Here is a 72,089-nt window from a genome sequence, read left to right as displayed (position 1 = left end):
AATTAGCATATCTTAAGAGGAGGGGCAAGTCACTCTTGATACCAGTCAAAAAGACACGTTGTTTGGGGCTCAAGCAAAAATAATTGAGGTGGGGGTAGACACTGGTCACCATCTGATGGTGGCCTTGCAAACCCGCCTTACCTCACAAGTTTTTCTCAACTTAGTGAGTTCAGAAAATGGCTTCTAACAGGACCTCAATTGTACATTCCTGTCATGGATGAGGGTTCCTAATGCTACTATTTCTCACTCCAAACTGAAAATATCCGGCTTTGGAATCATATGCCAGTCCAAATAGTTATAAATTAACATCTTCTCATTTTAATTAGTATTTTGATTATTAATGAAGTTGAGTATTGCTAGTAATATGCTTAGAGGCCATTAAGATTTATCTTTTATGAATTGCCTGTATGTAGTCTTTGTCCATTTTATGACTGGGTTTTTTTTTCCTTCTTCTAATTCTTTTGTGGGAGCTTTTTCTATATTATGAATATAAATGATTTTTACATGGCTTGTAAATGTCTTCTCTAAATCTGTGGTATATCCTTTCATTCATGTGTTGTTGTATATGAGTTTTTAATTTTAAAGTTGTCAAATTTATTAATCTTTTCTTTTATAGTTTGTACATTTTGTTTAGAAATTATTTTATTTTAATTTTTTTTTAAAGTTTATTTATTTTGAGAGAGAGAGAGAGAGCAAGAGCAGGGAGGTGCAGAAAGAGAGAAAGTGAGAGAGAATCCAAAGCAGGCCCCTCCCTGTCAGCACGGAACCAATGTGAGGCTCAAACTTGCAAACAATGAGATCCTGATCTGAGCTGAAAAGTCTGATGTTGGGGCGCCTGGGTGGCTCAGTCAGTTAAGCGTCAGCTTCGGCTCAGGTCATGATCGCACAGTTCGTGGATTCGAGCCCCGCATCGGGCTCTGTGCTGACAGCTCGGAGCCTGGAGACTACTTCGGATTCTGTGTCTCCCTGTCTTTCTTATCCTCCCCTTGCTCGCGCTATCTCTCTCTCAAAAAAAACAAAAAACAAAAAAAACCAAAAAACCCCCCACAAAACCCCCCCAGAAAAATAAAAAAGCCTGATGCTTAACTGACTGAGGCCCTAGGAACCCCTTAAGAAATTATCATCATTATTATTTTTAATGCTTATATATTTTTTTTGAGAGAGAGAGAGAAAGAGAACACAAGCAGGGGATGGCATAGAGAGAGGGAGATGGGGAGACTCAGAGTCCAAAGCAGGCTCCAGGCTCTGACCTGTCAGCACTGAGCCCAATGCAGGGCTCCAACTCATAAACTGAGAGATCAGGACCTGAGCCAAAGTCGGCCCCTTAACTGACTGACCTACCCAGATGCCTCAAGAAATTATTTTTAAGAAAACTTCCCAAATCCAAGTTCTTTAAGATATTTTATTGTCTTTTATTCTAATTTCTGTATTTTTGAGTATGATATAAAATATGGATAATTATATATATATTAATAATGAAATGTCTTCAGACTAGATACTGAACAATGAATTTTTCTCCTACTGATTTGTCATGACACTTCCAAGAAGCAGCATGTCTATATATCTGAGAATCTGCTTCTTGAATTTCTGCTCTTCTCCTTTATTCATTTTGTCTGTACCTCTACTAAAATCTCAAGGGCCAATTACTACAGTAGTGTCACAGTCATGCTGTAAGGAAGGATAATTTTCCCAGTGATGCCATTTTGGAGAAATATCATATTCGAGTGTGTTGACAGTTATTATTCAATTAAAATACATTTAGTCCTAAATGTATGATTCATAGAACAGACTCATGCACTCCTTATTCCCTCCAGTTCCCTCATTTTTATATTGTAAGTAGGAAATTGGACTCTTGGCTATAGGATCTCTTCCTCTAAATTCAAGCTTTGCAAAGAGTACATAGCATGCTTGAAGGTCATCCCTGATGAACATCTTGGAATGAGGCTATTAATATTCACAGAACATGCCTGTGCTAAGTGACATGATTGTAAAATATTCTAGAAGCCAACTTTGTAGTACTTTCTGGTAGCTAAGTGTTTCCAATAAAATCCCACTAAAGATGGGAGATTAGTAACACTACTAATAACTTTGTATGTTTCATCTCACTATAATTTTATCAAAAACTAAATCTACTGTACATAAACCTTTCTTTGAGAATTGATCACATTTTCTTCATTTAATTTTTTTTCCCATTTGGCTAGTTACATGGAAGTTTTACATCTATTGTTGAATAAATTTAAGGATAGTTACAAATTTATTTCACTATGAACTTCAACAATTAAGCAGTTTCTACTGGCTTCCTCCTGAGAAAGCTGAACACTTAAACACATACTTATGTTCTCCTTCTAATTTTCTAGAATTTGTTGATCTAAACTGGAATTTCAGATTCAGATTATTATTATTTTTTTTACCATACACCTTCTTCAAAAATCATTCTTAACATTGACAATAATTGTTTGCATAGTTCTTCAATTTATTTTAAATTTTATGTCTTCCTCTTCCTCAAGTTCTTTATTCTAATTTGGATGGATCACATCCTTGAATAAAAATTTAAAGGGGCGCCTGGGTGGCTCAGTCGGTTAAGCCTCCGGCTTCGGCTCAGGTCAGATCTCACATTCGTGGGTTCGAGCCCCGCATCAGGCTCTGTGCTGACAGCCTGCTCAGAGCCTGGAGCCTGCTTCCTGTTCTGTGTCTCCTTCTCTCTCTGCCCCTCCCCCTCTCATGCTCAGTCTCTCTCTGTATCAAAAATAAAAATAAAAAACATTAAAAAAATTTAAAAACAAGATTTCTAGCAATGTCACCTAACCAAACAACCTATACACATGAGTTGTAAGAAATTCATGGGTCCCCTTTCAATGTTGACTCCTGTATTGATATGGACAGACTCAGGCAAGATGGGGTTTCTTTCCTCTGTCATTGTTCCATCCCCTTCTTCTTATTTCCATTTCATCTTCTGATTAAGAGAATTTTCCTGGGAATTCAGAGACAAGAGAGAATTCATTCTTTCTCTAGTTCGCTTCCCCTCAGCCTGTGATAAAGTGACAGACATGGCTTCCCTCTTGCTTTTTTTTTTTTTTTAGGTGCTTTATTTCCTGCAGAATTTATTCAAAATGTCATGGCTTTGGTGTGATTCAGTTTCCCTCAGAGGTAGTAAGAGTCATTCGTATACTCAGAAAATGCCCAAGTGTTTCCAGGTTATGGGCCAAGTCGCCATCAATTGAATTGTGGTGTTAGACTCAGATATAGCAGTAGTGCTTAATAAATATTTGTTGAATAAATAATGCATGAGTTCCAATTAAAGTAGGGGCAGAGAGCTATACTGTCCTGGGGTTTCCTACACTGAGAAAATGCTAGTTCATGAGAAATGCCTCAACTTGTCTTTGCCACTTCCCTTGTTGATAGGTTTCTGTGGAAAAATTCTTAGTGTCTCCTTAATCAATTTTGCAATGAATCTATATCCAAAAGTTGCAGTACTTTTTATTGAAATGGATTTTATTTAGTAAAATGTTGCTAATCAATGAAGGTAACTTGTAATAAGAATCAATATGTATCTCTAGGGGCGCCCGGGTGGCTCACTCTATTGAGTGTCTGACTTCGGCTCAGGTCAGGATCTCAGTTCGTGGGTTCGAGCCCTGTGTTGGCCTCTGTGCTGACAGCTAAGAGCCTGGAGCCTGCTTCAGATTCTGTGTCTCCTCTCACTCTGCCCCTTCCCTGCTTGCTTACTCTCTCTCTCTCAAAAATGAACATTAAAAAAACCTTTAAAAAATGTATCTCTAATCACTTAAATATTTAAAAAATACTCAGAAAGTGCTTTTAATTACTAAATTTAATGACAAATGTTTGTAAAGTTTTTTTGGAAAGCATTAATATTTAACGGGCAGCATGGAATCTCTGAACATGCACATTCTCTCTCCAATTGGAGATTTGGAGGCAGTGCAAACCTCTCTTTCAAATATAGTGCCATTGCACTTAATTGAAGGCTATTGGAGAATACAATGGAGCTGAAAGTGGTATTTGTATAATTAGTTCTAAATGCATCTTGTTGATTATGTGATAGATTCAAAAGAAAAAAGGAACAAGGCTTCAGCCATGGTGTTAAAATGAATGACAGCAGAATATTTCTGAATTCTCTCTCTGAGCCTCTTCTCCATTCTCAGAGATGATGTGAACAATGTTCTTTTCTCCTGAGCAGCTCAGAATAAAATGAATGGAGGGAATAGTCCAAGAAAATGATGCGGGGGCATGCTCGTAGCAATGACATCTGGAATCAGGAGCACTTTCCTACCAAAATCTAGATAGCTCAAAAATAATAAAAGAAAAGAAAAAACAACTGCACCATTGGGAGAATATCTTCTGGAAGCTGGTGTTACCCATTTAATCATTGTTTTAACAATGGTGATATAATGGTAGGATTTGTAACATTTTGTACTTGGCCCTGGCATGTTTTATCAACAGTTATACCGTGTGATACTTTTTCTCTCTTCTTTGTCATGACTCTTGTTCAGATTTTAAATGACAAGAATGCTTAATCGTTGACAGGAATGAGGGTCTAACATGTGTATGGTGCGACACTAGCTTAGAGGTGCAAACTTGGATTTGACAACCTCTGCATAGCCAACCCTTGCTAGAAATCTGAAGAGTTGTCCAGACATACGTACAACTTCTTATTCTCTAGACATGTGACTCTCAATCCCTCCTGGCCTTTTACCTGACTTTTCTTTTTCAGATCAATGTGAGTTTTGATGCTTTGTTTTTATCTTTTACCTTAAGGTGTAGACTGAATGCAGTTGGAAAGGACCTGTTCCTATTTCCCTTTTGCTAAGGTCCTTATGATGCTCTGGAGCTTTTTTTTTTTTTAATTGCTACAGAAGAAGGTAAGGAAAAGTACAGACAAAAATCAGAGAGCTGCTTCCTTAATTCCCCAAGGAGAACTGGGCTGATCCTCAGTTTCATCTGGTTCTATTCAGATTCTGTCTGACATCCAAAAGGGAGTAGGATACACCTCTTGTCTCGTTTACCACACCAACCAGCTGCAAGGGAGACAGGGAAGAGTCTAGAAAGAACACCACGTAAAGGAGAAATCTGAGAACAGAGTTCTAGAAAGTGTTTGCCCTGACCCTTTCTCTTGTATCTTTACAACCTTGCACAAGGTTCATGTATATGTTTCTTAAAACTCCATTTTGCCCAAGACTTATATTGCTGAGCTTTTGCTCCTGGAAAGAAAAGTGGAGGAGGGGAGAGTAGGAGGTAAGTGTTGATTCTTTGAGGGTCACTTTTATTGCTATTTCAGTGGTCCATGCTGAGTATTTGAATATGTAATGCAGAACAAGTATATTGTCTATAATTTAATTCTAAATGCGTAAATATTTTAAAACATAAGGAGTATGAAATATATGCATATGGTCTAACATAGTATATATCCAAGGAGCAGGAGAACATCAGTGGCTCTTTGGTGTCTGAAAAACTCTCTTCTGGGGTCTGTCCTCCAGAGACAAGAAGTACTTCAAATGTTCCTCTCTGAACCTATATTAGAGGTTCATGAAGGAAGTTAGAAACGCTTTTTCAGTAGTGAATTGAGTGGTGTTAAAGATATATGGATTGGCCAGAAATACAGAACAGGCGCCTCTACAAAAAGTTTTATAAATGTGCAGGTATCAAAAATATCCTTTGAAAGATATTCTATTTGAAGGCCCCTTTGTCCAGTAATTCAATTGACTTCTCTGACCCGAAAGTTGATGATCCTGCTGTTAGAGCACCATCACAATCTGCCTTGGGGCACTGTTTTGTGCAAGGCGCTCATTTGAGTGCCAAATGGACAATGAGCTGGACTTCACAGAGCTTCCCAGAACAGGCTATATGCTTAGATAGATGCTTTTGTGACCGCTGGCCAACTGATACTTGTACGAATGACAGAATTCTGTCTTGAGATTTGTTTTTCCAGACAATATGCCGATGGAGCAGCCAGATTACAAAGAGATATGGGTCTCAGCTCTCTTCTTATTAGAGGCTACTAATATCTGCCAGAAGGATCGAACCACTGTGAAGTGCAAATGGGCTTCAGTCACTTTGCAATATCAGGAAGAATATTGATAAAAATAAGGCTCAGTGAACACTGGCACTTCTTGGTGGGGTGACCATATAGCTTATTTTCCAAACTGGGACACTTTTGATAGTGAAGAGAGCATGATTAATAATTAAACCAATAACAATAGGCATGAATCAGGACACTCCCAGGATGTGTCTTTGAGACCCTATGTACCTGCTGCTGTGCTAAGTCCTAAGGACAAAAAGTGAATGTGTTTGCCTTTATAGTAGACAGGGGGTGGTGAGAATCCTCATGAAACTGACTAGCAGGGTGTAATTTCTATATTCACTGTGTTTACTCTAAAATTCCCATTTTCTCTACTGGACATTTTTGTATATAAGTAGAAGGGCTGAGGAAGACTACTTTCTAGGGCCATGGCCTATTTTCATCCTGATGAAGTCTTTATTAATCTTTGAAATCTTTCCCCAATTCATTTAAAAATATTAACTTTGTTAATAAATGGCAATCAGACTTGGAATATAGAGTTCCTAAAACAAATCCATTTCAGTAACTAAAAATTGAGAAGATGGTTTTTAATAAAAAAGTTATTTTTCTAATTTCCTTTTTTATTGAGGTGTGACTTATATAAAACAGAAAGTGAATTTTTACTACCACTTAAATCAAGATGTAGATCAGTCTTGACAGCTCAGAAGGTCATCTTATGCCTTCTTGGGAAGCCATTTTGATGATTTTCAGGTAAAGGTGACACTCAGATTGACATACTAATTTGTTGCCAAACTTTATATTTGGTCTCAAACCCTTTGAATTCAAAGGCTCAAGAAATTGTTATAACAGCAGGGATTAGCAATTTCTTTCTAAGACTCCAAGGAAAGTAGGAAAGGAGTGGAAGGGTGAAGGAGCAAACCTCAAGTTCTATGTTTACCTTAGATAAACTTATCTAGGATAAACATCGAACAAGCACTATCCAGCTCTTTTTCCTCCTTGGTCCTTCCGGAAATGATAAATAGCTCGTTGCATCTTTTTTAAAAAATGTTTTATTTATTTTCTGAGAGAGTGTGAGTGGGGGTAGGGTGGTGGGGGGTGGTAGCAGGGAGAGGATCTGAAGCTAACTCTGCACTGATGGGGTGACAGCAGCAAGCCTGATGTGGAGCTCGAACTCAAGAACCATGAGATCATGACCTGAGCCAAAGTTGGATGCTCAACCTGCTGAGCTACCCAGGTGCTCCATCAGCTAGTTGCATCTTTAATATCCTGCTCTCAAAAAAAAAGTATCATTTATTAGGTATTCACCAGGAGCCTGGGAGCCAGTTGTGCTTGATGCTCTTTGCACTTTATATACATTATCCTGTGGAACCCTTGAAACCACTCTATAAAGCGCAGAGCAGTATCATTGTCTTAATTTTACACTTAGGGAATCTAATGTCCCAGAAATGTTAAGGAATCTGCCTCAAATCACATAACATCCAAGCTTTGGAACCAGGATTACACCAGTTTTCTGCAAGAAATGTACATTCCATTCCAATACAAACTTCTCATCTATAAAATAAAATATGGACTTATCATGGGTGAAATAATTTGATTGGCATAGATTTTCTCCAGTCAACAACACTCATGTGCAGTTTACCGCTCGTTGGGCAGTGAGGGAGAGGGGAGGATACAGCTAATAGCGATCGGCATTGCCTTCTTTACTCCTTATTCATTTGCCTATCTGTTCTTTGTATTTTTGTGGGCAATATAAGACCTTGCAAAGAGAAGCTGTTTCATGTCACTATCACTGTAGAGAGTCCTAATGATACCAGAACAACGCTATTTGCAAGTTATTGTAGTTATAGAATTTCATTTGCTGCCAGGAATTCCAAAAGATGTCTATACAGGAAAATAAAAGAGAGAGCTGAACCAATTATCTGGACATATAAATAAGTATTATGTGAATAATAAATATTTATGTGCACCATGTGAAACCACAGTTTTGTGGGTCAAAAAGCAGTAGCATATCAGCAAGGTTATGATTCAACTATTACTGCCGTGGAAGAGAATCTTTGATTTGAATATGAGCTCTCTTCAAAGATGAAATCAGGTATTATTCTTTAACTCTCCTGCTGATGATGTCTCTAGAAACTAAGTCTATTTGCTCACTTTTTAATCCTGATCTTGAAAAACATCACCTAGCATGCTCTCAAGGTGACTTCATTAATTTGTTTTTGAGGAGAGATGATTTTAAGCACGTCAAGACAAAGAGACCGCCTGTGTGATGTTATGGACCAGCTGCACAACCGGTTTGCTGGACACTGGCTTGCGGGACGGGTAAAGCATGTCGTGCTTCTACTTGAGGAGGCTTCTCTCAGGGTTAAGGTAGTATGGGCTTCACCAGTGAGAAAGTGCCAGGCCTTAAAATGGGAGCAAAGGGACTTGGGGACTAAAATAAAACTAAACCAAATGGTGGAAACATGCTCCAGTCCTTAATTTATCTGATTAGAGCCAACAGGCGCCTCGGTGTAGAACATTTGCTCTCATCCCAAATGCCATTAAGGAGCAGCGAACTATTTCTAGGCCTGACTCCAGACTGGTGAGGGACGAACTAACGGTGGATTTGGTTTCAGCCTGGAGTCACTGTGAAACGGTGACAGACTGCAGTCACTGCAAAAGTCTGTAGGCATCAAGTGTCCTCAGAGCACAGATTGCCTGAAGAGACATCCCCCGCCCCCTCAGAAACATTCCTCTGACCCCAGCCTAGTCCAACCCCAACTCTTCCCCTATATTTCTCTGCTTTGTTCTTTTGATACAGTCACATGGTTGCTTAGACTTATGAGTTTTTAGTAGAGTTTGTTAATGCATAGTAGGCTACCTTCATACAGTAGTTAACCATTGCCTGTTAAAATTGCACTATGTAGAAGTTACAAAGGAGGTAAACTATCTTTTGCTCTTCTGGGAAAATGCTATCCATAAGAAAAAAATAGAAGACTTTGTTTTAGGACGGTGAACAGAAATCATGACAACTGTCTCCTGACCTTCCTCCAAATCAATAGACCTGTGTCTGCCCCCATCCCTCTTCCCTCCATCTATCTTCTGCTAGCTGTGTGCCCTTGGATTACTGACTGTTCACTCATTTATAAAAGGAAATGTTTGAAGATCTCTTAGGAATTTCAAAGTGCCAACATGTAAATGCTATGAGTATAAATGTAAAAGTCACTTTAATAAGATTAAAATTGTGGTAGAGAGAATTATTATATAAAAATCTTCCCAAAATTAGCCCTTTCCAACTCTGTTGTTAGGTGACTGATTAATACCATTAACTCTGTTTTATAGTAGAGATGATTTTTCTAATAATTTAATTAAAATGTTGATTGAGCGCCTGTGCTAGATACAGAAGTGTGTCCAGGTTTGTTGGAACTGAATCTTGTATGATTTGGGGGACACTCTTTACAAAAAAAGCAATTAATAATACAACCTTAGATGCAAAAGTGAATATTTATTTGGACTGAGAAAAGTGATCATTACAAGATACGGAGGCTTACAGATTTAAGTCCCTTTCTCTGAGCTTTTTTAGGCAATTTACCAGAATAGCTTATGTAGAAATGTTTCTGATTGAAACCCAGCTTCATTTCTTTACCTAGATAGAACATTCTACAGCTTCCAGTAACTCCTAGTGCTCAACGGAACCTATGCAAGTGAACATCCCCAAAGTTGAAGCTTTATAAAACTTCAGGGTAAATCTACTTCTAAGTTCCCTAAATTCTTTAGGGAATCAAAACACATACGATAGCATTTCCAGCCTCTAGAAAAATTACAGTGGCTTGTAGCCACTAGAACTACCCCCTCAAAAGCTGTCTGATAGTGTTTATTTACCTGGAACAGTTCCACAGGCCAGTGAAGGATTCCAGGGATGACAGGAATTTACTTTATTTAAAAATTAATTTTGAAATAAATTTACTTACAGAAAAGTTACAAAAATAGGATGTAGAGTGCCCATGTATTCTTCACCTACTTTTCCTTTATCTTAACACCTTACCATCTATAATTATGATGACAGGAAATTAACATTCTTACAGTACTATTGACTAAATGACAGATTTTAAATTTTACCAGTTTCTCACCAAATTTTCATCACTGGTTTATTGTGTTTTAGGATCCATTTCAGGATCCTACATAGCATTGGGTTGTCCTGTCTCCTTAGTCTCTCCTTTTTGCGACAGTCCTTCAGTCTCTTTCTTGATCTTGACTCTTCTGAAGAGTACTGCTCCGGTATTTTGTAGATGTTTCTCAGTATGTTAGTTGTCTGATGTTTTCTCTTGATCAGATTGAACTCATGTATTTTTGGCAAGAACACTACAAAGGTGATATGCTCTTGGGCCATAATCCAAATCTATTATTTATTTTCTTGCTAAATTGTTTCAGCTTTGGCTCTTAGGAGCAAGTTCGATTGGCTCTTGTGTCATTTCAACATTCCCTCAACCGTTTATGGATCATTTCCTTACTCTGTGGCACCAAAAGATGTTCCAGGCTCATCTTACCTTTCCCCTCCTCACCCAAACCTGAAATCAGTCACTTCCGCAAGAAATTCAATATTTGGTCTTTTTTATTAGTGTTAACTTCTCTCTGTTCCTAAAATCCTAGGTCTTAGCTATATTCTTTTCCTAACACAACTCAAACACATGCATTGTCAATCACTAATAGGACTGTGTATTCCGTTTTTTAAAAAATTTTTTTTAAAGTTTATTTATTTGAGAGAGAGAGAGAGAGAGAGAGAGAGAGAGAGAGAGAGAGAGAGACAGACCGACCAGGGGACAGGCAGAGAGGGAGAGAAAGAAAATCCCAAGCAGATTCTACACTACCAGCACAGAGCCCAATGCAGAGCTCAAATCCATGAGCCAGGAGATCATGACCTGAACCCAAACCGAGAGTTGGAGCTCAACCAACGGAGCCACCCAGGCGCCCCTGTATATTCCTGCAGTTGTAAAAGAACCAGCATGCACGTTCTGACCACTAGCAAGGCCAGGTGTGCTTCAAGGACTTTCAAGCAAGCCTTTCAAGACAGTTGCTAAAGAAATAGGTCATCATTGACATTTCCCTCCCTTCATCACCTATGTTCAACTGGCCCCCCCACCTGTCAATTATGACAAGGCTACCCCCTCTGTTCATCCTCACTGTCACTTCTTGAGTTCTTATCTTTTCTGGGTTTCCCTGGGACATTGTACAGCCTCCAAATGGCCTTCTTGCCTCTAGCCTGTTCTTTTTTCCAATACATCTTCCATGTGAATAAATAAATAATCTTTCCATTTGCAATTCTAGCTGTTTCATTTACTCTGTTGAATATAGAAGAGGATCATTTTTTCCCTCCATTTTGGTTGTTTTTCTGAATCTATCACTAGGGATTTCACTCCCTAATGTTTTCAAATTTCAGTGTAAATCAGAATTGGCTGGAGGGCATGATAAAACGCCAATGAGTAGGTTCCACCCTCAGATTTCAGAGTCAGAAGGTCTGGGATGGGGTCTGAGAATGTACCTTTCCAGCAAGTTCCCACGTAATGCTGATGATGCTGGTTCTGAGAACACCAGCCAATAAGGTAAAATCCAAACTGCTTGATAAGAAACCTAAGACCCTGTCACAATCATGTCCTTGTGCTTATTTCCCACCTCTCCCCACCATTTCCTCAAATGTGCCTTCCCTTCTCACATCTTTGCATGACCCTGAATGTAATGATCCCCTGAATGGCCCTCCCATTCCTCCTTGTCACCCACATTTTTATACATGATGCAGACAATGATCCCTGCTCCCCTTCATTCCTTCATTTTTCTCGAGCCTCAGAAGGACTGTCTCTCTTCTGTGGTCCAACACTACTTGGTAGCACTGGCTGTGAGAATTACAACTTGGTATTGGATTTAGGGGTTTATTCATTTGGTTCTCCCTGTAGTTTATGAGTTTTCTAAAGGTAAGACATGCCAAAGTCTTGTTTGGCTTTGGCACCTCAGCACCCAGCCCTTGTAGCATCTGGCATCAGATGGGCATTGAAAAAATGTTGTTGAATGAAACATGACGTTTTCAAGGAAGGAATTGTGGTCTTTACACTAAAGAAGGTAAAAAGGATATTTTATTTATTTTTTTAAGTTTACTTATTTTGAGAGAGAAAACAAGCCAGAAAGGGGGAGGGGGGAGAGAGAGAGAGAAAGAGAGAGAGAGAGAGAGAGAGAGAGAGAGAGAGAGAGAGAGAGAGGAAGAGACAGAGGCAGAGGCAGAAAGAGAGGGAGACACAGAATCCAAAGCAGTGCCAGGCTCCATGCTGTTAGCACAGAGACCAACGCATGGCTCACTCATGGACTGTAAGATCATGACCTGAGCTGAAGTCAGACACAACTGATAGAGCCACCAGGGCGCTGCCTGCTTCTACCCCCCGCACCCCCTCCAAAGAATATTTTAAATAAGAGAGTACACTACAATATGAAATTAGCCAGATGACTAGGGGCTCTGATCAGTTCTTTAAACCAGGTAATTAGAATCAGTGTCCTCTCATAAGTCTGGGATTGGCCTCTGTGGTCTGGAAATGGAATGGCGATCTGAAGGTTCTGCCGTGATTGAGGTAAGTGGCTCGGCCCTCATCTAGGCTGTTGATCAGCTGTCTAAGGGATCGCTAATTCCACGCTGCATTCTGTTTTTGCTGTTAACCCTCCCAGCCTAGTCACCACCCCTTAGCCTTAATGGCATCATACGCATCTACCTAACTATAGAACCACAGTTTTTAACCAATCTTGGTGGTTCTTCAGTAGATTTGGTGGTCTGCAAACATGGGTGGAAAACAATCACATATTAGTTTTTGCCATGTTTTAGCTGAACTTAACCATTTCCCTCAATTATTTTTTTAAATGTTTATTTGAATTCTCAAACCATGAGATCATGACTTGTGCCAAAGTCAGATGTTCAACTGACTGAGCCATTGAGGTGCCCTTCCCTCAATTATTAATGTAGGTCATGAAAACAGTAGTATTTGCACTCCCTGAGATTTTGTCATTGCTGGGAATTACCCATATTTTAAATCTCATGATAGCAGTTATTTCTAGTCATCATCTCTTTAAAGTAATGATACAGCACTAGATTTTGTTATTAGATGTGCAAATAAAGAAGTACATTATATAGTTTATCATAATGAAAACTACTTTGGTATCTATATTCCAATACAGTTTGTTTCCTTTATAACCTTACATATTAAGATGTTACACACTGAAAACAAAACTCCAAAGTATTTATTTTATATATTTTAAACATGTCTGAGAAGGGATCATAGCCTGCAATAGATTGTGAGAAAGATTCATGACACCAAAATGGTTAAGCACCCTCACTGTAGAAGGTAAGGTTAGGATTGAATTCTGTTCACATTTATTTTCTAGCATAAATTTGGTAGGAGAATGTTTTTAAAAGTAGTACCAAAAATTCAACTTCACTCTGGGTGCTCAGGTTTCCATTTAAAGAGTTCATAAAACAATAGAATGGTTAATGAGTGGGAGCAGAACATTCTATTGTTGTTTACAAACTGCAAGTGATGTGCTCTTTGATTTCTTGGGCTGCATGCTCACAGCACAGTAATAGTTAAATCAATTTCTTATATGTCTCATCTCATTATGGATCTATGCAATCGTCTCTTTCAATTTTAAATTGAGCTTCAGGGAAGATTAAATACTTAGGTATTCCAGTTTGTATAAAATTTCTAGATCCATACAAATTAAACTTCCTCTGTCTAAATGACCCTAATCATTCTAATTTAACTAGATGGAGCCTATTTCCTTTTGACAGAGCTTGTCATGTTGAATCTTATCCATGGAGATGAACAGCATGCCAAATGGGTAATAAGTATTCCAGATGTTGCCTTGCCACTTTCCAGCAAAGTTATTAATAAAAGTCAGTTACTTCTTGTCTTTTTTTATCCTCTAATGTCGGTGAGAATATAAACTTCCTTTCTCCCCATTAAGATATGGTAATTTAAAAAGTACAGTAATGGGCTGCTGCAGAGGAAAGTGATTTTATAAAAGTACCTATGCATGGTGAATGGTACCTCAGGGACTCAGGGCTGTGTGAGACGTGCTGGGACTGTGGATGGGGGAAGTATTAGGGGATATGAAGAAGACTGTTGAGCCCTGAGGTTGAGATCATGTGTGTGTGAGTGTGTGTGTGTGTGTGTGTGTGTGTGTGTGTTGGAGTGGACTGAGCTTCAAAAGAGCCACTTCATTTATTTTTGGCTGGGAATAAGCTAATAAAATGGAAATAGCTGCTCAGTTGACAAGGCACTGCCCTTGCTGAAGCGGCAGGATGCCCAAGGCCCGTCAATCCACCTTCTACCTGCGTCTCCGGCCCTACCCCTGGGGCATCTCCCGGCCCTCCGGCCTGCTGAGGGGGTCCGGTGGGATTTCATGAATCTGTCCTCACTGCAACGGAAGGAAGGTGTGGTTGCAGTGCTGAGAACAATGGAGCCCTGAGGGGAGAGTCAGAGGCCATTGATTCCAGGACAATCTGTGCTAGTTGAAGATAGGCCTTTTACGCTTTACCAGAAGGATCTGCCGTTTCTTAGGTATACACAAATTAGACATTCAGAGCTAGGAAAAGCCTAATGATACTAATGATATTTATAATATTTCCAGTATGGTGGCTTCATCAGTGTCATTCAAAGCACTTTGGGTTTGGTGAATTTAAAAAAATTTTTTAATGTTTTTTAAAAAATTAATTTTTGAAAGACAAGAGAGGTAGCGCCAGCAGGGGATGGTCAGAAAGAGAGGGAGACACAGAATCTGAAGACAGGCTCCAGGCTCTGAGCTAGCTGTCAGCACAGAGCCCAACGTGGGGCTCGAACCCACGAACTGTGAGATCATGACCTGAACTGAAGCCGGATGCTTAACTGACTGAGCCACCCAGGTACCCCTAGGTTTGGTGAATTTGAAATGGATTTTCCTTCAATAACACACACATCCATAGTACTTTTACTTTGTCCCCTCTATTTTTAAATGTAAAGCCATGGAAAGACCTTTCTATTTCTAGAAGTATAAAAGTATTGTAAGGACACAGGTCTGAATCAAACTGATTCCCTGACAGGCTTCAAGTTCCCTCAGAGGCCTAGGTGTCAGTTTCTCAGAATCATTAGACAATAAAAGGGCACAGATTGCTCAACCAGGGACCACCCTAGTAACACCCAATCAGAAGCGGCCAGCTAAAATGCTTAACATTCCTAAGGGCAGGCCTTGACATAGAAGCTATAGATAATCACTTATTGCTTAAGGCTAGTTACACCCTATGTGAGGGTCCTGGGTCCACTCTGTAATGGGTTAACACTCTAAATGTTGTGATTGAGTCCCATCAAAAGTAACGAACACTCTGGACAATGTGTATGGCTAAAGTTACTGCCAATGATGTTATGTGATAATGATTGGACCCCTGTACCTGTGTCACAATTTCCTGTAACTCCCCCTTCCCAAACCCAGAAAGGCCCTGCCCCGCCTTTGTTCAGGGCTCTCAGCACAGATCCACTGGGCTGGTGAAGTCTGTGAGCCCGAGCCCTTAATGATAATAAAGCCCTTTGCTTTTGCATGCGTGACTCGGTCTCCCGCGTGGTCTCTGGTTTTTGGGGACGATATTGAAATCTGGGCATAACAGTATCATTTAATATTATTCTCCAGAAAGAAGTCCAAATAATTGGTGAAGTGAAATAAAGTTCTGGTCTTCAGAAAACAGTCTCAACCAGCATCATAATCCACATTTGAATAATCCTACATATACATACATACATATATATACATTATATATATAATCTTACATACACTTGCCCTCCTCCCATCTCTCATGACTTTGGCTCTAGTTAGCAATAACCTGATGTCTAGTGTAAAATACTTTGAACTTTGAGGTGGAAGAAATTTACCATTAAGGCCATGGTTATTTTGAAGTCACATATTGTGAAATCAGTACTTGCAGCATTTCCAATATGCCTGAATTGTTGTAAGGAGATTTTGTTGTAGACACCATTTCTTAAATGTCAACAAAGAAATGCTATTCTTGTTGCAAGTATTTTCCCTCTTATAATCTCCATTAATTTTTCAAGTTCATTAACAATTGAAATTATTAAACTGAGCTCTACTGACATCTGCTGGACAAAACCTGTTTTTCATTGTTACCAACACCATAATAATGCTCAGGTATTTCAGCTGAACATTTAACACACATTTTCTGAGCCCTCTATATGCGCTATACACAGTAGTTACAGTGGGTCCAGGCTTTGCATTGGCCCTTCCTGCAAGAAGTCCTGACTTAGGAGGTCTTGCTGGGCCCTAGAATGTGCATTTCCACCATGTTTCAGGTAATGCTGCATAACATTGCTGGTCCAGAGACCGTGTTTTGAGAATCAACAGTGTGAGAATGTTAATTCACTTTTTTTTTTTTTTGGCTTAAGCAGCCAGGTAACACCATTAACTGAATTAGGAAATTTAGCTTAAGGGGCAACTTGGAGAGGTAGAGAAGATGATAAACTTGGCCTTTTCAAGGAAATGGAAGAAAAGTCCATCAAACCAGACCTACAGAGCTTCTTTTAATATATTTCAACAAAATGTGGGGGTGCCTGGGTGACTCAGTAGGTTAAGCATCTGGCTTCGGCTCAGGTCATGATCTCACGGTTCATGGGTTCGAGCCCCGCATTGGATTCTGTGCTGACGGCTAGCTCAGAGCCTGGAGCCTGCTTTGGATTCTGTGTCTCCCTCTCTCTCTGACCCTCCCCTGCTAGCGCTATCTCTGTCTCTCAAAAATAAATTTAAAAAAATAAAAAAATAAAAATAAAAAATAAAATGTGAACGCAACTCAATTTTTAACAGGGCACGTAAGAATTTGTAAAAGATAAATGTTCTCTGTAGTAAGTGGTAGAGCATGCACTGGTAATGTGAGCCATCTAAATCTGGATCAGTTTCTGGTATGGAACCCCAGGAAATACTCAGGATACTTATGTGAACGGGAGTATATTACCACCCTTAGTTGTATTAGCCTTTTAGTTTAGGAGTTGAGAGCAAACAGTCTCTTCCTATTTCCAGTGAAGTTCCCAGGCTGCCTGGGTGGGCCCTGTTCTTTAGCTCTGGTGTCCGTCGATAACTGGCACCTGAGGCACTGCACACCCACGGCACTTGATGGAATTTTCCTTCAGGAAACATGGCAAATGAATGATGGCAAATAAAGGCAAACAACACCTCTGCTATACAGTTACTACTAGTGGTAAAAGGAATGTGATTGACCTGCTTTTGCATTTCAAACATCTTCAAACAGTTAGCTGGCTAATTATGGCTCTTCATAAATTCTACACAAGGGCACAAGGGGCAGAGGGGCCTAATTTTCCTCATACAAACCTTAACGATCCCAGATGATTCAAGTTAGCTCTTTAGTATAGAAATCTTCCATATGATTCTTCTATTACTCAAAGCTTATTACTCTCTTGGATTGAAAAGATACCCAATCTTTGGCAAATTTTCCATTCAAATTATAAACAAATACATGTTCCAAGTCTGTTTCTTTCACTTGCTATGATCACCACCACAGAAAATTAATCACCCCAAGACCTTATTGCCTGATATTGTGTAGAACTGTGTCATCCGAAATCAGACTCCAGGGGCTCCTGGGTGGCTGTCAGTTGAGCGTCTGACTCTTGATTTTGGCTCAGGTCATGATCTCAGTTTGTGGGTTCAAGCCCCGTGTCAGGTTCTGTCCTGACAGTGCAGAGCCTGCTTGGGGTTCTCTCTCCCTCTTTCTGCCTCTCTCCTGCTCATGCCCTCTCTCTCTCTCTCTCTCTCTCTCAAAATAAATAAGTAAACGTTAAAAAATATCAGACTCCAATCATCCCAGCTTTTCTGCTCTTGGTACGAGTGCTCGTGCTGTGGTTCACACACATCAACCCTCTCCACTCATCAGCCAACTCGTGACCTCACTTCTTTCTCTCCTGAGTCTGGATTCCGTGCTGGACTCTCCGGGTCCTTCGTATTCAAAGGAGCCGCTGTGAACAGCAGTGCAGGAATGGTCTGAGAGCTTGTTAAAACTGCAGCATCTCAGGCCCCATGAGATGGCATTTTGGAATTATTTTAGCAAGATCCCCAGGTGATTTGTATGCATATGTGGTTAAAGAAGTGCTGACCTCCAATGTTTTTTTAACAAGTTTCCTTGACTCTCCTCCATCTGTCTTTCCTCCACTCACCAAGAGGCTCCCGACCATATGGAAATTATTTTATATTTATCTCCAGATTTTAACAGTCTTCTGTGAGCAGGCATCATCTTCCTAACCCTAGCTAGATGCTGTCCCTAGCATGTGCTAGTAGCACAACTAATATTGTTGGGATTGAAGTTCTTCACATTAATGGCTGCGTAGGTCATGAAACCAGATACTAAAATGCTAATGACTAAATAGCAGGTTGATTAACTACCTTTTTGAAAATTTTTGCATTTTAACCGGATTCCTGAAGGAAACGGATTTAACCTAAATCATTAATAATGCTGATGCTGGGAGTTTTCGAGAAGTCGGCCAACTGAGTGAAAGTAATTTTGGGAGCAAGTGACTTTATGGGCTCACATTTCCCTCCATCTCACCCATCATCAGGGTGATCCAAGTGAAAGAACTGTTTCTGGACTGGCTGAGTGGCTTCTAAAGCGTCTTCTTCCCTGCGGGATTATACACTCCAAGTCTCCCCACACAGCCAGACACCGTGGGTCACAGGAAAGAGCCGGGCATTCTTGAAATTTGTGGAACAAGGAAGAGTGGGTGGGGGGGTGAGCAGGAATATTCGAGTACATTTCCTCGTAACCTGTCTCCTCACCGGTCCTCCCCACCAGGCTGCGTCGCCAGAGTAGGGCTGTCTGTCCTATGCACACGGAATGCCCCTGCCAGGCAGCTTGCATGCAGACATACACATTTAATGAATTCGGCAGATAAAATGGTTTTAAAGCACTGCTCCTGGCATATTTAAATAAAACGGCACGCTTGCAGCATGCCACCAGTGCCACCACTTGGGATTACACCAGCAGGGGGTGCCCGTGTTAATTCCTAGATGCTGAATCCTGAGAGATCAGTATGAACCATCAACTCTCACAGTGAGCCACTGCAGTATTTTGGGGGCCACAGATGCCTTTCTCACTATCCCAGCTCCATCAGGGGAGAGAAATTAGGCAACTATGACATTACGTTATAAACTGATTTATCAAGAGTCCTGCCTTCCCCTGTGTAATGACTAAGTGCCTCACAAATGCTTTCTCGAACACTTATTTGTAGAGTGACAGAACATTAGCTGCAGATTTAATGTCGCCATGGTTGTCATTTGCATCTGCATGGGAAGTTAACATAATGCAGAAATCTGAAATTAAACTGGCTGAGTATGGGCAGTGTCCTGCTAAGATGCATTTCTCTATACTCATTATTTCACCTCTTGGTTTATTGCGAGCGCTTTCTCCCATTACTCACGAAATTGTCAAAGAAGTCCCCAAGGACACACAAGCACAGGGCTTCTGGAAAAGACTGTTTCAATAGTTTACACAATGGAACCAATGAAGCCAATATGTTCTCCATTGTAAAAAAGCCAATGTTCTCTTGCTCTGTTAATTGACCCTCAGCTTGAGAAGGAAAAGGGCAAGTCTGCATGGGAAACAGAATGTGAAAGCGAATCATCAGGGGCTGACTTATAGGTTTTTCTGTTTCAATGACGCTTAGAAGAACGGAGAATACACAAAACTTTTAATGACACTGAATCCACAGTGGGAACTATCTAGGGAAAAAGAAACGACACAAAAAATGTATTATTCTATTCAGAGTATAAGGAGGAGGGAGGCAAAGGTCTTTTCTAATGCAAAGCTAGGAAAAAGAAAACTATGGGCTAAGTCTCAGGAGACTTAGTTCTTCAGGTTTGTTTGTTCACGAGCTTAGGAGTGTGGTGCAATTTAATATGCCTGTCATTAGTTTTCTTCTGTTCGGAGGACAAGCCAGGGTGTGGTAAACCGGAGAGCGGGGCTGGCCAGCCTGACCCACCACAGTGCGGTCTTACAGGGAGCGGGGCGCTCCAGGCGTCCGTTTGCAGTCTCTGGGTGGCCTCTGTGAGGCACTGTCCCTTCCACACCTCATTGCCTGCATCTGAAGGTGTGATTATTACCATCTATACATTCGTTCATTCAAAAGAGTGAAATAAAAGTAACAGTGCATTTATCCTTCCTATTGAGTCGTTCAGACAGAAGACTAGAGGTATGAAGGGCATTTTAATCATCTTGCCAGGGGACAAAATCTTAATTCAGGGATGAAGATAAGCATTTTATACTTTGGCACATCTCTGTTGCGCCGTCACACCACACAGCTGTGCCGTGACAGCAAGTCCCAGCAAGCCCTGCCAGTGACACAGCACAACCCTTTCCTGCCTCTGAACATACATTTCATAATTATGCCTCATGTAACCCCTTCCTCTCTTCCAAGTTCCTCTCAGAACTGGTCAGCAGGGAAATCAATTTCTAGAATTAGGCCCTTACTTATTAACCACAGGGTGGATTCTCATAGGCATGAGGTGCTAATACACTGCTCTGCTTGGATCCTAGTAGATTCCTCCTAATTCTATAATAATCAGATTTAAAAAGATTTCCCTCTGAATCTATTTTCAGAAAATACTGCAAATCTTGTTTGACAAAATAATGAAGAAAAAGTCAGGAACAAACCCTAGCTTCGAAAAAAAACCCTCATATACCATATAAGGAAAAGATTTTTTAAGTTTATTTAAAAAAATTTTTTTTAATGTTTTATTTATTTTTGATACAGAGACAGAGTATGAGCGGGGGGGGGTCAGAGAGAGAGGGAGACACAGAACCGGAAGCAGGCTCCAGGCTCTGAGCTAGCTGTCAGCACAGAGCCTGACGCGGGGCTCGAACCCACAAACGTGAGATCTGACCTGAGCCGAAGCCGGAGGCTTAACCGACTGAGCCACCCAGGCGCCCCAAGATTTTTTAAGTTTAAAGCAAAGTAAGCGGAAGGCACATGACATATTTAGTCCTAATAAAATTTTATTGAGAATCAGTAAGTGAAATCCTTTGCACAACATAGAAATACTTATGATCCCAGCCCTTCCCAGTAACTGGCAATATTAACACGGGGGAGGGGGGTTCCCTGAACATCCTACTCTGTTCTATACCTACAGGAGAGACACAGTTCTACAGCTCCATAACAGAGAAACGGGGTGCTCGGACCTACTGCCAAGAAGCAGAGGTGAAATCAGAACTCGGGATGAGTAATAAGGACTGGAGATGAGTTCTAGAAGCCAAAGGAATAGATGAATAATTGTTCACCCTACACATTTTGTATTTCACATCAGCCAGTAGCAGGTGGGGCACCAACAGATCAGATTCAAATTAACCTGAAGACATATAAGAGCAAGAGTAGGTCACCCAATTTGGTGACATAGGGAAGTGACAGTAAGAAGAGAAAGCCATCCTGGATCTACTTTTACCTAAAACTCTTCCTACTGTCAAGGCTTTTGATGCCAAATTATTGGATCTGACATCAAAGATGAAAAGGAAACCAAAGACTCTAAGGATTAAAGACCAACAACTCAGAGGAGACCAAAGCCCAATGAGATGATGGAAATGGCTGTGAGAACGTTATCACTTCTACATGATGAAAAGTTAACTGCTGTAATTTCTCATCACCACAGGTGCAGAAACGCATGGCAGGATAAACGAACACTGCTCAGGAACTGAGGTTTTACTACTATCTTGTTTTTGCATGAGGAGGGAAGAGATACTGTGAAGTTTTTTTGGGAGGCAACTTTTGGAAAGGTTTTTTTTTAACCAAAAGAAAAGAAAAATATCTGAGGGGAAAATGATGTAACAGAAATAGAACTGCAATAACACCTCTTCCTTTTAAAACTAAGAGAGCTGAAAACAAGTTTCTCTCAGTTTCCACATTGGCATTAGGATACTGGTCTTCATTTTATGGCTTTTGCTGGAGTTTAAAATCCTATCGGATTTTCTTACTCCTTAAGCATAAATAAACCAAACAATGGCATGAATAGAAAATCCTGCCAGTTTAATTAAAGTCCTAAAAAGTTTTTGAAAAAAAACAGCAACCCTGAATTGTGTCTGTATTGATGAATTTGTTAATGGACAACAGTAAATTGCAATCTAAATATCAGTAACTCTTAATTCAAAATGTTCTCCTCCCCATCTAGGAGTCTTCCTGGGGTTAAATTAATCAGGATGTTGGAGATGCACTGTGATCACGTTTCCTCTGGCTAAGAGAAAGTGTGTTTTGCTCTTTTTCCATTGGTAATTATAGTAGCTAAAAGTATAGGCACAGTATTTTTTTTTTAATTTATTACTGAGACAGAGAGAGACAGAGCATGAGTGGGGAGGGGCAGAGAGAGAGGGAGACAAAGAATCTGAAGCAGGCTCCAGGCTCTGAGCTGTCAGCACAGAGCCCGAGCGGGGCTGGAACCAAAGAACCAAAGAACCATGAGATCAGGACCAGAGCCAAAGACAAAGACACCCAGACGCCCCAGGCAGAGTATTGTAAGACATTTAACCAAACCTAATGGGTTTTATTCTTTCAAGTTGGACATCCAGCCAAAGGCAAATTAGCTTTACAAGGAATGCAAACACTGCTTATCTGCAGATGTGAACCGCTCAGGGAGAAAGGCGCAGCTAACCTGCAGCTTCAGACCTCTGAGAGCAGGAGGTTTTCCCAACTAGTGTGAGTCAGCGAGGAGTAAGCTAACCCTAGGAACTGAGCAGTGGGCTGGTTTTTAGATCCTTCTGCCAGAAGCCTTTAAAGGGTCAGACAATTTCCAATAATATAAGCTATTTTGGAGCTAAATGGAAAATAATAGGGGACTACTATCTGGAGGAACCAACATATTGGGATTTGGTTCCAAGTTAAAATAAAAAGAGCACGCTTTTGTGACCAAGAAAGCCACGAAATAGGCATATTTAAAATTCTTAGACCCTGTTTTTCAAAGGTGCAAAATGTTCCCCAATCAGTCATAACATGCAAGAAAAGATGACAGAAGCCTGGGAAAGGCAGTGAAGGGAGGAGGAGGGCAAGCTGATGAGTGAAAACATCAGTGCAGACCCGGAAGCATCAGGCACCCTTCATCTACCAGGTAAATACCTGATCCTGAGGGCTCAGAAACCGATGGGTGTGAAACCTAGGATATGCAAAGAGATGAAATGTGTTTATTCTAAACCTTTTCACTGGATAGATACCTCCTAAATAAACAGCCTTTCAATGAAAAGCTTACTGTTTTTGTTCAAGTTATTGGCTCTATGGCACCCTGTCCCTCTTTTAGAGAGATGTAGAATACCACACTATTTAGTGAAAAGACAAACATCCAGATAGATTGAAAGGAAGGAAAATAGGTTATGGCTTGTACCAAACTGCGAGCAGTAACGCGCAGTCATTGCCAAGTAAGTGAAACACAAGTCAAAGTTTAGAAGGTCAGTTGGACAAGGTGAACTCCAATCCCAAGTCACCGCATAGTCACAAGTAGAAAATAGTTTCCTGATCTTATACTAAATCTGAGGAACAAACGAATGTAAATAAATAGTTCAAATATACACTAACTTATTTTAGAATAAACAATAAGCTTTTGGTAGCTTATCTTGAACTGATCTTCAAACCAGAATTTCCAAAACCACCAGTGCACTTTACAAGTTTTTGATAAAAATGTTGACTTATGGAACCTGGGTGCTTTGCTACCAAAGAGAAGGAAATCTGAAAGTATCATCGCCTAGTTAGAGAAGCGCGGTGGATTTGTATCATCGCCTAGTTAGAGAAGCGCGGTGGATTTGAGGCCCTTAAACCAGTTTGCAACTCTTGCAGCTTTTGTCTCCGAAGCATAGAGTTATTAATTTTCTTGTCCCCCTTCATAATCAACCACTTAAAGAAAAGCAAAGTTATAAAACTGCCCGCCTTGTTGGAGGAAAAATACCAAAGAGGCAAATAACAATATCCAACAATAACCATGTATTTTTCTTTATGTACATTTAGTTTCTTTTAAACAGTTCTAGAACAGCAAAGGATGGTTATGTTCATAAGCTTAAGAGAAAGGTTTCATCCAAATTCTGAAACTGATATATATATCTATGCCCTCAAAACACTGTACATATCATCCACCCTTCCTTTAGGAGGAAACTGAAGTTAAAAGATTTCCTTGGATACTTTTCAGTAAAAGTAAATGATAAACAGAAGGAACCGAACTGAAGGCAAATTATGAAATTAAAAAAAAATCAACTAAATCAAGTACACGGTTTGACCCTGTGTTTCCTTGAAAAGCAATAAAAGCACTTAGTCCAGGTTTGATACACAGAAAGGGTCATGCAGTGAGTTGCAGGGGGCAGGCGTTCCTTTTATAGTTCAAACGCAGGGAACCTGGCTTTTGTGGGCACTAGGAGGTCGGCCAGGAAATATATTGTCCCAGCCATTCCTGAAGGAAGAAAAAGAGGCAAAAGTTATCATACCACATGACTCCATTTTATAGAGTGGCTTCATTCTATACCACCACCAACGTCATGGTACTAATGGCAATGACTTCAATGAAACGAGCATCCGTTTAATACACGATGCAGGCCAACACGAGAGGAGATCACTAGTGAGGTGCTCAGTCTCTTCATCCAGGCGGAGGACAGGAGGGAGAGTTGAGCCAGAGAAGGTCAAGGCACAGCCCTGTCATTTATCACATGTCAGCTCCTTCACCCGGCACCACAGGCCACTTAGCTGTCTGAGCTTCCATGTCCTCATTTGTGACATGAGGATAATAATGTCTATATGTTCTTGCTGAGATCATTTATGGGGGCATCTGCAAAATGCCAAGCCTTGTTTGGCTCCATAAAGGGTAGTCACCATTATGACTACTTGTATTAGGTCTAAGATGATCCATGTACTACTTGATTTTTAATACTGAGTTATCATGTTAGGAAGTAAAGAGGTAGTTTAAGAAATGACTACAAAATTAACTTGTTGATAAAGCTCGAATTCAGATACATTAATTACCAAGCAGAGAATTAGATACTGACATTATAAGACGACTAAGTAAGGTGTGAAAAATACCTTCGAAGAGGGAGAAGGGGGTGTCCGGTGTTCTGCATCCATGTTCTCCATAATCTAAGCACCACTCAGCAAACTGAAAGTGAGACCATGTTAATTACAGTAGTGATTTCTTCCGGAGACCCCCAAAAGTTGGTAGAGATTCCATAAGAATTACTCTGAAAAGTCAAAAACGATCTTCAAGGCAGAAAAAAGGGGTTTGTACAGAGAAACATGGTCTGAGAGAGTCTGAAGGATGGGGAGGAGGAATGTCATGAGCCGTCTGAGCCACGGTCTCCGAGGTTATCAGAGGAAAATTTCTTTCTTTTTTTCCCCAATAAATGCAGTTGAACAGAACCGTGTCCTTATACAAGAAAGCTAATTCAACTGAAATGGGTTTAGAAGGCTTTTCTTAAATGACTGGATTTGTTCTAAGACTCACGGTTTCAAAGGTAAATGAATTAAATCAGATTGACTGGAGCCCTCTCTACAATCTCCCGGGAGAAGGGGATTTCTTCCCGGCGGCTCGGGCGCCTACCTTACAGGCCCTGTACAGGTACTTCACGTCCTGTGTGAGGTTGTACAGCGTCAGGAAGGCGTAGGCGTTGCCGGCGGTGCCGTGGCACAGCCCGTACCCCTTCTTCAGCAACCCGTACTGCCAGATCACGTCAGCACACTGGTACGCGTCATTGAGGTAGTGTTCCTCTCTGAACACCTGCGGAGCCGAGGGAAAGTTTTATTACAAGGGATGTAAAAGAAACTTCTGTTGACATTCCTTCCCGATGGGAGAGGAGGGGAGACGGGGGAAGGGAGGCGAGATGGATGTGGCTTGGGAAGAAAGGGCAAGGGATTTAGAGTCAGAGAGATGTTATGTGTGTGGGGACAAATTACAAAAGTTGACTAGCTTTGCTTGTTTTGCTTTTAAATAACTGCACGTGACCTTGTCTGTGCCATCTAGTTTCGTGTGCACTCTGGGTTTGTGTACGCAGGGGTTACCGGTGAGGCAGCACTGATTTCACTTGTGACTTGCTATTACCATGTTCCATTCCAGAGAACCGCATGCTATCTTCTTCGGTTAACAATGCCCTTCACTATCAGGAAGTTTCTTTATATACGGGGAAGAAACTGTCTATGAAATTGATTATAAAAACTGATCTGATTATAAAACACTATACTTTGTCAGAAAAATAGAGACACACGTTTACAATCCCTTTTGGCCTCCTGTATATGGATCAGGGACTCAAGAAATATTCTAAGGAGACAGCTCTAATATCTCATTGCAAACTAAGTGTTCTTAAAAATAGAATAAGGTGGTTTAGAAAGTTTTTCCATTATACCCAACTTTCTGAAAGTACAATTTGATGTACTAAAATCTTAGAGTTATGAGATATCAATGCTATGTATAGTCCACAGATTTGTAATTTGCAGATTTGGCACCAAAGGACATAGATATCTTGATTTACTTACGTATTTTTTTTCCCTTTTTCTTTGAAATAAAACCCTGTTCTTTGATTACGGCTCTGCCATAGCGTGCTTTTTAAGAAATGATATGTGCATTTCTTTTATCGTGGTAAAATAAGAGAAAATATAAAAGTTGTCATTTTAGTCATTTAAATTCAGTGACATTGAATTCAGTGGCATTAACTACCTTCACAATGTTGTATACTCATCACCACTATTTCCAAGATGTTTTCATCATCCCAAACAAGCTCAGTATCCACGAAGTGGTCCTGCACCTCCCCCTCCCTCCCCCCGGGCATTAGGCCCCGCTAGCTTCTCTTCTGCTCTCTCCTGTATGCGTTTGCCTGTTCTTGATGCTACTTATTAACCATCACATCATATAAAAGGAATCATACAGAATTTGTCCTTGAACATCTGGCTTATTTCACTTGGCATAATGTTTCCAGGGTCCCTGCTGTCGTAGTATGGATCAGAAGTTCATTCTTTCGTATGGTTGAATAATATTCCATTGTGTGGGTGGAGGGGGGTATCACATTTTGTATTTTGGCTATTGTGAGTAATGCTGCTGTGGAACATGTGTGTACAGATATCTATATGAATCCTTGTGTTTAAATTTTTGGGAGTATATACCTAGGAGTTGAATGGCTGGATCACATACTCATTCCATGTTTAGTTTTTTGAGGAACTACCAAACTCTACGTTTAATTTTTTTGACGAACATCCAAACTCTCTTCTATGGCAGCTGCACCCGTTTACAATCCCACCAGCCCTGCACAAGAAAGGCTCTGGTTTTCACCGAACTTCCGGGATACTTGTCTTGGCTCTCCTCCTGCCGCTACCATCTTGGCTATTCTAGCTGTCAGCGAAGCAACCTCCTGACCTAGGAAAACAGTGTCTGCTCTGGTGTAGAGGGAAACGGTAAGAATGATTAGAATCCATTTAGCAAGATGATCTTAGGTCCAACAAGTAATGTACCTACTGCTCCTTTAAAGATTATACAGAAAAATAACTTTAAGTTATAGAATTTGATGTCACATTTTCTGATTTATTTCGAAAATGAGAAAATTCACAGTACCTTATAGGCCTGGAGGAGCATGTAGATTACGCCAGGTGAGCCGTGACACCAGTGCACTAGCAGATCTCGACTGTCATCCACACAAGGAGGATAATTGCCGGAAGGAAATTTCAGCTGGCAGACATAGTCTACACTGGGCTTGACCAAACTATGTAACTTCACCTGGCTCACCTGAAGGCTGGGCTAAAAATGAGAAAAGGAATCCTTAGTTCTGCTGAAGCAAACAGATCTTCCTGAGGCTCAGGGATGAGTTTTAAACCAGAAAAAAAAGATTGACCACAAGGAACTAGATTTGGATTCCATTCCATTTATTTTAATCTATTGGAACAAATTAAATTCGGCTATCAGTGAAGTCTTGGGGCCTTAGGCACGTACTATTTTTCAATATTTATCGTTGTATACATACATATAAATAATTTTCCTAAGTCAATGCATGAGCACAAGAGACATTTCCTAAGGTGTTAATACCTTAAGCAAACTTTGAAAGCCACGAAGAGATGCATTAGACAACAGAAGTGTAACTTTCATTATTACATGTAGAGAAATAGTAGCTGTTTCCAATCGAAGAGGATGCTAACAAGTTGGAAGACCAGGCGTTTAGATCCCAGACTGCTATGTGCCTCTAGATTAAGGCTTTTTGCAGAGGATTTGGTATTGATATGTATGCAGGATTATTTTGACACAACGATGTACAGACTGCTGGAACACACTGCCACAGGGCGTAAGGGCCTCCACTGTTGATATGCTTTTAGTTTCTCCTTTGGTCCTGCCCTTAATTCATTGCACATCTCACTTTTCCGAAGAACAAATTCAAAGTGTTGTCTCTGTTGGGCAGCGGATGGGCATGTGGGCGTGAGGCACAGGCACTGACTGTGCACGAAGTTCTCCAGGGCATATACAGATTTCACTTTACTCAAGGAACATTGTTCAAGCTCACCTTGAACTGCTAGAGTAGAATGAGTGCCTTTTCCCTCCGATTTGCAGAATTTGTCTAAAATGGACTACAAATAATAGTTTGTTTTATGTTGATGCATAAGCACCTCCTGTAATGGACTTTTAGGATTAAAAATGAAATCATTTCAAATAGACAATACTCAGCCAATGGAAAACTCAGAACACAGGTTTCTAGATTTCTCACTACGGCCACCAAAAGGAGGCAGATGGAGAATAAAATGACTCCTAATGACCCGCTTCAATGAACGGTCATGAGGCTGTCCAGTCACTGATATCTAGAGCTCGACCTCACCTTTAAACTTCAGAATACAAGAACTCTCTTTTCCTGACAACGTAAGCATATACATTCACTTCTGGAAATACAGAGCCAGTGGAGGTTTATGCCAGAAAAAGAAAGGAGTCTAAGTCTGAATTGTCAAAACCCTTCAGTCGAAAACTCTTAATTGATAAGTGCAGAACAAATACAAAATTCGGTCTTACTTCCACTGCCAGTCCAAGTGTGACTTTGCATTCAAAAGCAATAATAACCTTGAGTTTTTCAGCTTCGTTGTCATTGTTTAGCTACAGGGAGAGGGAATGTCTGACATTGATTTTGCATTATTGCAGCCAGCTACTCAACCAGCTAATAGTATGTATATCCAAGCACTCATGTTGAACATATTAATGAAACACTTTTCTTTATGCTGCATTGTACTTTGGGAAGGTGAGGGGGGCACCTCTGCTGCCATTAAAAATCAATTTTCTTTTGCTATGAATTCTTATTCCTGAGTGCCAATTTCTCCTTAAAGGGAGCTGAATAAGCCCCCAGAAATAATGCTCTCAGGAGAAGTCCTCTTCTGACCCCCTCGCCCCTGCCAGGTTACGCTTGCTGCAGTCAATTCTATTTAGCCTTAGTCTATTTGACTTTGGCTAACGTCCCTCTCTGGTATTAGATCCAAAGAGCTGTTGGGCACAGCGCATTCAGCTATTTTTCAGGTAAGTTACACAAAATCTGCTGAAAAGGCTCCGTGGCTTTGCTCTCTAAGTGAGCCTCGGGCAGCATATGCTCATTTGTTTTCTATTGATTTTGTTCTTACTTCTGGAATTTGTTTCAATGGGTTGTGTCTAATCATATGCAATAATATTAATTCAAGGCATCTGCTGAAAGAGCAGAGCATGAGGCACCGCGGGCCGAAGGACAGGAGAACACGTCAGTCCGCAGGAGTGGCACTAGCGGGCAAGGACGGTCACCTACAAATCGAAAGTCATCTCACAGCGGGGTGCCTTTTATGTGTAAGCACTTTCACAAGCACCTTGGCAAACGCTGCCCTTGTATGTCTAGGCCGGGACATTGTAAGCAGAGTGACGCCGTGGTCGGCAGAGTGCGACACCCGGGGGCCGCACCGGCGTCCTCACCCCTGACAGTCCCATCCGCAGGTGTGCCGGCAAGGTTCACCATCTTCCCCTCTCACCTGCATCAGGTAGTAATAAATTCCTGCCAGGCCATGAGCAGCCCCCACATAATATTCTTGGTACCATTCATACATCAGTGGAGTCTTTGCTGTGAAGTTCCTCTTTTTAGCTAGGTTTTCTCCAGAGGTTAGGACTGTTTCACAAACCTACAGGGAGAAAACCGATAGGGATAATGAGAGAATCGGAATAAAAATCTTCCCGGTGGAACTTTCTGCTAAGAGATATGCAGAACACAGTGAACGGGACGCAATCTGACGGCCATGGACGGGCCCGGTTTAATTCTACTCGCAGAAAGCAGGGATGACTATTCTGCCTAAAAGACAGAGATATAGAAATCCTGAACTCTCTTTATGGGACCTTGTAAGAATTCACTTGTCAGAGGAAAGCATGCATTCCCTCAGCCATGAAAGGAGACACCTGGCCCTGGGGAGGTGAGACCTGGCCCTCATCTTTGCACAGGTGACAGTCTCATACGGAGCAGGCTGTACTTGTCACTCCCAGGCACTCTCTGTGTATCCAACGGCAGCTCAGCAGGACACTGTCAGCTCTCTGATCCTGCCTGATCTTTAGAAGCCCACACCGGGGCTATGCTAACTGTAGAAATAAAATCAGTAGTTCAGGGATCCTAACAACGCGTCCTAACTGGGAGCCTAACAAGATTCCAAAAAGCACAAAAATGTGGTACCTGCTGAATGTGGCTTTGAGGAATCTTTTCCACTCCAAAGTTCTTATTCACAAAGAGAAGAGCATAGATGTAGCCCATCCGTCCATAGAGTATTTCATTTGGAGCGTGGGGATCAATCTTATTTAGGTGAATTAGCCTGGGAAAAGACACATATATGCCTAAGATAACTTGAAAGGGATTGGACAATGGTATATACTTAAAAATGGTACATCAAAAAATATGCACATACACACAAATATATGTATATAAATTACATATTAATTTACTATTACAGTTATTTTAAACATTTTAAATATATTAGAATTAATTTTATAAACTAAATAGTTTCATATATTATATTACAAGTTGTTATATATTATTATACATGAAGTGGGCTGAGCCAGACCACAAAGGGTAGTCAGGGTTCAAAGATTATCCCTCAATTGAATTTTTCTTCAGTACACAATAGAAATGACCAACAAATTCAAAGAATGAAAGCTACTTCCTCCGAATGAAAAGCCTGCTGCACCCCGGTCACCTGCTTCCTTGGTTTACTTGTTAACATGTCATCAGGCCTACGTGCACGGCTGTGCAGCAGCCTGATGCACCGCAGCCGGCCTCCGTCAGCCTCTGTCAGCCTCCCCGCCCTCCAGCCCTTCTTCTCAGAAACAACCATGGTTACCAATTCTTGGATATTCCCAGGATTATTTTATGCACACAGAAGCATCGTTATGCATCTCTGTATCTCCCCAAGTGTTCTGTGGCTTGCTATTTATCAATACATCTTGACAAACATTCTACATCAGCACATGCAGAGTAGGCTCCTTCTTTATCACAGCTGTATAGGATTCCATTGAATGGGTATATTATAAGGTACTAATTCCCTATTGAGACTCAGTTCAGCTTTCCACAAAAAGTTGTTTTCGGTTTTGGCTCCAGGAAAGATGGAGTAAACACACTCCATCCTCCCTCTCCTGGTAACCGCAGCTCCAAGACCTGGAGAGAATGTGCAAAGTGGCTCTTCGAGGACTCCAAACACTAAACAGCAGCAGGCAGAGTGGGGAAGACCAGAAGTTGAAGTACCACTAAAACAGTGGTGAGTTTACCGTATTTTTGCCTATGGTATTCCCCTGGCCTGAATTCGGAATAGTCCCAAACCTGGAAGTGAGCTGTCAGGGCCGAAAGAGTCCCGGAAGAAGCCCTGTAGTTCTGTGTCAAGAAAGGATGGGAAAAGGGCATGCCTAGCATCACAGAGAGTGAGTAAAGCCTCTCAGTTTCATTTCCCCTCTTTTTCCCTTCACTGACTCACACCCTGGGCCGCAAGCGATCCCACGCTGTTGGCAGAAACGAAGGCAAGAGAAGCCATGGAAGCCAAGACTCGGGGGGGGGGGGGGGGGGGGCCCTTCCTCACAGCCTGGAGGAGCTGTGGTCCCAGCAGGGGGCTGAACCTCCACTGCTTCGCTCCTTTCTTGCCTTCCCAGCATTTAGCCCCAGATGCAGGTGCAGTCATGGGATTACTAGGCAGAGTGTGTTTCTGTCCAGAGGACCAAAAAGGGAGGCCCCAGGGAATCAGAAGGTAGGTGAAGTTCACAAGGAAACGAGCTCAGGAAGGCAACCATATTTGTAGTCTGTACTCAGAGAATGAGCCTTTCTTGCTTTTGGATGGGGGTAGTGGGGAAGGTGAGGAAAGCAAACAGGACACGTAGGGAAAATGTCTTTGCTCTTTGGATTTTTATCATATGAAATTTTGAAAGCACTTCCCAACTACCCCTAAATTACCCTATATGTTCAATGTGACAACATTCAAGGTATTAAAACCATATAATTTTTGGTGAGACTTGACAAAACATCAGTATGCTGGAAAAGTATGAGGAAAGAGCCAGGGAATTCCAGGAAAAGAGCAATAACGAGAGGACATCGGCCCTGCTAACTAATGGCTTTGTCCTCAGGTACCGTACGACGCTGACCACACTACCTGAGGACAAAGCCATTATTTGGCTGTAAAATTTTCTTGTTGTCTATGGAGAATTTACATTCAGAGTAGTTAAGTACAAGCAGTGCCTATGCAACTATATCTCATCTAACTTTAGTCTATGTACTGGGAATTATAAGCATACCAGCACTATTCAATATAAGCACTATGATCAGCATCTGAAGTATCCAAAACCACACCCCCGGGGTGACTGGCTATATTTGCACTACTCCTATCAGGAATCACCATTCAGAGGCACTTGGCACTTCAAGTAGGTTTATCAAAATCTACACCAGAGGATTTGCTGATAAGTGTAGGAGAGAATGTTAAAGATGGTTTTTTATTGGTGGAGTGAGTGATGAAGACAGGTGGAAGGTGTGGGAGATGGTCCTGGCTCTACTTCTGTCTGATCAATAGGACCTAATAAGAATGTCCGGGGACAATGTGGTTTTCTCTTGAGTCACAAGAACAGGGCAGGAGACTACTTGTGTGTATGTGTACGAATCTTCTTCCTAGTCAACATCTGTACACTTGGTTCGTTTATATGGCAGAATGTGGTTCCCTGCTGGTGCTTTCATTCTGAGTACTTCGTGCTAAGGCCACAGCCGACGGGTATACAGCTCTGCCGCTAATCGCCGGAGGCCACCGGTATCTACAAACAAGCCAACAGAAACCTAACGAGTGCTGCCACCAGTCTATAACCCCCGGGTGTAACAAAGAGTGCCCTGGCTCGCAAGGGAGGGTCCTTGTGAAGGAACAGACAATTCCCCTCTCCCAGCCCTCCCCTCCACTTCTCTAAGGTTGTGGTTGGGGGAGGGAAACACAATATAAAATTAAAAAGCCACGTCGTAATAACCAGAATGAGATGCTTTTAGTGACTGAGAGGGGCTAACCATTACGCGGTAGACTGCATAAAGTTATAAAGTGTCCTTAAGGGAACTCACCCCTGTCGGGAAAGAGGGGTGTGAAAAAGCAGGGTGGGTGCCGATGCTGACAGTTCTATTAGTCCTCAACAAGTGGGGGCATCTCATCAAGTTGGTCAAACACGCAAGTGCTGGCTCATGTATGTTTTTTCTTCTATACGTACAGGCATTAAACTCGCACTGGAACAGTGGCTGTCTCAGGAACAGGGCCGGGCCGTGGTGGCCAAATGTCACTTTCAATTTTCTTGTTTCTGGAGATTTCTTCCCAATGTCAACAGGCCTGCCTGGCTGGTAGAATTATGGGCCATTTTGTCTTCCACTTCAATATCATACACAGACACACACACACAGGCACACCCCTAATATTTTTAAAGAACTTAAAAACCATTTATTAAGAAAAATTCTATTTTATTCTCATGCCAGAACTGGCAACTCAGTAATGTTGAGATCTTAACAAAATAGGGTCTTTTTACCAGATACAAACTCAGCTGGTGTGGTAAACAGAAGGAATACCTCAGAGTTTTGATTTAAGAATTTATTATCAAATTTTAATGTAAATAAAGCATATTGTATTGTATTTAGATATGAAAAAAGTATTTTTGGTTTACTTTTGTAAAGGAAATGGAATTATTCAAAAAAGGAAAGTTACTATGAATTTGTAAAATAAATACTGCTCTATGGAAGTTACTCAGAACAATTATTGCACTAACTCCAATGATGTTCTCACTTAGATGTGTTTGAATTGTTTCCTTCATTGGCCAACATTATGGATTATATTACCACTAGGGGGCGATACATAATCAGCATTTCAATTATCTTGCAGCCAAACTCATTCACGTTTTGGAAGTTTAAAGTAGACAGCAAAATCCTTTCAAATCCTTGAAAATGAAGTATTGCTCAGAGCATCTCCTTAAAATAACACTTCGGAGTTTTGGGTAAGAAAGGAAGTATTCCTTTTTTTCTGGATTTGAATTCAAATCCTTAAAACTCATTAGTTGGGTCTGATGATTACGAAAGGAAGGATTTTTAACTGCATGTTTTACAAGCTACATTCTCAAGATAAAGTGAAGAAATGACAGCATTTATACTCATAAAGGTTATTTTATGTGTTTCCAAAAACTCTCAAACCCAGAAGCACAGCATCGCAGCTCCGTTCGTTTTGCTATGGTGATATTAATAGCAGCCAATCTTCAGAAGAGACATGTTACTGAAATGTCACGGAAGGAAGAATGAAGACCTATAAAACCAGGATAGATCTCTTCCACTTCCAGCAACATTTCCCGAGGGTGTTACTAGGGAGAGTTTTTACCTTGTATCATTGGAAGGTTTGTAACTTTTTAGAAAGAAGTTCTTTTCTTACTCATCACACTACAAAAGAGAGTAGACACTTTCGGACCAGAAAACCTAAGTTGTTCATCATTCTAAGTCCTGGCCCCAAAGCACTACACACATCACATCAGTCACCGAGCTGGGGACTGTCAGTAGGCAATGCTCTCTCTGCGTGGTGGCACCGACAGTGTGTGGAGGGAAGGGCGAAAATGAACATGGTACAAATCAAACAGAAGGAAAATTCTGTGCCATCTATTCTCTTCCTTGCCTCCTGCCCCCACCAAGAGCAGGACATTTTGAACCTGAACACAGACACACAGACACAAAGACACTTCTTTTCGGGGAGTCACGGACCCCTCTGAGAAAAGTGTAAGGGTTCTCTCCATGCTGAATACAATTTGGGGTTTTATATATTAGACCTTTGGAAGCCTGAAGATTCTCAAGGCCCCAAAGTTAAGAATCCCTACCTTAGGGAAGCATAGACTTCTTTGTCTCTAGAGCTCAAAATGATGATTCTGAAAGACCATCATATTAAGAAAATACAGGAAGGGTAAGATGAAAAGGTGTGTTGGTGCTGCAGCCCAAGAGCCCCCCACACGGAACCCCGCTATCTCCCGAGGGCTGTGTGACAGGAGAAAGGAGGGTCAGTAACAAGTGAAACAAACCAGTAGGTTTAAAATCCGATGACAGCAAATTATTTCAATTGACTTGAGAAGACTTACAGATTTTTCACTTAAAAGGGAGGAAATGTGAAAGCAATTTATAATTAATTCCTTTTGTCTTCCTGTTGTGCCATGAACTCTAGAAATGAAGTCAAAACTGTGGCTATAAACAGCCTATTTTCCTACCGCATATTGATAAATGAAATGTCAATAAAGTTTTTAAAAAGATATAAATTGCAAATATTTATTGTCAAGGTGTCAAAAAAAAAACATTCCAGTTACCAGTAAGAGTATTTTATAATAAACCAATATTAATATTTGGTACTATTTCTCCAAAGAGTGTTTCTTAGAACAGGAGGCCCTAAGATGTCCTTAGAAGAGGGGCTGTCTGTCTACGTGACGAGTTTGGCAGATGCCGCTCCCTGGAGTCGCAGGTTTCCCCCAGGCATAAGGCTACTGAAGACACGGAGCAGCCAGTAAAGGTGCATGTTTCATTTGGTTTAATTAGCGCTTCCCCAATCGGAATACATACATCTTGTTTTCATTTTTCACATAGCAAACAATTACTATCTGGTTGGACATATTTTGAGAAAGGCTGGCCTTACATGTAAAATACTGGGAGCACAACAGCTTATTTTTATGACACTTTAAGAATGGCTCACTGAATGAGACTCTTCTCAGTCTATGAAGCAGATGTACGGCTAAATAAACAGAAAAGTAGCTTCTGTGGTGCAAACTTAGATGGTATATGCATTTGCCAACCTTAACTAATATACATAAAACTTGGGCAGGTCACTGTGTGTAAACTTTATGTCAAAGGAAGAAAAGTAAACAGGTACTGAACCCAAGTAAATGATATATATGCTTTAGTATTTAGAGGGAAGGATACTGATGTCTACAATTCACCCTGAAATGCATCCCTCCCCAAAAAAGGATGAATAACGGAGAGAGGACTGAATTGTGGATTAGATCTGTGATAAAGCAAGTACGGAAAATGTTAATGCTGGAATTGTGGGCAGATACACATGTATTCACTGTTCTTTCAACATTTCTGTATGTTTGGACATTTCTTTCAACATGTTCTGTATGTTATGAAATTTTTCATAATAAAGTTTCGAGGAGGAGAACACTCTAGTTATTAGAATTTTAGGCCAGAAGTCTGTCAGTGAAATACATACCACTGCAGTGTAAATTTAACCAAAGATCCTTCACACATGAAATCAGCGATGATAATGCCATTCTAACAATAATTTATTAGAAAGAGTAGTGGGAATCAAAAACCATGGTAAACTGGGGGCAATTGCTAATTGAAATGTTGCTGGACCCAATTAAAAAATATGCTGAAGACCTTAACAGATGTTTCACTAAAGAAGAAATACAGATGGCAAATAAGTATATAAAAAGATGCTCCACGGTGTACGTCAGAGAAATGCAAATTAAAATGAGAATGGGTAGTGAGGGCAGGGGGTGGGGTGGGGGGGGAAGGGAAGCATCTGGGTGGCTCAGTCGGTTGAGCGTCTGACTTCAGCTCAGGTCATGATCTCACAGTTCATGAGTTTGAGCCCCATGTTGAGTTCTGTGCTGTCAGCACCGAGCCCGCTTCGGATCCTCTGTCCCTCTCCCTCTGCCCCTCCCCAGCGCGTGCTCTCTCTCTCTCAAAAGTAAATAAACACTTAAAAAAAAAAAAAACAAGCAAGAAGCAAGGAGATACCATGACATATCTATTAGAATGGCCAAGATCTGGAACAGAGGCAGGATGTATGGCAATAGGAACTTTCGTTCATCACTGGTGGGAATGCTGAATGGTACAGCCACTTTGGAATATACTTTAAAAATTCTTACAAAACTAAACCTACCCTTATAATATGATCCAGCAATTACACTCTTTGATATTTACCCAAAGGAGCTATAAGGTCACATCCACACAAAGACTTGCATATGGATGTTCATATTAGTTCATAAATTAGTTCATAGTTTCCAAAACTTGAAAGCAACCAAGATGCCCTTCAGCAGGTGAATGGATACACTCTGTCTGGTACACCCAGACAACGGATTATTAGTCAGCGCTAAAAAGAAATGAGCTGTCATGTCATGAAAAGACATGGGAGAACCGTACATACATACTAAGTGAAAGAAGCCAATCTGAAAAGGCTACATACTGTATGATGCCAACTATGACATTCTGGAAAGGACAAAACCAAGCAGACCATAAAATGATAGTTGCCAGGGGTTAGGGAGGAGGAAGAGGGATTAGCAGGCAGAGCAGGGAGGATTTTTAGGGCAGTGCGACTACTCTGTATGCGAGTACAGTGATGGATATGCGTCATGACACATTGGTCCAAACGCAGCGACTACACCACATCAAGATGTAACTAATGTACACTAACGTCAGTCATGGACTTTGGGTGATCATGATGTGTCACCACAGGTTCATCCACTGTAACAAGTGCACCCCTCTGGTGGGGAATGTTGATAATGGGGAGTTTACGCATGTGGGGGATAGCAGGTGTATGGGACATCCCTGCACCTTCCTCTCAATTTTTCTGTGAATTGATTTAAAAAGTAAGGTCTGGGGGCGCCTGGGTGGCTCAGCCAGTTGATCATCTGACTTGATTTCAGCTCAGGTCAAGATCCCAGGGTCGTGGGATTGAGCTCTGCATTGGGCTCCATGCCGAGTGTGGAACCTGCTTAGGATTCTCTCTCCCCCCTTCCTCTGCCCCTCTCTCCCACTACGCTCTCTAAAATAAGAAGTAAAAAAAAAAAAAAAAGTAAAGTCTAGTAAACAAGAAAACAAAACCAAAAAACCTTTGCTGAAATTGCAACTCTCTGTGTGTTAACATGCCCAGTGGAGCCCAACAGCACGATATGGAGCCATATTTCTTGATAGAATTTGTGCTCAATAAACTGTAGTCAAACAATAACTGCAGTGTATTAGTACCATAGTTTAGAAGTTCTTCATAATTCACAAGCTCCTACTCAGCTGCCCTGCTCTGTATTAAAAATAAGAATCTGGATTTGCATGTGATTTGCTCCCAAGAAAAGCAATTTTGAATCAGTTGGTCATCCGTTACCCAGCCCACCACAGCAAGTGAAACACATTTTTTGAATTACTGGTCTTGGATAGCACCTTCGATTAGTAATCACATGATCTGGCTGTGATCAAACTGATGTTTGATCTGGCGTGTGTCCATGTCATTACATCTAACAATAAAATAGGAACTTTGACGGTTGTTCCTTAACTACATCGGGATGATGTGTGAAGTGACCAAATAACAGTAGTAAGATCTATTGCTGGGAGAAAAGTAACTTCACCAAAATGTTCTTTTGCTAACACACCCAGAATACATAACGACGTCTAGATAATAATCCTCAAAAAGAAGCAGGACTACCTGGTGATGCAGTCTTCTGCCTGCTTCTCCTTGTTCATCTTGTGATACACCACAGCGCCCACCGCCAGGGGGCCCGCGTCCCCGCACAGGAAGGTGATGGACCGCTTGCTCAGACTGTTGAGACCTTGCTTCACGTAGCCATGTGCCATCTGCAGGTAAGCAGGGTCCCCGAACACATCATAGAGATGTAAGTAAAGCAAAGAGATACCTGAAAAGCAACAAGAGAATAATGTAAGGATGAAGAGTGGGCCACTGCTGTATTTTGGTTTGCTGCCAACTCAGCAGTGTGTACTGCCGATAAGCCGTAACGCACACGTAAGTAAACTCTCCGGAACTCGCAGTGACCTTAGTTCTAGATTCAGCAGCTCTACAAACTAGACAAAGGCACTGGTTTCTTCACCGCTGCAGCTGTAAATAACAGGAACTCTGAGACCATGTACGAACTCTAACCTAAGTTTATTATTAACCCTTGTTGCACTCTACTGTGTGTAAATGTATTCTTCTTGGTGGTTAAATGACAGGTTATCAGAACCATGCTTCTAAATAGTCGCCTCCTGAACAAAGAATCATTTACTTAATTGATAAGTAAACAAGTTGTCCTTGTTCTTGCCGTCTAAAGAAATCCAAAGACTAGGGAGTGAAAAACTCAGTATCTCTTTCTATGGAAGGTAATTTTGTGGATGAGAAGGTAGGTACAGTAACCAAATTCCCTACTCCAGTATCACCAGGCAGGGATTATAAGCAACTGCTAAGTTATCTGAGATCTGATAGAAGAGATTCAATTCCTTATTTTTTTTTTTCTCTGTCAAGGACTCCGCCACTTGAGAAATTATACTGTAAAAAGTGCCAATGACTTTTGCTTTGGGCCTTCCTCGACTTGCTTCTTATCCTTCAAGAGAAGCCTGCTATATATATAACTGAGGCGTTGTCTGAATGCCTGTCACAGTAGATAGAGCCTTCCCTCTGAGGCCGGCTGGTCTCTGGGCAGACTCAAAGCCGTGGAGTAGGGAGCCTAGCTGCCTGCAGCATTTCCAGAAACTCACTTCTCCCCTTAAAGTACATTTTCCATCTCATTTACCATTTTTAGAAGATACAGAGCCTCTGTTTAAAACTAAATTAAGAGAGCCAATCTCTTCATGGATTTCAGTGCAGTAAAAATGCAGTCTGCAAAAATTACTTTTCACTGTGCTGAGGACAATTTTAAATTTAGATATTTTCTCATTTTGCCTGGGTAATCTCCAAAGCTTTGTGCTACAGACAATTCAATTTCACATGTATATTAAGGCCAAATTTTCATTTCCTGCCAAACTTAATAACCTTGTCTGCTCTTTCAAAGTGGCTTGGTGTTAGTAATTCCACAAGCTGAGGATCGGATGTACCAACGCTGAAGGTCTGCAGACATAAGTGTACAAAACCATGTATGTAAGAAAAAAACTCTCCTTTTCACAAACAATCAATGTCAAGAGCTTCTTCTGCAATTAGGTGCTTAAACGGCTTCATCTCCGTTCCACACTAGGCATCGGCTGGCGATCCATTTAAATTGTTACCCTTTCGTTTTGGCCTCCTATTCCCAATGCTACCTAACTCCCCTAATTGAGTTCTGTAAGCACCACAGTCAGATAATGATATGACTGACGTCTGAGAAAATACAAAGTGATTAAATACAAGCCCAATGATTGTTTTCCCTTTTCAAACCTCTGTCTCGTTATCAACGATTCCTCCTGGCCTAAATATTTAACAAACAAAACCCACTCAAGTTTGCACTGGTAAGGTTTGATGCATTTCTCACAAAAAACAGGGAGTCGTTTCTCCAGTCCATAATATTTCATTTAGATAACAATCTTTTTTCTTTTTGATTAGCAGAGAATTCACTTCCCAACGTCTGGGGATTCCACAACCTCAGGTTCTGTTTCTCTCCTCATTCTGGGCCTCAGTGTCCCGGTATTTTGGTTCAGGGATCACCTGTGCCTTGCAGTTTACAGTGTCTACCTCCTCTCACAAGACACCCACGGATGAAAAGGGTTTCAAGTGAGGAGTCTGTCTGCCAATTCAAAGAAGTTTCCTGTACAAGCTTACTAGAAACGAGGCTAGGTCAGGAAAATAAGACAAAACGTGTAAGTCAAAGACATTTAATGACTCAACAATACTGCGTACCCCAGATGACCTAATATAATAGAAAAATGGGGAACTGTGTGTGGCTAAATGTCTTGAGCCTGATCCTTATGCTCTTCCAACCTTTAGCAATATTCACGCATATAACATCACCTTTGCATAATACTGAATGCTGAGAGGTAACTGGCAAGGTGGAAATAAAGACACAACCTTGACAGCTCGGTGGGGAGGAGGCGCCCTAGTCCCCTCACACATGCCCTCAGCCTTGGCCTCAGTCTGTGCTTTAAAGAACTCTTTCAAACATTAATTTTTATCAAAATAAATTTGTTCTTCATGGAAAAAGTCAAATGGTACTGCAAGACTGACCATGCTTCTCACCCACCAAGATATTAACATGCCCCTAGAGCAGGGCCTGGTTTGGGAGGGAGGATTACAGTTGTATCCATTCATATCCATTCACAGACTCATCACCAAGTAGGATTCCAGTCTCTAAGTGACATTTAATATAATAAGAACATTTGTACTGGCTTCTAGAGTAACAACTATCAAAACTGGTCACGAGGCTCAACACAGGATGATTTATGGACTTTAATCTTTTCAATGTTTCCTTTTTCTTATCACAGGATGTGCTACTTACCCAGGGTACTGTGGGGCTTAAATTTAAGCAGCAGATAAAGTTTCCTTCTATACTGTTCACTAAGTGAAAGGTAGGATAAAGGAGATTTGCTTCCTTCCTCTACTGTTTCATCTTTTCTTCCAGAACAGAAAAGACTAAAGTGAGACTTAAATTTTGGCTGCATTGGGGTGACTGGTCAGTTGATTAAGGGCCCCACTCAATTTTGGCCCAAGTGATGATCTCACAGTTCGTGGGATCGAGTCCTGCACGGGGCTCTGTGCGGACAGTGTGGAGCCTGCTTGGGATTCTCTTTCTCCTCCTCTCTCTGCCCCTCACACACACTCTCTTTCTTGAAATAAATAAACATTTAAAAATAAATTTTGATTGCATTTAGTTGTAAAAATATACTTTAAATAGTTTTAGATTTTAGAAGTACTTTATAAAAAGGAAAAAAAAAGGGTGCCTGGGTGGCTCAGTTGGTTAAGCATCCAACTCTTGATTTCAGCTCAGGTCATGATCTCACGTTTTGTGAATTCGAGCCCTGTGTCGAGCTCTGTGCTGACAGTGTGAAGCCTGCTTGGGATTCTCTCTCCCTCTCTCTCTGCCACCCCCCACTTGTGCATGTACTCTGCCTCTCAAAAATAAGTAAATCAACATTAAAAAAAAAAAAAAGAAAGCTATTCCTCCCCTCCCCCCCCCATTAAATCTGGAGGGATTTTGTTATCTTCACTGACATAAAAAATTGATGTTATAATATTCTATTTCTTAGCTGGTCCACTCCGTGATAACTACTGTCATCAGGCTATGAAATCTAATGCTTTTTTGGTCTGAATTTTATTGTATTGTTATATTTGCTCATATATATGACTTACACATATTGACATATTCTAAATGGGAAAATAATCCATATGAAGAGAGATACATTAAGAAATGAGTAGAGCAAAATCTAATCCATTATTTGTCCATTAATCCCAAAGTCATTAAAGGTGACCAATAAAGCATTTGGGATAACTAATTCTGTTAAGTAATGAGTACTCTCTTTTAGGAATGAGAGATTATTGCTACTCTGGTTGGTCGTACTTCATTTCTTAAAGGGTGTAGGAAAGTTGTAATAGGGATACCCCCCTATTTTACATGCAAATCCAGATAAATATAATATCAGTAAAAAAAAATCAATCAAGCACTTTTTAGAATTCAGCATGTGAAGTCAGTAAATGCTTTAGACATGACACGTGCATTCGTTAGTTATTCACAGCCTTGGAGACTGGGTTGGAAGAGGAAGAATGGACAGAAGTGGGTAGAGTATTCCCTCCATCCCAGGGGGAAAAACGGTATCATCAAGAAGGAGGTATGATGGGGTGTGAACCAAAAGCGGAAGGCTGGAATGGAGCCAGTGCATGATACTCCCAGCAGGGGAATTACCCAAGCAAATCCATGGGGATGAGAAGTCTAGGGGATGACACGGTTAATAAGGACAGATTCCTTGGGGGGGTTCCAATTATTAAAAAAACCAGACATAGAAATTTCGGTTTGATGCTCATCTATGGTTGGTTTATGTAGAGGAGGAGTATTTTTTTTTTAAAGGCATTTTCCAAAGATAACCCTACGGGTTAGTCCAGGTCCTCCGAGATGGGCTCGAGCATGCAGAACTCTGTTGGGGAACTGCCTCCTAGACACCTTCCGCAGGAAGGCTACACCAGCAATTACACGCTTTGGCTTGTCGTTATCTGCTGCCTCCACCTGCAGCCGCTGGGCTCCAAGAGGCCGCCTCCCTAACTACACTAAACTGGAGAGGTTTAATCCTCCTAGGAGTCCAGAAGGAGAGGGATACCAGCGATGGGTGGGCACTAGGCACATCTAGCACAGGGCCGGGCAGTGGGGAAGAGGCAGAGTAGGAGCCGAACCTGTACAGTTCAGGAGTGAGGGGTTTACTAGACATCCAAGCGGAGGCGCAGGCAGGCAGGCAGCTGGATGTGTAAGCCTGGAATTCAGGGGAGAAAGGCTGGACAAATGTCCTCCAAAGGTGTGGGGAAGAATGTGACTGTGGAGTAGTCAATGATTCTCTGATGCATTTCCAGAGCAAGCTGACTGCAAGATTCACCAATCCCATGGAGGCATGGGTTCCTTTTAATTAAAACAAACAAACAAACAAACAAATAAACACAAACCCAAAAAACAAAACAAAAACCAAAAACCCTCCGTGGAGGTCTGAAAGGCCAGAAGTAGCCCAGACATACACTACTTTGAGCTCCCCACTCCTGGAGCTTGTTCGGTTGCTTATAGCTGCGGGTCCAGTATGACGGCTTCTAACCAGCAGTGTCTACACAAATTCAAGTTCGTTAAAAGTGAACAATTTAAAACTCAGTTTCTCAGGCACACTCATCACATGTCAAACACTCCACAGCCACAGGTGCCTAGCGGCTGCCTTACTGCACAACAAAATAACATCTCTCTCACTGCAGGACTTTCTAAGGACAGCACTGCCCTGAACCACAGAGACAGATGACATTCTGCATAAGAAGTTCAGGAAGCCTGGCACTGCCCCCACAGTTCATTCTAGAAATCTGTTTCTGGAATGTTGATATCTAATTTACCCGAAAAAAAAAATGATACCGTGAGGACCAAAGAGAACCTTGAACATAGGAATCTGTCCTGGTGTTTAGTATGGAAGCTCTGAACTAGATTTTTCTATTAGGTTTCCTTCTGTAGCTACTACTCGGGGAAGGGAGATAAACTGCTTAGGGACACTTCTAAATCTGCAATTTCCTTACTCAGCTACTTATCCCCAGTAGTACTATAAATATAGCCAGCTGTTGAGAAGTAATTAATACTAAGCCTTTGAATTTCTGAGGGATCATTAGTCCTATTCATCTTGACCAATCAAGACCTTGGTGTGTCTCAAATGTATATGGAGATGATAAAAATCTCCACAGATGTATGAACTCTCAAAAACACTTGTCTGTGAGTCTGCATTTTAGAGATTTTTCTTCAACGTTATTCATTTATTTTATGACCCGTCTGCACTGATGTAAAAACCTTTGCCACTGCGTGTCCTTTGACAAAGGGTTTGTTTGCGGGTCACGGTCTTTTCAAGATTCTCTTTGTGTCGGGGCGCCTGGGTGGTTCAGTCGGTTGAGTGTCCGGCTTCGGCTCAGGTCATGATCTCACGGTTCATGGGTTTGAGCCCTATATTGGGCTGGCTCTGTGCTGACAGCTAGCTCAGCGCCTGGAGCCTGCTTCAGATCCTGTGTCTCCCTCTCTCTCTGACCCTCCCCTGCTCGCGTGGTCTCTGTCTCTCAAAAAAAAAAAAAAAAAAGATTCTCTTCCTGTCATCTAGTGGGAAAAGTTGTGTTCAGATTGTAATACTGCTGGAGTCACTAGAGGGGCTCAGTTAACACCCAAAGCGGGGTCTCAACAGTCCTGAGCGATTCGGATACAGGAACTCCCTAGAAGGGCGATGGATGGTTGAGTTTCAAATAAACTGTTCCCCAGTCAACACTTTGCAAGTTCATCAACTACCATGTTTTTTTTCCCTTGCAGATTTATGAAAATGTAAGTTACTGTTTGCTCTAATTAACCCCATACAGTATGATCATCTGTCTTTCTACATCGGGTTGGTACTTTCTGATATGCTGTTTATTATTTTCAACACAACTACAGTTGTCTTCGGGGCACAATTCTTAGTCACGGTTGTTACTGTGCACAGGGCTCTCCACAGAGCCTGCAGCGGGCACCGCGCGGACCAGCAGACCTGCTCAGCTGTCAGAGGAAAGCCAAGCATCACAAGCCACTGCCCTTCGAGAGGACACGTAGTTTGGGGAGAAGCGCAGTTGTGCCGCTGCACCATCAATTAAGTAGTATCGTCCCAAACACAGAGTAAGAAAGGAAGCAAACAAGCACTCGGAACACGTATCTTCTCTTCTCTTTGATGCATTTCCAGAGCTGACTGTCCCAGAGGAAAATAGATTTTAAAAAGGAGACATCATACTTTCCTCTTCCTTCCCTCAGTGCCTTGCTTCATAACTGTGTCAAATTAGGAAGTGCTTCTAGTCTTTTATTCAGATTGCCATTAATGTGATAAACCTTTCAGCATAGTAGTCATTAAGAGCCTCACTCTGCCACTTTCTAGCTGTGTGATTTTACCTCACCTACTAAACCTCTCTGTGCCTAAGCATGTTTATCTATAAAATGGAAATAGTAGTAGCCACGCCACAGTTATTGTGAATCATGCTGATCATTACAAGTCCCTAGCACACAGTAACTAAATAAATGCCCACATCCATTATACTGCGAACTTCAATGAGTGTTGAAAGAGTCACTCCATCTATTTCTGATAGCTAACTGAAAGGGACAGAAAATACAGAGGGAACTACACTCTCCCTCCCATGTTTCTGCTTCTCTCCACCCTCACTGGCTCCTCTGACTAGAAAAATATTCCCTATTCATGGCCCATCTGGCCCCTCTCCTGAGCTTTCTGGGAGTCTTCTCTGTTTTCAGACTCTCCCTCTTTTCTCTTCTGTTTCCCATGTGGCAATCCATATGTGGGCTATCCAGACGCTCTGAGTCTAAGGACATAAGTTCAAAGCACGTGGCAAGAGGGAAGAAATCCACTTTATATCCAGGTCTAAACAATAGGCTCTCCATTCAGCTTTACCAAGCAAGTATAAAGCAGATATCATGAGCCCTACCTAATTTCTGAGTTCACTTCTCAATTGGCTCAGAAGTCAAGGGGAAAGAGATGTAGATGGACTCTACTACATCCTAACAGAAGCGAAGTGAGTTGAATCCCATTCTTTTCCCATTCCATCTAGTTTTGTTTAAGTGGCTGTTTTTGGTTTGCACAGGGGGTAGCTGGAATAGTAATGGCAGGACACTCTCTATTCATTCTTTCACTCATTCAACAAATATTTACTAAGCACCAACGATGGACCCGGCATTGTGTTAAATGCTGAAGATACTTGGGATCAAAATGACAAAACATAGCCCAGCCTCCTTGGTGCTGTCTGTAAAAGTCAAACTGCTTACACAGGTCTTCTTTCTTTTCCTCCTGCCGTTTCTTCTGATCTGTCAACATTCTCCTGTTCTCAGTGTGTCACCTAAGCACACTGGTAGCATTTGAACCCTATCGTTGTTTCAAGCCTGCGTCTGAGCCACTTAAGATAACCTACAGTGTAATGAAATCAACACCATAAAAAGTGCAGTCGGAAAGAAAGCAGGTGATACTCTGGCCGTTCTCTAGCGGTCGCTATGAAGGGCTTCAATAAACCCAGTGTAGATCCACGCCCTTTACTCCTTCCACGCCCTGGCGGCACTGGCTAGGTGACACAGGTGCTCCTCCTGAAGGTGAAGGACACTTGGCGAGGGCTCAAATTGGACACTGAAATCCTGGCTCTCACTGAAAAGTTATGTAGTAAAAAGATCAAGTTGCAAAGAAAAGATACCTGGCCAGAGTGATTCCTTTCAAATAAGTCTGGTATCAGCAGAAACTAAGCCCCACATGCTAACGCTGTAACTCAAAGGCTATACATTTGGCAGATCAGAGGAAGAGCATCTTGAAACACTTTAATGACTTGCATTTAGAGCGCAAGTTAATACTACTCCAGGGATTATGCTGCATATCCTCTTATTTAAAATGTTATCTAATACTTGAAAAGAGGAAATATATGCTGATCTTAGCCTCATTAACTTTGTGAGTTGGTTATAGAAGATTGGGTTATGTCTTTTAGAACTAAAGCCCCTAGAGTCCTGTGTGTGTGTGTGTGTGTGTGTGTGTGTGTTTTAAGTGTGAGCTGATCATCATTTCCCTTAGGAATCATCATAGTTAAGAGAGAGAAAAAATGAAATTAAATGAGGGCTAGCACTTTCCCTCATTCTTTCTTAAAGACACTAGTGAGATCAGCTATCTCTTGGGTTTACTTAACTTTTCTACTATGTTATCTGCAAGGAAAGCAATCTTTTCTCCCAAACCCTTATTTCTAACACAAAAAATACTTCATCTGCTCATTTAATTCTTTATAGTAACAATTCCTCACCAGTGCTTTGTGATTTCTATTTTATAAGGTACTTTAAAATCTCTTCCTCCCTGGAACCTACAAGCGACCTGGAACGTAACCCCGAGCAGCCCGATGGCAGGTGCCATGAGTCCCAACAGGTTCTGGGACACCACCTGGGACCATTTAGTAGCTGACCATTGGGTTTGATCTTAAGGGGCCTCCATGCCCGTTATTTGTCCATACCGTCCGTGTGACGTGCACAGGCATAAAAAGCACTTCTTCACGGGGCATCTAAAGAACCAAAACGATTCCCTTGCTTCCCAAGCTGGGAGCACATTCTGTAAGTCCCGCAGGAAAGGATTATGGCTAAGAATGAACAATTCAGTGCTTACGGCTGGCATATGTCATACGTCAATATCATGATGCATTACACTTCAATGTACTAAATTCTATAAAGGAAGATTTCAGTGAGAAAAACAGGGCCTGTTCATTTCAAATATCGCTTATTAACAGCTCTGAGAGCTACTGATTGTTTTCAGACTAACGGTGTTACTTCAAATGAGAAGATCCACAACAAGCCTTTTCAAATACAAGCAATTATGAAGAAAAGCTGCTGTGCTGGCCCGGTTAATTTTCTATCTGAAACCATGCTGAATATATTAATTTAGGATTAGGAAGCATGGAAACAACTTCTATAGTACAATGCTGGAGATTTCATTTTTCTGGATGCAAATGCCCATAAATCTTCCCACGGTTTGCTTTATGATCCCAAATAACTTCTTCCTATAGACTTTTAAATAGTAATTACTCTTGCCTAACTCACGTTTCTCTTTCTTTCCAGACTCCTTTCATGTTTTATCGATTCTAATTTTTTTCTAAAACACTTAAAACTGACTAGTCAGTAACCACTTCTGAGATGTTTGTACAATATGAGTATCATCCTGTTATCACTGCTCCAATGACCCCCTCCTATAGCTAATGTGCAGACCTTCTTCCTACATTATACATTCCAAAGTGTATGGAGTGAACCCAGATGTAGGAACAGAGAGTAAGTACACACACAGGCACACAGGCTCATGGGGTGAAGACAAGGCCTCTACAGCCAGATTGCTGAGCTGAATCTTAACTTTCTAATTTACTGGCTGTGTAACCTGGCATAGGTACTCGGCCTTGCTTTGCTTCAGTTTCCTCATCTGTGAAGTGGGGATACAAAGAGCATCCACACCACAGAGTTGTTCTGAGATTCGGGTTAGGTAAAAAATGCCAAGTACCTAGAATGGTGTCTGGCATAGAACATTAGTTACTGACATATGTGCCCACACTCTGGATCCTGTCATTCGAATGTCAATCCCAGAAACATTAGATTAATAGGAATCCTTTTAAATCTTTACTCCTGTCCTTTATCAGGCAAGTGATCATGAAACTGCATATTTATGATCCTTATTCCCTTGGGAAGCAAAACTTACTCAATGAAGTAATATTAATATTTTAAAAAATTAATATTTTATTATTAAATTACTGAATTCTTGTAATAATTTGTTAACCTTCAATTACTGCCTATCAAGTTGATTATTCACAATATTTCCTTCCTGGGCAAGCATGAGCAATTTACTACCAGAGCTGCCTCAATGGCCAATATGAGGCAGTTGCAGGTCTGAATAATACTTCCCTCCTTTCTTCCCTAGGGTCAAGGTATCTTATTTCTCCGTCGTGAATAAAAAAAGGTAAAAGTCAGGGGCACCTGGGTGGCTCAGTCATGAGTCATGAGTCAGACTTCAGCTCAGGTCATGATCTCACAGTTTGTGAGTTCAAGCCCCGCATCGGGCTCTGTGCTGATCGTTCAGAGCCTGGAGCCTGCTTTGGATTCTGTCTCCCTCTCTTTCTCCGCCCCTTCCCCACTCACACTCTGTCTCTCTCACTGTCTCAAAAATAAATAAACATTTAAAAATTTTTTTTAAAAAGGTAAAAGTCAGAATACAGATTGTAAAACTGCACTGTGACATCCACAGGAGTAAATGTGTAGGCTTTTGTGAAAATGATGCCTTAATCATATTAAAAGCCTATGTCAACCATTCTCATCACTATGTTATATCCTCTGCTTCAATTTTATTAAAAAAAGGCAAAATAATTTCAGTTGTAAACTAGTTTGTAAAGGCAATGTAGTTTCTAAAGCGATGTGCTTCTTTTAAATTTTTATTTAACCTTGTACACATCACCCTTACCAATAAAGCAGGCTGCACACAGTCTTTTCAAAGCAGGATGCACCCAATCTTTTCTAAAGCAGGATGCAGTCTTTTTTAAAGCATACAGAACACAGGTACAGAAATTCTAATAAGTAGCTTGTCACTTTTAGTCTCAATTTTTCCAAAAAAGTCAGAAAGTGGGAAAAAATGATGGGAGTCCAATTTTTCAGCTTAAATGCCTATGTAATATTAAAAACACATGGGCTTCTATACTAACCCTCTCATTTTCAAGACCAAGTGAGCAACTGAGGCAAATCCAGTCATAGCATGAATGAGGTACTAGGAAGTTGGAAAGCCTAGCTTTGTAGCTTTTTATAAGTCATCAAGCAGAAACACAGACCTACAGCTATGCGGTTTACTGTGGATTAATGCACAATACAAACAAATTAGGGATTTTATAATCCTGTGACAAGCCAGCCAGAGTGTCAGGGGATGCGGAAAGGAGAGGCAGGTAACTGCTCAGTCAAGCTGAGAAAACGCTAACATTTCAGTCTTTAGAACCAGTTGCAGCCCCTTTCTTGACAGAAGTTACACTTAACTCTAGAAAAATTATTTATGATTTGGCATTCTTCACATACTTTCTTTTAGTGGCAGGCTTTATGAAAGGGCTATTACTTACTGAAATGAAAACAAAATTAAAATAAAGCTGTTTTGAAATGAATTCCAAATGTGAGTCTCCCTAGAAACACCGAGCAGGCAAAATATTGCTTAGGAAACTTCAAAATATTTTATAGAATAAAATTCCCCCCAATGGACAGACATTAGAGATCTTTTTGCAGATGGAAAAAAATTAAGGGTCATTGTCCAAATGCTTTGTGCAAACAACAAAATCATTTTTCTTGTTATGCGTGACTTAGAGCAGAGATCACGAGGCTCTTACCCCAAATCCACTTACCCCCAGCTAACAGACTACGTTTACTATCCTTCCTTGCTGACAGGTGTGACCGTTCCAGCCAATGAAAAGCAGGTAGAGTTGAAATGTTGGGTGGGGCTTCCAGGAAGTCCTTTAAAGAGGGATGAAGGGAGCCTGGGCAGCTCAGCTGGTTGAGCTTCTGACTCTTGGTTTCGGCCCAGGTCTTGATTTCACAGCCATGGGATAGAGCCGTGCATCGGACTCCATGCTGATAGCACAGAGCCTGCTTGGGATTCTCTCTCTGCCCCTCCCTGCTTGCACTCTCTCTCTCAAAATAAGCAAATAAACTTTAAAAAAATAAAAGGAGAGAAATGCAGCCTCTCTCTTTTTTTTTTTTTTTGCCTCTTTTTCCTTTCTGCACCTGAAAAGCTGATGTAACGCACGAATCTTCAGGAGTGTGAGAGCCAAGAGGCAGCAGCCAGCGGCCGAGGGATGACAGAGCAGAAAGGAACCCGGATTCCTAGCGACATCCTGAGCCCAGTGCATCAACGGCACTGGCCTTCTTTTACAGAAGAGAAAAATAAACTTCTATCTTATTTAACTCACTGTAATTTTGTTTTTTTTCCAGGTATGTGCAACAGAGCCTAACCCTATTCTAAATGCTATTTCTATCTGAATGAGCATTAACTGTTAGATCATACTTCCACTGGGCAATGAAACTTAACAAAATAGGATGGTAACTTAAAGTTCCAACTAATGATAATCATAAAGTTTTCTCATACAAACCACAAAATGATCATTTGCGAAAGCTTTCATTGTAGACAACAAATGCTCAGTAAATACCAATGCTGAACAAAGTAAACAAGTTTTAAAGGTTTTCTATAATAAATTAGTGTTGCCCAAAGTAATATAATTCTGGACATGCTAGCAACAAGAACAACAATTAATATTTATAAAAATATGATGCTAAATTTGGGGAACGAAGGTAACGGAACAGAATCCTTATTTTCTAAAAAGATCCCTCTTTGGAAGACAGCAAGGGGAACACAAAGAGTAACATACAAACCAATATGTAATTATGTAAACACTGGTTTGACACAACACCAAGCATTTTTATTACATTAAAATGTTTACGAATGCATTTCTCGGCAAAAAAGTAGCAAGAGCAAAGAGACTTGGTAAGATAGAACAATGGGAAGAGAAGGTATTGACATAATTTCATGTGTCAAATTAGCATTATGTAGTTTCTTATGCAACTCCGAGTTTTATGCTCTTCAGACTGTCTGAACACTGGCAGGGGGACAGAAGCATTTTACTTATGAAAGCATTGGAGGAGACCGTCCATTTTATGTGGGAATAAGGGCTTTTTAACAGTGCTGTTAGCAGACCTCAGGATCCTTCCCTCCAAAGCCATTAGCAAATTTATCTAGAAGGTTTTATGTGATATCATAAAACAACCAAACTGCTTAGTGTGCCAATTTGCCGACAACACTTGCTGTATGAGCTGCTTTCAGGAGCCAGCAGTAAGCACCATAAATACTTAAAGACAAAAAGTTGAAGGATATTGGCAGAGGAGATGACACCCGAAACTAGCGCCGCCCAAACATTTAGCCACACTTGCGTTCTGCTTTGGAGTGGAATTCCTTTTCTTTTTCCTCTTCTATTTAACTTTTAGTTTCCGAACCAGCCCCAGCAGTAGATGGCCTGACTGATGGGTTTTCCTAACACTGTCAAACTACTAATTTAAACCGGAAGTCAATCCCCACTTTTCTTCCCCCTAAAGCAAGGTACCATATAATAAGTAATAATGTAAGTTCACCTGAAGGGGTGAGTAGGACACAGATTTCAGTCATTCTTTTTATGGTCAGTTAGGGAATTCAATCTAGCCATCTGTCTCAGTATTTTTTTTTTTGCCAGGAATAACAAAACAATAGAAACTCCAAATATATTAGGAAAAGATCTGTAAGTGTGGGCTTTAGATGATGTGGAAATCAAGAGGAAAGCTAAAGATAACCATGCACATACTTGTCCTGTTTGGCTCAAATACTTATAATTTTATTTTTTTTCAAATTTTTTTTAAGTTTACTTATTTTGAGAAACAGAGAGAGAAAGTGAGGTAGGGGCAGAGAGATAGGAAGAGTGAAAATCTCAAGCAGGCTCCCTGCAGTCAGTGTGTAGCCCAATGTGGGGCTTGATCCCACGAACGGTCAGATCATGACTTGAGCCGAAACCAAGGGTTGGACACTTAACTGATGGAGCCATGCGGAAACCCCAAATTCTCATAATTTTAAATAAACAATAGTAATGTTCATTTAAATGACAAATGTCGTTATAACTTCCTTCTTGAAGCAAAATATTTTCACATTTATTCTCATTTTTAATATACCTTGTGTTAAGCTTCTAAAATCCCCAGAAATCATAAAGCTAAGCTAAGAGGAAGGGCCCAACATTAACTAGCCCATTCTTCTTATTTTAGAAAATAATAACCTTACACATCCCTGACAGTGGAATTTTATTCTGATTTTTATCTGCCTTCCCATCCTCACAAGGACAGAATCACTTGTCATTACTAAAAAACTCTCCAAGTGCAGTCCCCAGAGGACTATCTACATCAGGACCCCTGAGGCTTGCAAAACGCATATTCCTGGGCCCCCCTCAAGACCTGCTAAACTGGTATCTCCCCCGTGAGGCCCAGGAACCTGCATTTTCACAAGCACCATGGCCTTAAAATCACATTCCTTAAGCTAAAAACTTGTTCCTCTGTTTGCCCTCTTTTTTCAGAGTCACTGGAAAACATGGAATCTGTAAACTGTGCTTCAAGATTATAAAGCTGTCTTGCTGTCTTTCCGTCTCTCTACGTGAGTAAACTAACTGAAGTTCTTCGACGTCTCTCTCTCTCTCTCTCTCTCTCACTTCCTTGACACCTATACTCTTTCTTCCCAAACTTTCTCCACCGTCTCAATGACCAGCAAAACAGTGCATGCAAACCAACCAACGATGACTGTCTGGAAGGATTAGTTCACTCAATCTATGATTCACTCTGTTTTCATCTACAGATCCCTGTTTCTTTCCTGTGGATAAGTTCTCCTTATTTCTGTTTCACACGCTGCATTCTGGGACGCTTCCCAACTCTTCCCATTGAAATTCCATCTGCAAATTAACTACGTAATGCTAAGCATCATGTTTTCTTTCCACGAGCAGTCATCCAAATTTGTGTCAGGTATGAATTCCATGAACGTGCCTACCCTGCCCTAAATTCAGTAGGCACTGTTAAAAATCCAAAGATATCATGGTTAGGCGGAGAGCACGGTGTTCTCCTGGAAGCAATATTCTCATGTACAGATGCAGGAAACACTTAAGGGCGTCCCGTTCTGGCAGACAGCTCTCCAAAGGTAACGCTCTGGCTTATGCCGGCCCACGGCCAGCACTTCATACCTGTCCAGCCAGTGTAAATAGTGCTGTCTCGAGGGTCTGCTGACTTGAGGCCTCTCTCCATTTGCTGAAGAAGCTCTCGAATCTTATTGTTCAAGCGTTGTGAGAACTCGGGAGTTAGCTGTAGATATTAAAGGGAAAACAAGTATCAAAAAATATGGACCACTCAACTTCCCAGACTACAGGCTATCAAAAGTCAGAGGGTACTTCATTCCCACTTAGGTCACATTTTTCTGCCTGGGAGAACTGGATAATTATTTTATTCTTAAAAACAAGTTGATAAAACTTAAAAGTGCTACTACATTTTCCTACTCACAGCGGCAGGAAATACTTGTTGTTATTTAATGTTTTACATAAAATTTGTAAATCAATATTAAAATAGACTCCTGGGGATAAATTGGCATGCAGTAGTTTCCCCTTATTAGGGAGCACCTGTTATTTACACCAATATTTTTTATTATAATAAAAATCGTTTTAATAAATTAAGCACAAATCATGAGATGTTTGCTGTTTTCCAGCCATTCAGGCAGCAGCAATGTTAATTTCCTAAAGAAACACTCTAGTTGCTTTTGTTATTTTAAAAATGAGAATAAACATTTATTAAAGTCCATTTGTGAAAAAAATTGATAAATAATTTTTAAAAATTGTAGAAGTAGGATAAGAAAATCAAAGTTAATTCATGGATACGAGGAGCCTTGGGCAGAGGGGAAAGACCATCAGAATCAGTGCCGAGCCTCACAAAGGAGGGCCATCATAAAGATTGCCCAAATGAATGAGGCTGCCTATATCTTTATCTGTGATTAGCTGGGTGATCTTGCTCTGCATAGAACTCTTTATGCTTCAGTTACCTCTATACAGTCAGGATAGTAATACTTATCCCACCGATTTCAGAAAGTACTTTGAGGATCAAATGAGATCCAATGCCTTGGGTCTTTCACATTCAGGGATATAAATGTTGATATTTTTTAAAAAGTAAAGCACGGGCACCTGGGTGGCTCAGTCGTTCGAGTGGCCGACTTCAGCTCAGGTCATGATCTCACAGCTTGTGGGTTTGAGCCCCATATCAGGCTCTGTGCTGACAGCTCAGAGCCTGGTGCCTGCTTCTGATTCTGTTTCCCTCTCTCTCTGACCCTCCCCCACTCACACTCTGTGTCTCTCTCTCTCTCTCAAAAATAGAAAATAAAAACATTAAAAAAAATTTTAAAACGTCAAGTGGTCCAAGGGTCTATAACAAGTAATAAGTGGGATATGGAGTGAAGAGCACACTGAGGCTGGGCTGTGGGTTAGTGGCATCCATGTGAAGGCCCACAGACGCTGGGCAAACTGAGGCATAATCACCACGTTATTCTTCCTACGGGCAACTGAAAAATATTTTGAAAGTTCTGTATACATTAAATAAATCATGAAGTGTCTTAAAAGGTCACTTTAATGTATTCCTAAACAATTTTAGGAACCTGCTCTGACTCCCAGACCTGGATTTTACAAAGCAATAAGATTTCAGAAGGGTTGGGGAATACCACATGGATACAAATATTTTATTTCACCATGTAAGGATTATAAAAACAAACCTAACTACTACCTGTTGGCGTCGTAATCTCATTTTTTTAAAAAAAGGCATCTTAACACTGAAGAAAGGCAGTATCAGAATTATTATAAAAGATATTAATTTTTACTTCTGAAGAGCATCTCTGATAAGGCAAACCAGACTGTCAACCGTATCTGGATTATTTATTCTGAAGCACACTATGATACCTTATTTCATACTCGGATGAAGAAACCACATTGTTTGACAGACCCACCCCCATTACTTAACAATTTCTGCCAAGAACTTCAGATTTCAACAAGTCTTGAAAATACATTTAGTAAGACAAAATACACTTCAATATTAATATAAAAGCTCTATAAATCTCAACTAGATAGAAGAGTGCATCTACATGAGAACATGTCATCTTCTGTTCATAGATCACGGATAATTTATCATCTTGCCAGGCCTTACTCTGAGCCCAAGAATGAGAACGCTGTAGTCTCAGGAAGCGAAGTCACTTTTTTCTATCTGCATATCATTCTATCATATAACTGCACTTAATAAAGGTGACCTGCCTGAGAATATTGATTGCTTGTGGCAGACCACAAAATTATTCAAACTCTAGCAATAATTTGCAGAGTCTCCAAAAGCCCCTTTTTTAATAGATGCCAGAAAACAGACCAATTCCTTATTGAAAGGTCTGTGTTAACAAATTAAGGAGGACAGATCTCCAGGGTCTGATCCTTGATGTTCAACGTTAAACGATTTTAGCACTGGTGTGCTCGTTTTTTTCTGGAATCTGTCCAAAACCATGTGTTAGGTGATAAACTCCTTCATTATTTTTGGACCAGGGTTTAAATTTATGAATATCTTTTTCTCTCCCTTGGAAATGGTTAAATTCGTAAAGGCATTTAATTTATAAACAGCCTGAATAGTGAGCTGTATTTTCCCGAAGGCTTCTGTCATTAGGATAAATCCTCAAACGTTCTCTTTGCCAAGATAGCATGAAACAGCATGTCTTTCTCCAACAAGACAGGACAAAATACTTGAGCTTCAGGATCTGCAGAGCTAGACAGAACACAGGTCCAAATGGCCAAAAGGAAGCCATATGATGTCAAGATTATTATAAGAAGCTTTGCTTGGGTAGTTCAATTTTGGTCTAAAAAATACTGGACTGACTCTAGATTCATACATACTTTGGTACCTTTCTATCCTGCAACTCCTCCATCTCTTTCATCCCTCCCACTTGCATTACTGATGTTAAGTTAATCCAGAGTGACAAGTGTGTTCAAGAAAGAACCAAAAGAGCCACATAAAGTTTACTTGGAAGATTCGAAATCTCTAAGTCCCTTATAACTCATGTCAAATTGCTTTACGCATGATGAGTTTAGAAGAAATAAACTGCTAGAATAAAAAAGTGTATGCACTGCAAAGAGATCACTCTTCCAACCTAATGCACTCTGAGGATTTCCCAGCTAGAACTGTATTCTCGCTTAACAATTACATTCATTCAAAGTGGCAGGAGAAAACACAGGCCTCTGGTATCTGACATCCAGCTTCTCTTCTGCTCAGTGTTTTATGACGAGGTAACCATTAATTTACAGTTCTTCCCCCCATCTGTGGGGATGTTCTGCAGAGTGGCAATAGTAGGAAGAATTTCAGGCCTATGTCCCTAATTTGTCTTAGCACTTTCAGCTTGAAGATGTCTTTACCACATTTTCCAATTTACTCTCATCATTTCCCTCGCCCCTATTTGGGTACAAATATAAAGCAGTAACAACGCACACGTGACAGACCACCAGGACTCCTCCTCCTCCTTTAAAATGCATCGTGAACTTGATCAAAACTGCAAAATCACATGGAAAACGCCATATTCCTCCATTTCTACGATTTAAGTTATCAATTATTGAGGTTATTTCAATTATAAATTAATATAACAACAATGACTTATAGAAATGTTAGAGCTCAGAACTGCATATTTTGACATGTATTTTATATATTTATCTTCAAATGATACATATATAATTTTTTTTTAACGGGATGCTCGTCCCTTTCAGGCAAAATTCTTTCTTTCTGAACACCAGGGCCTGGACGGAGGTAGGGATGCAGGCAGATGTATCCCAAACTCACCCTCCCGGCAGAATCAAAGTAGCCTTCGGCCAGGGATTTGTTAAAATCGGCATAAGGATTCGGGAAGGCCCTTTGAGCCATGACGCCGGAAGCAAGCCTGCAGAACAGGGGGAAAAAAGAACCTAGGTTGAGATGGGGGCGTCGGCGGAGTTGCCAGGGCAGCGGCAAGCGGCCGCACGACACCTTCGTTGCAGCTCCTGGGCCACCCCGCGGTCTCGATGGTCTGAGTGGACCCCGCGCCGATCGCGGCCCGGCTGCTAGGGCGCTGCACCTCCGCGAAAAGGCAGTCAGGGCCCCGCGCCCACAGTGGTGAACGGACCCCGTTTTGCACCCTTCCTTCCCACTCCCGCGACTTGAAGTGACGGCAGGCTCAACGTCCTGAAGCCCGGCCAGGCCTCGGCCTCTCACCCAGCAGCCTCGGACACCAACAAGAAGCCACGCTTTCACCGCCCACTTCCTGCCAGTCGGACCAATCACAACCTTCGACACTCTGGAGGCCCGCCCTCTTCTCACTCGTTAAAGAGACAGGAGTGTGATTTCTAAAAACTATGAGGGAGATTTAATTCCTGGGTAGTGGGGTGGGGACGTATCTTAGGGTAAGGTGCAATTGTGCCCAATATTTTCTGCATTTCTTGTCTTTTAATATCTTTTATTGCAAAAAATAATTCAAGCCCACTGATTCATAAAAATTAGGAATTTATCTGTAGAAGAAAAAAGACTGCTTCGAGATCTGAAGATACTCTTATCTCTACTGCTCAGACTGAATAAAACGGTAAGGATAATGTCTCTCCAGAGACCATCCAAACTTTTTCTTTTGTTTCTAAAAAAAATAGAAAAGAAACAAAATAAACAAACCCCACTGCGCCATTAGCAGCATCAAAGACAGAAAACAGAGTTTTGTTGAAGAGCTGGATAAAGGGTCCTTTGGAGAAAATTGATAATTTAACCTCCAAGGCACTAAAGAAGAGATGTGAAAGCCTTCGGGACAAGCTGTCAAATGGCAATTGACACTTCAAGGAAAATGCATGAAAACACAAATCACAGCTCTTAAGAATTTTGATGTGCTCATTAGCCTGTAATGGACTGTAATACTGTATACAGGAGTACTTGAAAAAAAATAACAAAGTCCAACAGAGCAGGACATCCACAACATTCAAATTCAATGTTTAACTGTCTCCATTATCTGAAAATCAGTCCTTTCCTTTCCATTTGAGTCCCACCTGGTACACATTAGCCCATTCTGTTGCTCAGACAATTTTGGAGTTCAGTTTAAAAAGTCAGAAATAATCACTCTCTCTGCTCTTTGCCTTCTTCTGGTTTCAGTGAAGGACTCCCAAGCCTCAAACATCCAATTATCGAAGCTCAATCCCCACCCCACCCCCTTGGCTTTTGACCCCCTCCGCTCAGTTTATTTTTTAACTGTTACTTCTAAGACATTTGTTAGCTCCTTCACCCAATGCATGAAGATTTAGTAGAGGCCCTCTTTGAATCTCAAATTGGATACCCTTCTTATTTTAATAGATGGGTGTGTGGTGGAACAACTCATAAGAAAGAAGAAGAAAGGGAGTAAGAGGCACTTTATCAATTATTTTTCTTGAATTATTAATGGCTTATATTCAGTTTATCTCATTCATGGTCTTTATATGAGCAATTAAAATCAGTGTGGTATTTAAGTAGATTAATGACTACTACAGGGAGAGAGGCAAACTAAGACCCTAGATTGTGCTTGAGCAGAAATAAAAGAAGGGTAGAAGTGGAGAAAGATGCCAGGAGAGTAAGTGGAGGAGTAAGATGGGGAAGAGGAAAGGCGTGTCTTGGTCAGCTCGGAGGGCAGCCTCTCAAAGACCCAAGAAGTAAATGGAAAATGCAGTGAAGTAGTGTAAGGACCCTAGGGACTCTCAATCTAGGCACTATTGATATTTGGAAAGAAAGGAATGTTTCTTTGTGGCCGGCCCTGTTCACTGCAGTATGTTTAGCAGCATCCCTGGCCCCTGCTCACTAGGTGCCAGTAGCACCCCATCCCCAAAGGGTGACAACCAAAAAAATCTTGCAGACATTGCCAAACGTCAACTATCCCTGGGAGGAGGGGCGACAAATTACCCCTGGACTGTGAATACCAAGACAGTGTAGCCAAACGTGTTTAATAAGATTGGGCAACTGTCTAATTCCAGTATCTTCATTGAAGATTTAGTTTGCTGGAATAATGTGCTGAAAATTTCAGGGGGAACCTGGGGACAGGTTTTGTGGTGTGTGTGTGTGTGTGTGTGTGTGTGTGTGTATTTAAATCTCAGGTGCAGCAGTGAGCTAATTATACTTCTTGGTGGTGCATACAAGACCCTATTCTATTTAAAATTTTCTCTTAATTCCCAGTTCCCATCCATTTTTCTCCTCTAGAAGGCAATCACCAAAATATGTTTAATGTATATATCCTTTGGAAAATATGAGTTTTGATGGTATGTACTTTAAAGACTTTTTTAAACAGTTCTTTATTTTTGAGAGAGAAAGTCTGTGTGAGTGGGGAAGGCGCAGAGAGAGGGAGACAAAGGATCTGAAGCAGGCTCCTTGCTGTTAGTGCAGAGCCCTGTGTAGGGCTCGAACTCAGGACCCCTGAGATCATGACTTGAGCCAAAATCAAGAGTCCGCTGCTTAACCAACTGAGGCACCCAGGCACCCCACTATGTACTTTTAGTATATGGAATCGTGCTACAAATACTCAACAACTTGTGGTTTCAGTCTGTGTTCTCTGCCTGCAGTTGTTGTATTGGATAACATATAATATTTTCATAGTTGTCTCCACCTCATTTTACTTATCCTTTCCCCTGAGGATGGGCATCGTTTCTCACTTCCGTGTCACAAATAATACAGCCAGATAAATCCAGGCACATGTTCTCAGAAGGATCTGGATGTGAGTATTCCTGAGACACATACCAGAGTCTGCCCTCATTGGTGATTTTGCTTTCTGCAGTTTTAGTTGCCCGTGGACGACCTCTCCCTGGAAGCAGATGATCCTCCTTGTGACAAATTGTCAGAAGGTCAGTAGTAGCTTAATGCTACCTCACGATGCCTACGTTGTTCACCTCACCTTGTGTCACTGGGTAGGCATTTTATCATCTCACATTGTCACAAGGAGAAGAGTGAGTTTAGTGTGATACAGTACAATGAGGTATCTTTAGGAGCACCTGGGTGACTTAGTTAAGTGTCTGACTCTTGATTTTGGTTCAGGTCATGATCTCATGCTTTGTGAGTTTGAGCCCCACATTGGGTTTTGGGCCGACAGCCTGGAGCCTGTTTGGGATTCTCTGTCTCCCTCTCACTGCCCCATCTCTGTGCACTCTCTGCCTCTCTCTCTCAAAATAAATAGGAAAAGGAAATTTTCCATATAAAAAGGAAAAAATTAAAAATAAGGTTTTTAGAGAGAGATACCACATTCACATAACTTTTATTATAATTTGTATATTTTCTCTATTACTAGTTATTGTTAATCTCTTACTGGTGCTTAAGTTATATAAATTAAGCTTCATTATAGGTATGTATGCCTGGGGGGGGAAACATAGTATATGTAGGATTCAGGGCTATCTGTGGTTTCGGGCATCCACTGAGGATCGTAACTTTCACAGATAAGGGGTGACTACTGTCCCCATTGCTGGATCAAAGGACATCTTACAGTTTCCCTAGTCCCTTTAGATTGCTTTCCAGAATACTGGACTAATTTATATTCCCTTCAATAGTATCTAATAGTTTCTGTCATACCCATATTCTCTCCAACACTAGATATTATTTAGTGTTCTAGTGTTTGCAATTTTTTTTTGAGAGAGAGAGAGAAATCAAGAGCAGGAGATAGGGGGAGAGGGAAAGGGAGAGAGAATCTTAAGCAGACTCCATGCTAACTGCAGATCCTGACGTGGCGCTCAGTCTCCCAACTGTGAGATCATGACCTGAGCCAAAATCAAGAGTTGGATGCTTAACCAACTGAGCCACTCAAGTGCCCCTACTTTTTACAATTCTAATGGACAATGTGGAAATATCATTGATGGTTAAACTTTCAATATTTTTATTGCTAAGGATGTTGACTGAGCTTTTCTTCATATACTTGTCAGACTGTTGGCCTTTCTCTGAGATTTACTTATTCATATCCTTTGCCCATTTTTCCCTTAGGTATTGCATTGTTTTCTTGTTGATTTGCAGGAGTTGTCTTTTGTCTTATTTTTGTTTTTGGAGGAAAGGATATTACTTATATTAATCTCTTTTGGCTTTAGGTGTTGCAGAATCTCCACTAGTCTGTTAGTTTTTTCTAGGGTATCTTTCATTGAACTGTAATTCTTCATTTTAATGAAGTTAACCCATCCAACTTTGACATTGGGTTTTGAGGATTTAGCTTCATGTCCAAAAGTCTTTCTCCACTCCTAGGCTGCAAAGATGGCATTCTACATTTTATTTTCTGCATATATTTTAGATTGTTAACCTATCTGGAGTTTACTTTTGAATATGGCATTAGGCATGGATCCAACTTACTATGGGGAAAATATGGAATTGTTTTGAAAGTTCAGATACAGTCAAAGTATGAAGTTTTCTCTTTATTAGTTAGGTGAAACCCAAGATTTGAATTACTGGAAATGACATGGAACTCATTTCTTTTGTTTCATTTTGTTAGAGAAGCAACCCAAAGAATTTCTACCTAGTTCTGGCTCAAAAGAAAAATGTTTGGCATTGACAAAGCCATGTTGGTTCTCCAGAGCTGTCATAACAAAAGACTACCAGATTGGCTGGCTTAAAAAACAGAAATGTATTGTCTCACAGTTCTGGAGGTTGGATGTCCAAGATAAAGGTGCTGGAAGGGTTGATTTCTTCTTCTTCTTCTTCTTTTTTAATTTTTTTAACGTTTTGTTAAATTTATTTTTGGGAGACAGAGAGCAACAGAGAATGAGCAGGGGAGGGGCAGAGGGAGAGGAAGATACAGAATCCAAAGCAGGCTCCAGGCTCCTAGCTGTCAGCACAGAGCCCGAAGCAGGGCTTGAACCCATAAACCATGAGATCATGATCTGAGCCAAAGTCAGATGCTTAACCAACTGAGCCACCCAGGCACCCAAGGTCAATCTCTTCTGAAGACTCTCTTTTTAGCTTGCACATGGCTGCCTTCTCCTTGTGTCTTCCACATGGTGTCTCTGTAGTCTGTTCTTATAAGGAAACCAGTTCTAATGCAGTAGGACCCACTCTAATGACTTCATTTCACCTTACTTACATCCTTAAATAGCCTGTATCTCCAAGTATGGCCACATGCTGAGGTACTTGTGAGTTAGGGCTTCAACATATGAATTTGGGGAGGGAGGAACAATTCAGCCTATAATAGTACTGTGTCATCTATGGCTATGGGACGGAACACATCTGTGGTTAATATAGTTTTGACTGTTGATGATTTTTCAAGGACCATTTCATTTTTGATAAATTTAGAATATTGTTTTTGAAAACATATTATAGTGCTCTTTCTCTTAATTTGTAAATGTACCTTGTGTAAACTCTCAGGAAATAATCATTGTATTATTGCCTTTGAAACAGGATACTCTAAAAATCTGGTAATGTCAATGGTAAACTGAGAAAACGAGTGTCTTCTGAGGTCTCTTTAGTTCTGGTCAAAGACCTTAGTTTCAAAATGTTATAATGTGTACTAGTTAGGGTGAAAGCTAAGTTATAGTTACAAAGAGGCTCAAAAACATGGCAGTGAATTTGTTTCCTCTAGTTCAGGTTAGGTTTGCTCCATGTAGCCATTCAGGATCACAGATTTCTTCTACCTTAGTGTGTCACTCTTGTATTCCAGCCTGTGGGAAGGTCAGGAAGACACAGAGGTGCACATACCTTCAGCTCCAGAGCAGGAATCCGTCGCTTCCCACACATTAATCCACGGATGAGGAGTCAGTCACATTGCCACCTTCTAGCTGCCCAGAAGCCTGTGAAATAAAGTCTTCTGCTGAGCTGTTGAGTGTCCAGCCACAATGACAGAGGGGGGACTGCTTTTGGTGGCTGGTCGGTGGCTCCAATGCATAATGGCAGTTCTAGAACTGCTACTATGTGTATCTTATCGAAGGGGGCCCCAGTCTTAGGTTTCTGTGGTGTTTCCTCTGTCTCTGACCTCCCAGCAACCACACCTTCTCTGTTTCCTCCTACATTTTCCCTAGAACATTCTTGGCATCTAGATCATTTACCTTTGGTGGAAGGTGGATCATAAGACTCCATAGTCTCCCTTTTTTCTAGAAAATTCTCCCCTTTCACAAAGCAAAACTCACACACAAAATTAGGCAAATGGCTGTTACTTTTTACACTCTTCTCCTCACTATTGCATCTGTGGTGGAGAGTACCCTCTTTCCTTTTCAGCTCAAAGAAGCATAAAGCAAGAGTTATCTAAGCTTGAGTTTAAAGTCACCATGCTATTGGTTTAACATCCTGCTGGGACTTTTTAATACTGAAGGAATTTTCTATTTCATTCATAATAGAGAATTCGTTGATGGACAGGAGCTATTGCCGGGAAGGAAACAAGAACATAAACACACGTACACCGTACACACTGTAGTACATTTTTAATTTCCCAGAGATGGTATTTCCTACGGTGCTGGCAGCGTTTCCTCCCTCCCTTGTCGGGACTGTTATTAGTGTGCTGACAGATTCTTTTCTCTAAATGTACCTGCTGCGTGTGAGCCACTATCATGTGAAACACAGGTGTGCTGGGGTTTTCTTAGGAGATTAAAGACTTGAGCACAGAAAGCTGGTAAAAAAATGTATAAACATTTAAACTGTCTTTTCCTCTCTACGTTTAATATTTGAGAAGGGATCTTGATCAACAGTGTTAGCCCGTGTCTTTACAAGCAAAATGAAACAGCAGCTTTCCCCTTTATTGTTGGAAATATGTACCTACCTTGCATGGTGAAAATTATGCAGGTCCCCATTTCTCTGTATGCTTACAATGCGTAATGAAGGTAGAAATGGTGAGCGGCCTTACCAGAGCAGCCTTCTTGCAGCAATGAATCATTAATCAGGAAGATTACATTCTCTTCCAGCCCCAGTCAACCGTATAAAGCTCACCTATGGAATGGAGATGATGTATTGCCAAAGCCCTACCCATTTTGAGGGATTTTTTTTGGCATATCTGGCAGTCCTGGGGAATGTAACCAGCAGAGAATCACCGTGGCCCATATAGTCTCTCTTTTAAGCTGCAGAATTGCCTCACAGCAGGTACTTTTCAATTATTTAAAAGAGAAACTTCAAAATTTTCTGACTTGCCTGGTAGCCACGTTTTTCATGCTACTTTTTTCCTTTCTATTTGCCATGAGAGGCAAGAGTTCAAATGCATCGGTGAGTAACTATGGGAGAAGATTAGTTTATAATAAGAGGTGGGCGAAGCTGCTCCGTAGAGCAGAGTGGATTTAGGAGTATAACTTAGATCTGGAAGGAAACTTCAGGAATTCAGCTGCTGCCACGTAGGATCATCTGGAACCGACCACATTACTGGTCAGCCTGTCGCTGCAGTGTAGGCAAGAGGGGTTGCAAGAACAAGGGTTGTAGCCGTGGGGCGGAGCTGACTTGTCTGCCATCGTTCCCAAACCTGGGTTGAGCCTTAGAGCTGGGGGCCAGAGCGGCTGTCCGAGTTGGAAGAGAAAGGGATCAGATGCTCTAAACTTTCTGCTCCCTGAGGGACAGGATTTGATGTCCAAAGGGTTATGCAAAACTTCGAGAGCTTTTTAAAGATACAGGTTTTCAGACTTCACTGCCAGAGATTTTGATTTAGGAAGTGTGGGTTGAATCTGCATTTTTAAGAAACAACTTCTCCATATGATTGTCTTTCTAACTAAACTTTGAAAAATAACTGGTAAGACATACAGAGAGAGAGAGAGAGAGAGAGAGAGAGAGAGAGAAAGAGAGAGAGAGAAGGAGAGAGAAAGAGAGAATCTTGAATCCAAAAACTGTGGTGCCAAATGGTAACAAGTAAATTCTGTGAATTATCATAACCTCCCGTTTAAATTTGACACCTATTGTCCCTAATGTATTTCTTGGACTATTATTTTAAAAAGGAAGAAAAAAAAAACAAAAGAAAGGAAAGAGAAATGTCTGTTTAACCTATCACAATCTCTACTTCTGGGTAGCTATTTCACCAGAGATCCTTCCAGAAAAGGAGCACTTATATTTCTTTTGGTGGTTGATTAGGGATTTAATATCCTCATACTTGTAGGAGCGCCTTCTTAGATAGAGCCTAATATCTCTCAGCCGGAAGTTGAGACATGTTTGAGCAAGGTGGAGAACAACTAGTCAGGACACGTCTCTTCAAGTTTTAAAACTTTAACTCAGTTTTCTTCAGGCAGAATAATTCCATTGTATGACTTTTCATCATAGGGCCTAACTCAGAGCTCTTTAGTAAAGCCTTGATCATGAAGCCCAGGGGCCAGGCAGAGTAGTGCCGAGTGCTGTTTTTTCATCTTCTTAACCCTGTCTTTGGAGAACATCTAATGACCAGTCATTTGGGGAAGTACAAGTGCCCAGAACCCTTGCTTCAATCTGGGATCAATGTGAAGGGACACCTTAGATCTAGGGCTGCCCATGGGACAGGGGGTCCCCTGTTTTAATTGCATTGCCATCAGCTTCTCCCACTGCTCAGTCTGCTCCTCTCCTTCTCCACCCTCATTCCAGAGGAGACTCTGCAGGAACCTCCTACACGCAGCCCCTCTCTCAGGGTCAGTTTCAAAGAAGCAAGCTTAAAGCAAGACCTATGGCTGTCTTTCCTTGCTTTAAATCCTTACTTGGTACATGAATCCTACCCTGTACAAACACACACACACACACACACACACACACACACACACACACACACACAAAGCACATTGAAGCACATCTTTGTCTCTACTTACAATTTCTGGACATGAAGTCTAATGCAAGTATATTCACCTTCTACCCTCTCATGTCCTTAAAAAATCTATACATTGCTTTCTCAGAAGAATCTACTGAATAATGTGCCACTCTGCTTGCCTTTCCTGTGACCCTGGCTGTGGTGATCCCCCAAGCCCCCACTTCTTCGCTGCTAGCCTATAGTCATCTCTCCCTTGCCGTCTGCCCTTAGCCATTTAGATATTCAGCAGGAGGGTTTGCACTCTGGTGTCTTACAAGGTGGATCCTGACATATAACAGATTCAATTTGAGTCCACTGAATTTTGTGCCAGCTTCATAATTTCTACATGGGAGTGGCTCAGGCATCTGTCTCATGGGGCGGGACACAGAATTGGGATTGTCTGAACATGCATGTGCAAAATTCTTCACATAAGACAGAAAGACATCAACTGTGCAATGTAAGTTACAAGGAATGAGGAAGTGGATGGAAATTACACGATGTTTGTCTGAGCCACTTTGTGGCAACTGCGTTCTTTGAATGACCTGCTGTCTTTGTGTTTAAGATCATCTTAGGTGTTCTTTAGTACAGCATGGTGCCCCCATGCCCCCTTTAAAGCTAAGTCTGATTTCTCTTTTCTAGTTTTCTTTCCTCCACAGTTTGTCTTTCTTCATTCAAGAGTTTGGATAGTAAATTTACCTTTACACATGTTTGTGCTCCCAGCTATATGTATCAATTTGTAAAAAGCCAAATGGAGAACAGTTTAGCATCAGTGAAATGTCAGGAAAATGCCCAGAAGGCACCAATGCAATACCGGAGTTTCAAATTTTGAGAATGGAATTAGGCCACTAAATCAGTTTTCCTGCCTATGTCAGGGACCGCAGGGATATGTCCTAGTTCTTTTAAAAAAAGGGTATCTGAACCTCACTCAATATAACTCACAGGTCTTTGCTGGGGACCTGTGGGAAACCTTTGGACTTGAAACTAATTGAATCTGCATTGAAATGGCCTTTTCCTTTCTTTATTAAATATCTGATTTGCTTTAAAACCTTTTTCTTTGACTTGCTTGCATTATTCTTTTTTAGCTACACAAGTTGGCTGTTCTCCAAGGTTGAGAGAAAAAGAAAAGAAAAGATCAGGACTGAATTATACTGTTTGTTAGATCATGAGTATAACTTTCCCCTTTGTGTTAGAGGAAAGGACACACCTCCTCTGATTTAGAGGGGAGATGAGCCAGTTGTCAGTATAAAGTATTATTATAATGTTTCCAGTGCTATAGGAGGAACAAAAACATCCTTTCTATTTGAAAAGTGAGGAAGGAGGGCAACATATGTCTGGGCTCATCATTATCATTCAGACCCATACAGGGAAAGCTCTCTCTGATTGCAGGCTGAATTTGCTCATGACCACATTTCTCTTCCAGGGCTTGACAGCTTGCGGTTTTCTAACCATCTCCTTATTAGCATGCTGCCTGTTCTCCTACTCCTGCTGCACCTGCTGTGGTAGTGATTGTTTGTGTGTATAGGTACCATTGCCTTGCAAGATTAAGGGCGCGTGGTGAGCAGGGCTAAACCAATGAATTTATCAGGGTACGAATTCTGCCCATCTTTTGAATGATAACTTAAACATCTGTCTTAGGAAAGTAATGTTTCTCTTCGGGAATTCTCGGTTAAAAACTTGTGTTTACAACTGCATCTATTTTCCTTTTCCCATTCCCATATTCCTTTACTTTTTAAATTTACAATTGCATGTCCTAGCCAGAAAAATGGTAGAAAGGTTTATTTTTATATTTATAGAAAAAAAAGTAAAACTGATTTCTCAAGTTAAGTTTACTGAGATTTTTCTAGCAAATCTAAGAGAGGTCTTAGTGGACTGCAGATTCATACTTTTCATCAATACTTTACTTTTCAAACACATCTGAGAAATTAAAGATGCAAGAGATTATTAAGGATTATTGCAATTTGTTCATTGGAGATCTTAGTAAGAAAATTTCTTATTATTTTAACATTTGAAAAATTATTTGGTCTCCACTGTAAATGTATAGATGATGAGAAAACTTATCTCTAAGGTTTGGATGAGGGCAGACAGCCTTGAAGGACTTTAGTTTGATTACCTTTTCGGACTGAAGAATATATATCCCACAGTTTAAAAGGAAAAGGGGTTTTGGGTAACCTGGGTGACTTAGTCGGGTAAGCATCCAGCTTTGGTTCATGTCATGATCTCACGGTTTGTGGGTTCGAGCCCCATATCAGGATCCACGCAGACAATGCAACAATCTTGGGATTCTCTCTCTCTCCCTCGCTCTCTGCCGCTCCCCCACTTGCACTCTCTTTCTAAGCATAATAAATAAACTTAAGAAAATTAAAAATTTAAATAAATAAATAAATAAATAAATAAATAAACAAATGTGTTTTCCCTTCTCTCTCCCAGATGATACTGTTTGTCCCTAGGGTTGGTTTGACTTGAAGAGTGGGGGTATTTACGGCTGCTGACTTTGTTTGACTTTCTGGTCAGAGATCTTTTCAGAGGAGTGGTGAAACCTCTTGGGTGCAATATAGGTGGAGGTGTGTTGGCACGGGCTCGCCCCCAACACATCTCAGCTTTCCTCCCAGCACGTTGACTTTACACCAGTGAATTGACCCAGAAACATGGCTGCTCTATTTTCATGAGCGCCTGAGAGAAAAACACCCTTCCCTGGGGTATTTATCTGCTAGCACTTTGACACTTCCATCTTGGAGGTCATAGAAACAATAAATAAATATTAGGTAAGGAGTAATCAAAGATATGGAAACGTAGCTTAAGCCAAAAATCATAAAATGGGGAGACAGAGCCATAAACTAGTCACAGGACCTCAGTTACACTTGTCTTTCCCAGTGCTATCATAAGAATGAAAAGAAGGAGGAAGGAGGGAAGGGAGAAAGGGGAGCAGGAAGGAGGGAACAGAGGAAAGAAGGAGGAAGAAAGAGAAAAAGAAATTTCACTTTGTATATAGCCTTGCTTCAGTTGGAGGGTGATTCAACATAAGCATTCTGTGTTACCTTAACATATAACAATATCAGCATTGTTCTGCCGCTCAGCACACCATTTGGGAAATTTCTTAGAGCTGGAGCCTGGTTGCTAACAGTAATACCCTCAAAGATTATGGAGGTATTTGTACGCTTATAGACCTACCTCTCACCCCACAAACTGTCTCCAGTCTTGATTGTAATTGTTCATATTCCTTCTTTTCCCTCCTGCACAGCCGGGGTGAGTTTCTCTATGTGGGTTTATGTTGCTTTAGTTGATCAATGTCAGCACTGATTGTATGAGAGAATTTTGTATCGAATACATGCATAGGACTTTAATAATTAAATCCAGAATTATGTCCTATGTAATTTTACAATGCAGGATTGAAAATTTGAAGATGATGCAGGTTAACATCTAAATGTACCCACTGCAACTTGAACTCCTGTTCCCGTTGTGGAGTTGAGTTATGCATTTGTATTGTATTGCCTCTGCAGACAGTGCCAGGATACTCGCAGGAGGTAGTGGGGATGCTGGGAAGGGCCCTTAGTGGCATAATAAATGGTAATAGGGTGTATCGAGTGTTAGAAGAGAGCCTTTCTTTTTCCCATGGTAGCCATGACCATAATTAACCAAAGCCAGATTCCTTGGAAAATTGAAAGTGGGATTGTCGCTCTGGAAAACAGTGTGAAGTTCCTCAAAAAACTATCCATAGAACTCTCTTATGACCCAGCAATAGCACTGCTAGGGATTTACCCAAGGGATACAGAAGTGCTGATGCATAGGGGCACATGTACCCCAATGTTCATAGCAGCAATGTTAACAATAGCCAAAACATGGAAAGAGCCTAAATGTCCATCACCTGATGAGTGGATCAAGAAGATGTGGTATATATACAACGGAGTATTACATGGCAATGAGAAAGAATGAAACCTGGCCATTTGTAGGAAAGTGGATGGACCTTGAGCGTGTCATGCTAAGCGAAATAAGTCAGGCAGAGAAAGACAGAAACCATATGTTTGCACTCATAGGTCTAACAGGAGAACAGGAGAAACCTAGTGGAGGACCATGGGGAGGGGAAGGGAGAAAGAGAGTTGGGGAGAGAGAGGGATGCAAAACTTAAGAGACTATTGAATACTGAAAACAAACCGGGTTGAAGGGGAAGGGAGAGGGGGAAAAGAGGTGGTGGTGATGGAGGAGGGCACTTGTGGGGAAGAGCACTGGGTGTTGTATGGAAACCAATTTGACAATAAACTGTTAAAAAAAAAGAAAGTGGGATTGTTCAATTTTTATACCAACAAAGTATCATCTACAATTTGAGCCGCACAGCACATGTGTGTACAGTGTATTTGTTGGCCTGTTAATGTAATTCTTGAAAAGCTTAGTTTATACTTTTTCCTGTGTGTGAAAAAGAATATTGTCTATGGAGCCCTAGCTTGGGAGCCCAGTTAGGTTTCTACCTCAGAAGTCCCTATTTCAGTCCCTTAAAACTCCATGGTGTCTGAATTCCTCATGTATAATAAGATGCAGAAGGTTGTGGGGGGCAAAGCTGGAAAATCCCCTGGAGGGCTGTGATGCTCTGGATGGGGATACTTTATAATGTTTCCAGGGAGCTAATTTCTGAAAGCCATTCATTAGTTTATAAACACATTCTTTTGACATAAGGTTTGAATTGTATATTGGCAGGAATTGTTTGAATAATTGACTTGAATGAGTTTAATTGGTTATAAGGGAGTGCTTTGTTTCTTTGGATGATGTAATTACTGCCTGTGTTGAGTTCCTGCAGGAATGATTTAAATGTTGGATGATGTATCTGAATTGGATTGGTTGTACTAGTGTGCATTTGATGTCTGCAATTTTTTTAGCCCTCCCCGGCGCTCTGAGTGTCCTGTGACAATGGGCAGTTACTATCTTGCCTTCGCCCTTGAGGAACCAAGTCTCCACCAGTTCCTCCATAAAAAAAAAATGTAGGATCACCTTCAGCAGATAGGTCGGCACTGGGGGTTGAAGATGCTTCTCTCCCAGAGGAATCTTTTCCTGGGGGCCCTATTTCAGTTGAAGGACCAGGCTTTCCCTCCAGCCTGTTAGCCTGAAGAGTAGTCACATCATTCCACTCTTTGTTCTATCTCCTTAACTTAGCAGGGGATTCAATAGAGATTTAGGCATGGGTAGTGTCAAAGCTGGTGAGAACCAGCTGGTCCACTGATGGCAGCTGATCTGTGACTGGGGAGTTGCTGGTAATCAAAAACCTGATGGCACAGCCAAAGCCAACACGGTTGACTGTTATGATTTTAGGTTGATCCCAACCCAGTATACCAACTGACAAGAGTCAGACTTCACTATCCTTCC

General features: G+C 41.1%; 1 protein-coding gene across 4 annotated transcripts; it reads right to left on the bottom strand.

Annotated features, from left to right (window-relative positions):
* Positions 1 to 24,007: 24,007 nt before the first annotated feature.
* LANCL1 (LanC like 1) lies at positions 24,008 to 58,337 on the bottom strand. 4 transcript variants are annotated; one of them, XM_029933916.1, is made up of 10 exons: positions 58,283 to 58,337; positions 57,875 to 57,971; positions 54,223 to 54,340; positions 38,971 to 39,178; positions 30,717 to 30,852; positions 30,031 to 30,177; positions 27,626 to 27,808; positions 25,628 to 25,804; positions 25,114 to 25,186; positions 24,008 to 24,490 (listed from the first exon to the last, which is right to left on the bottom strand). In XM_029933916.1, the coding sequence occupies exons 2-10, from the start codon at positions 57,953 to 57,955 to the stop codon at positions 24,414 to 24,416; spliced, it is 1,200 nt and encodes a 399-aa protein (XP_029789776.1). In that variant the 5' UTR covers positions 57,956 to 57,971; positions 58,283 to 58,337; the 3' UTR covers positions 24,008 to 24,413. The 4 variants fall into 4 exon arrangements, with proteins under 4 accessions (XP_029789776.1, XP_029789774.1, XP_029789775.1 ...); XM_029933914.1 differs by lacking the exon at positions 58,283 to 58,337 and adding an exon at positions 58,194 to 58,280; XM_029933915.1 differs by lacking the exon at positions 58,283 to 58,337 and adding an exon at positions 58,058 to 58,276.
* Positions 58,338 to 72,089: the final 13,752 nt, after the last annotated feature.

The sequence above is a fragment of the Suricata suricatta genome, chromosome 3, assembly GCF_006229205.1.
Source record: "Suricata suricatta isolate VVHF042 chromosome 3, meerkat_22Aug2017_6uvM2_HiC, whole genome shotgun sequence".
Lineage (NCBI taxonomy): Eukaryota > Metazoa > Chordata > Mammalia > Carnivora > Herpestidae > Suricata > Suricata suricatta.
This window is presented reverse-complemented; position numbering and strand designations above follow the sequence as displayed.

Coding starts and splice junctions, on each gene's coding strand:
- LANCL1 (XM_029933916.1), bottom strand. CDS start 57,955: ATGGCTCAAAGGGCCTTCCCGAATCCTTATGCCGATTTTAACAAATCC. Junction 54,341..57,874: donor ACTTTGATTCTGCCGGGAGG/GTGAGTTTGGGA, acceptor TAATATCTACAG/CTAACTCCCGAGTTCTCACA. Junction 25,187..25,627: donor ACCTGTACAGGGCCTGTAAG/GTAGGCGCCCGA, acceptor TCTCACTTTCAG/TTTGCTGAGTGGTGCTTAGA.